At 43.7% G+C, this 72089-nt stretch overlaps 3 protein-coding genes across 6 annotated transcripts in view; 2 read left to right on the top strand and 1 right to left on the bottom strand.

Moving 5' to 3' along the window:
- LOC119396017 (putative protein-lysine deacylase ABHD14B) overlaps window positions 1–21792 on the top strand; it is a 22833-nt gene extending 1041 nt beyond the window's left edge. The window contains exons 2-6 of one of the 4 annotated variants that reach the window (XM_049416869.1): window positions 4690–4955; window positions 6333–6498; window positions 7078–7280; window positions 20292–20393; window positions 21571–21792. In XM_049416869.1, the coding sequence (XP_049272826.1) occupies window positions 4690–4955; window positions 6333–6498; window positions 7078–7280; window positions 20292–20393; window positions 21571–21777 (944 nt within the window). In that variant the 3' untranslated portion in view covers window positions 21778–21792. Of the gene's footprint in view, window positions 1–4689; window positions 4956–6332; window positions 6499–7077; window positions 7383–8726; window positions 11891–20291; window positions 20394–21570 lie in introns of those variants that run through there. The other 3 variants (XM_037663049.2, XM_037663050.2, XM_037663048.2) reach the window with 3 other exon arrangements.
- A 6842-nt stretch (window positions 21793–28634) lies between these two features.
- Window positions 28635–45025, bottom strand: LOC119396016 (ras-related GTP-binding protein C-like). The gene is given in 11 exon segments (XM_037663047.2): window positions 28635–29033; window positions 29035–29132; window positions 31750–31898; window positions 33895–34037; window positions 35612–35726; window positions 40131–40330; window positions 42632–42676; window positions 42678–42766; window positions 44002–44096; window positions 44252–44406; window positions 44926–45025. Coding segments are annotated over 11 exon segments (1140 nt in total). The 5' UTR covers window positions 44929–45025; the 3' UTR covers window positions 28635–28985.
- Window positions 44649–58728, top strand: LOC119396015 (exostosin-3). The gene is made up of 9 exons (XM_037663046.2): window positions 44649–45301; window positions 45656–45820; window positions 46856–48356; window positions 52166–52267; window positions 53547–53701; window positions 54492–54619; window positions 55320–55464; window positions 57249–57377; window positions 58463–58728. Exons 1-9 carry the CDS (start codon window positions 45152–45154, stop codon window positions 58670–58672), a joined length of 2685 nt encoding a protein of 894 aa, XP_037518974.1. The 5' UTR covers window positions 44649–45151; the 3' UTR covers window positions 58673–58728.
- Window positions 58729–72089: the final 13361 nt, after the last annotated feature.

Raw genomic sequence — 72089 nt, 5'->3', positions numbered from 1 at the left:
ACAGCCCACGTCACTGGGCGTTCGCCATTTGCTCACGACATTGCTAGGGTTCAAAAACAGTAGCTTACACTTTTGAAGCCGTCGTCGTTAATCACCGCCAATATTGCCGTGTGTTGATCGCGGTATTGTGTAAATTGAAGGCGGAAGGAATATCTGGTCTCGTTTAAAGAGCTCTAAACTTGCCAGTATATGTGCTTAAATGTTATGTCTCTTTATGTCATTTTTATGTCCCTGTCATGTGGTATATGTGTTTGTACAAATCGGCAGAAATGTACAGCTGTGGAGTAGCCTTGCCCAAAGCATTTCTTAAGCTTGTGCTAGGACCTGTACTATTGCTCAACCCTTTGCAGAAAAAATCGGTTGTCACTGTGTGGTGTTATTGAACACCTGAGAATTCGATTCATCACCATTCTCTGGAGTTAAATGCCTCCCGTGATTAGAATTGCTATTAGAATCAAATAGTTACGCTGTTGCATACTCTCGAACTTCCCAAGCTGCAAGGGCTGATATGTGCTTTATAATTTTGCAAACTTGTCCTTTGCAGTCCGGGTTTAAACAAGAAGCATGTTCCAACATGGAGATTGAGATCATTAATTTAAAATAGAAACATCTACATGCCGTGATTCTGGAAAAAAATTCAGGAGTGTGTCTGATATTGCCACTTATATTATGAATATAGCAGTAACTGAAAAACCACTTGCATTTAGCATTCCTTTAACATGCTTTTGCGAAGTCATTTGCGTATATGGTGGTGCTTGTCATTACTGTACTGCCAGGTTGCAGTGATGTGCATGGAGGAAAAAGATGGGCTTGATCTCTCCTTGCGTGTTATTACTAGTAATAGCAATATTTACGATACCATACTGCTGCTTTAAGTTATTTACCCACCTTGTCATTTTTAATCTCATTAAAGGGCCAGTAATAACTGCCTGTCAAACTGCTAGCAACTATACAAGGTTCAAGAAGATAAAATGCAAAAGAACAGGGTTGCTATAAAATAATACACTGATCACACAACATCATATTAAGGATAGTCATTAGGCATCAGTAACTTGTGCAATGTAAGTGAGTATGTTGAAGTAATAATTTTTTTTTTTTAGTGTGGGTGTTTACAGAAAGATTAAACAAATGTAGTACATAGCGAAAACAGCATGCTTAAAACATAGAGGACATAGTCAAATGCTGCTGAAGAATGGTTATTTACACTGGCGTAAATCATGGGGGGGTCAGGGAGGTCCTGTGCCCCCTTGTGTTCTGGCTAGGGGGACACCCCTTGCATGTGTCCCCCCTTGAGATTTAGCTTTAGAACACCACATATATGAATTACTTGACAGCTAAGTATAGAGCATTTAACTTTTCAAAAGATTGGTTATTTTTTAGTGTGTACCTTTGCTCAATACCCCTCAGCTGTATCAGACTATAAAAATCGCAAAAGCCACATGACTGGTTCGAAGAAGACAGAATAGAACAATGCAATTGCTCGAGTTCGGGCCCCATGCTCGTTTTTAAATTTTATTTCAAAGCATGGTTTAATTCTTATGTAAAGAAAAATACAACCCATACGTATAAAAACAAAATGGCCGCCATAGTGATGTGTCCCCCCTTGTGATTTTTCTGGATTTGCGCCACTGGCTATTTATCGAAGAAATAAGTGGACACAAAGTCTAAAAGAAAAGCTCATCGAGCCGTCAGACGGATAGAATGTGTGGCAATGTCTACAAAGAGGAAGAAATAATAAGGGGCACTTGAAAGTGTATTTCTGCCAATACATTGCATGTTCTGAGGAATCTGACATTCATTTGGTTTCACTTGGGTGCACTTTCAAGTAATAGCGGTGTGTTGTACTTTTTTTGGCATAGTCTGTAAATGCCGGCAACAACAGAAGCTGTTTGGTTTTTCTAAATTACTTCCCTTTAGTGGTCACTGCTTCACGTTTTACCTCAATGATCAGCAGTGACAGAACAGAAAGATTCTTCTGGGATGTGTGTATGCCACTCTGAGTAACAATACCTCGGAGATAGCGAAACTGCTTAGGTGACTTCTTTCACACTTTGGAAGTATTTGGCTCCTGTTTGCTGCCAGTTCTTAGTGGTGATTGTTTATTGACGTCCTGGCTGCATGGCCAGTTCAGGGCTTCCATGCAGGCGGCATAGCTTTCACTGCAAAAACACGTCGGAGGCCTCCAACTTGGAGCTGGTAAAACATGACTTGAGAAACAATATTCACTGATTACTGACTAAGGAAAGTGCGCAGCTAAGTCATTAGTTATTCTGATGAAGTATATACGAGGCATTATAATAATTCATAATTACGTTTCAGAGCAAAAGTTTGAGATGACTGACATTTGGTGTCGAGCACGATGCAGTGCAAAAACAGCTGCAGTGATTCGCTTGACACCTTTTCTGTAGAATGTCACGGGAGTCAACATTTGGACAAGCGGGGTTGTTTTTGTCAGGGCAAAAGCCTGTTGTTCGACCATGTATAATTGTTTCAGGTTACCCTTGTGTTGATATTTGGATCTTATGTCATAGCATCTCATAATAATAATTAGTCAAAATAAGCGTTCCGAATTGTATCTCTTCTGTGATGTGTAATGGGGAACTACGTATTGCCTAACTCTCCAAAACTCGCTAAGTTGACCTTTCGGGTGTTGCACGAATTGGCGAGCTGCAGAAATGAAACTAAATGTTGACTTTCTTTCCCCTGACATTTCAATGCTGCCTGAGAGTGCAGGGATAATTTTTGAGGTTTGCTATTTCTTGATTTAGCAGTGTTAAAAAAGTGTGTATGCATCATGAAAGGAGGCAAGACATGAAGATATGGACACTAGAGAAAAGAAGCATCCGTGTCTTCATGACTTCTTTCATGATGAATCCCTACCAACTTATCTCAACTTTTTGTCATTCTATGTATGCATGTTGAAAATGAGCCAGGAGTGTGGCTTTGCTCTAGTTATTCTAAGCTACATCTTAGTGCTGACGTGTCATTGCCTCCTAGAGTGCCGCAGCACGCTAATCATGGAGGCCGTGATGTATAACACTTACGTGCTGCACAACTCGCCACAAGTTTTGTCTTTTGTGCCTTTGTATTCACATGCACTGCTTTGCTTCCTTTGTGCTTCAGCAATGTTTTTTTGTATTTCAACACTGTAACCTTTGCAATCTCAATTCCTAGAATGTGCAAATGTGCTGAGTATTAAAGTGAGGCTAAAGGCAAGCACTGAATAATTTAGATTCTAGATTAGAGGTGTGCACGGGCTCCGGGTAGCCCGAGCCCGACCCGGCCCGCGGGCCGGGCTCGGGCGGGCCGACGTATTTTCGCCTCGGGCCCGGCCCGGCCCGGCGCCAAGCCCGACTCAAGCCCGAAATATAGAGAATGAGCGGGAATTGTTTTCGAGCACGCACACAGCGCCTTTTCTGCGACCACCCTTTACCGCTTTTCCTTTCGATTCGCTACTTTAAACAAAAGGGGAGCAGGTAAAGCACTGCCTCTATTGCACTCCGACAGACAGAGAAGTAACACCACCTGAGCTAGTGACGGCGCCACGTGACTATTCGCGTTAGATTTGAGGCCAAATCTCATATGAGTGAAAATGCACGCGACAGCGACGAGTGACCCGACGTAGGTCGCCTTCGTGCAAGCTTGCATGGGCATACCCCATACACGTGACGGCTTTGGCGAGCGAACTCCATTGTTGCTGGCATGAGGCCGTCTACTTGTAATTTGTAATCTGTGTAATAGAGACCGTTCGTCATGTGTCGTTTGATCATATTTGATATGCTCAATAAAATGCCAAATTACCGGAAAACGATGTTTTGTTTTCGTGGCGAACCTTCAAAAAGCCGGGCCGGGCCGGGCCCGGGATTGCGTTTTCGTACGTCGGGCCAGGCCGGGCGGGCCCGCAGCCCTTTGCCGTCGGGCTCGGGCGGGCCTTCGACAAAGTCAGCGGGCCCGGGCTCGGGCTCGGGCTCGGAAATGCGGCCCGTGCACAGCTCTATTCTAGATAATGTTCACTTATACTTGTTGGGCCTTTTGTGATGTTCATTTGATGCCAAGAGATGAGTGAGTTGCCAAGAAAGCTGACTGAAGGAGCTGTGGAGTTCGAGTTGCCTACAATGAATTTCATACAGTGCTTTCACAAAACGGTGTGTTCCTAGAAAACCTCGGTGCACTGTTTAGTGTTGACATGTATTCTACTGAAACCGACATTCCACGTCTGCTCTAGAAGAGAGGCTTGGTAGTTCATATTCAGCAAGATAAACAGGACAAAGAAAAGAGCATGACAACATGAGCATGCTTACCCTGAGAAATCGTTACCCAAGAAAGCATAGAGGAAAATTGAGGGCACCACTGTGGCCACGTTTTGCCTCTTGCACCTTCCCGATAGGTGTGTTCATTTGCGCGTAATTGTGATAGCATTGAACTTGTAATTCATTAATAGCAGATCAAATACTGGGAAAATCGTAGTAGCACACCTTGTTTCGCTGTTTGCCTTTAGTGTCCCTTTAATGCTCATGGCTTATTTGCCTATGTAAGTTATTATGCCCTTTGGATTGCTTTGATACATAGCAAAAGATCAACTCGTTGTCAATGTGTGTGGCGTCCTTCGTCCGAATACAGACGTGAAGCATGCATGCAACAAGCTGTTTTTCCACCCTGTGTTGTCTTCCCTCTCCCTGCTCCCGCTAGGTCGTCAGATCCTTGTGGTGGTGTTTCTTGTATTTGGCATTTTTCTTTACGGAATTTTCATCGGCTTGCCAGAAGAAGGGCAGACGACCGTTGGATCGCCCAAAGGGAAGGAGGGCATAACCTCAAGTGGGGACTACGACCTGCCGTCCTCAGCCGACGTCAAAACTCCTTGGCGCTCGTTCAACTACAAGCAGCTCAACGTGCCCGCGAGCATCAGCAGTGGGGCCAATCAAGTCAAGCCGTCGGAGGCGACTGTCGTCGTTGATGTGAGTGGTCTTGCATTCGGAGCGCCTCATTTTATGGCACGCGGCTGTTGAGGGTTTTTCACGTCTTACGTGCAAAACAGTTATCACCAAGTGTACTGCCTTTCAGTGCTCAACTTGCAGGCATACACAGAGACATTAAGGGGGAAAGCCTTAATTTCCTCATGAAATGCTGGCCCTGAAAAACGTGGCGTACTATACGGAAATTTGCCTGTCCTTAATAAAAATCACGTAATAAAGATCAGGGTTCGAGCCATAATCGAAGCCAGGTATTCTGCATAGCAATAAAGTATTCTACCACAGAGCCACACCTGTGCTTGAAACTGCTTTGACAAAAAACCTGATATAGTCGTCATGTCAGGCAAGAAGTTGCCTTAACAGATGTAGTAATATTGCATGGCAGAAGTGTACAGTCACACCAGGTGTCACACCATGTGAATTACCTAACGAATGGGTGGTTGCAAGCTGCCAGCCCATTATGAAGGCCTGAGCTATAATTCATCATCATCAGCCGTGGAAACATGGTCACGATGATGATAGCTTTCAGCTGCGAGTCACGTTAGGCGAATGCGTAAGGGCCCCAGTGAGCTTTCTTTTTATTTGCTATGTAAACATATGCACAAGCACATATACAAATGACAAAGAGGAAACGGGGAGGGAGCAGGCTGACAACTGGCACTGAGAGGGGCTTAACCTTTTAGTACACAGGCTTAACAGCCTGGGTACTCTTTTGGAAGGAGAGAGTACAAATGGAAGCTGAAGGTGGGAAGAAGGCTAGTTGAATAACAAGAAACAGAGCAAGTGGGGTGGGGTCAGAACAAACATGCCTTAATGAGGAACAAAAAAGAAAACAAAGTATAAATCCTTTTCAAATGGAAGACTAAGTCAGCTTCGTAAAGGAAAGTTTGCAAGGCACGATAAACCTTGTTGCTTCAAACCAGGTGGTCATCTGGGCTTGCAAACCTTACCCCAAAAAGACTCCATTCCTCTAGTAGTGATGTACACTGTGTAAGCAATACTAGAGACTATAACATAAGAATGGAAGGATAATGGGTGGCAGGGACAATTTGTTTAGAAGTTTAGCATGCTTCAAGCTATGGAGGAAAAAAAAAGGAAGTTTGATGTTCCTTTTCTTCCAGAGTAATCGCCATTTTACTACCAGCTGAATAAAATTGGGGCTTTGAAAGAATACATTACAAGTGTAAACTGATCTGGTGTTGCTTTTTAGGGTACTTAATGATAATTTAACACAACGACAGACAAAATGATTTTTTTTTCTTTGAGTGCTGGACAATTTTGGAGCACTCATTCTGATAGCATCCATTTGTATAGGATAAGCCAGGGACAATTTCACTCAAAATGTCGGTTGCGTTCTTGCAGGGCCTCACGGTGTTCTATCGAGAAGTGAATCCCCAGGGAGCGCATACGAACATTTCTGTGCTGCTGCTGCATGGGGCAGCCTTCAAATCTGAAACTTGGTACAATCTTGGAACCTTGGGCAATCTGAGTTTGATGGGCTACCGAGTCGTGGCCATAGACATGCCTGGTGAGTGACGCGTGTGGCATGCCATTTGGGTATGCACATGGTTTTTTTCGTCGTTTCTTGCGTTAATGTACAGAGGTTTAGCTGCTGCACTGACTTGCAGAGTGTGACATTTGTGGTCTATTTCTAGCGTCAGCAGATGCATCTGAAGGTGATATTGTGCATAAATGCCGAGCCATAGATGTGCTGCAACAGAATGAAGTCCATCTGTAGCCTTCACTTTCTGATCCGCAGCTCTTCCTCACACACTGTGGTAGCCTAGTGGCTATGGTTTCATGAAATGGCATGAGCTTGAGATAATCGTCATGGTGCAGTGTTCTTACAGTAGTGTTGCCAATTGGCTAAAATGATGCACGAATGTGTAAATTGCACATGACAAGGTGTAAACCAGATGGAGTTCAACAGTGTAAATTTTCTCACTGATCCTTGTGAAATACGTCCACAGTTAAGGAAAGAGCATGGAATGCACGTGCAGAATGATAAGCTGTGTGAAAAAGATGAAGCAGATGCATTGTAAGCATCGAGCTTTGCTACAAGCCACACCGCGTTTTTGACACGGTCACGCCGTGCTGTCCTTGGCAGGTTTTGGCAACTCTCCGGCTGGCACAATCACTGACAAGGCAGCGTTCGTGCAGCACCTGTTGGCTGCCCTTCACCTTAACAACCCGGTGATTGTGAGCCCAAGCCTGAGTGGTCAACTGAGCCTGCCGTTCCTGGTCAAGCATTGGCAGCAGATGGCTGGATACGTTCCGGTGGCCCCTGTCGGTTGGAATGTACTGGAGCAGGTGCAGTGCGACACTGGTGATGCCCCGGTGGACGTGTCCCAAGTGTACCCGCCGCTCCAAGTCCACCTGCCCAAGCAGGTTCCCAATCTGAGCAGCATCAAGGTAAATTGCTGTGACTGGCAGGGTGGATTCGCGAGTGGTGTTTCTGTAGCTGAACATCTGCCTTACCAGACAGGAGGGTGCGGGTTCAATTTCTGGCTACAGCGGCCACATTGTTGCGGCAGACGTGTACTTAGATTAGGGTTGCAATAAAACTGCAACTTGGGCGAGCTGGTAATGCAAGTCAGCACTTATTGTGTGTTACGCTTTGTCCTCTCTTCAAGAACATTGCAGAAGGCAGCCCTCGAAACTTCTTTATGATACCGAGCGACAGAATTTCATGAAAGGGAACAAGGAGGTGGCCAGTGCACCATGTTGCCATTTAAAACATATCAAATTTTCTTGCATGTAACCTGCACCAAAAAATGGAAAAAATGTGCTTAAAAAGTGGGGGTGCGGGTTATATGCGAGAAAATACAGTAAATCATGGTTTTAGGTGTTCAGAAGCACATGTCTGCCGGACTGGTTGTATAGTTACCAGCGCATGCCCATCATCAATCACGATCATTGAACGTAACTTGGGAGTAGCAACAGTCTGCTAGGAGCGTGTGCCAACTGAAGAAGTATTGATTTCGAAGCATAACATATCTACTATGTACCCAGTGTTGCTTTTTGTTTGAACTGTTTGAAAGGAGAGTGAGGGTTGGACCAATAAAGTCAGCTCTCACTCTCTCTCTGACAAAGTCTACCACGTGGTACGTTCATGCATATAGAGTGGAATCTCAATGATCCGATTCTGCATAATGCGTTTTTTGGCCTAATACGTTTTTCTTTTATTCCTGGCCAACGTCCCTTCGAAATAATGCATTTTCATGTGGTTAATACGGTGACATTTTCGCCCATAGTTGGATAACACGGCCGCGAAAGAGGATCTTGATCGATATATCTAAAAATCCCACGTTTATTCTTAGGTGTAGTAGTGTCTTTGTTTACTTTTCAGAAGAATTTACTCCTAGACGTTGAAAAGAAGAAAGTGCAGTGCAAATTGACTAGCTACTTCAATGTTGCTCAGTAAAAGCGAGTTGCTAATGGAGTATGCACATCTTTCTTTCCTGTTTTAAACCTCTTTGGTTAATACGATTCTTGCATAATGCGTTTTATTTTCCGGTTCCCGTGAACGATGTATCAACGAGATTCCATTGTACATTGTAAGTGTTTCTTTCAATTAAACTTCAGGTGCGAGTTAAGCGCATGTCCTGTGCACTCTTTTTCTCATTCTTCGTTTGGTTATGCGCTGTTTCATCAAAACTGAAACTAGCGACGTACTGCACTTGCTCAAAATGACTAAACTCGCCAGTGTGTGTCAGGGGTATTAGAATCGAGCACGCCCTCTCTGTTGTGCAACAGGTGCCCACGATGGTGGTGTTCGGAGAGCACGACCGGAGCACGAGCTCGGCGCTGCTCAACCTCCTGCCCAACAGCGTGGCCGTCGAAGTGCCCCATGGCAGGCACCCGGCCTATCTGGACAACCCCATCCTCTGGCATCAGGCGCTGTACAACTTTCTGCTGCGTTTGCGCTACGGACTGCAGCAGCAGCAGCAAGCCACCAAGGGCAGCTCATGAGCCGGTGCCCCTCGAAAGCCCCATTGGCTCTCGGTTGTTTCCTTTTCTTTTCTGGCCCTTGCGTAGTCCCTGGAGTTGGAACATTCTTTGAAGTCATTCGATTCTAAAGTAAAGATATGGGTGTGCTACCAGTGGCCTGCTCGTTTATGGGGGCACCGAATGCAGTCTAACCTTGTTTTAGGGAAGTCACGTCTGACACAAAAGTGGCCTCATTATATGCGACGTTTGTTACAGATACATACTTATTACAGTGTAGTAATGATGAGGTAAATCTTTCGTTTACTTTTGTTATATCTGGTGTTATACCGTGCTCATTATATCAAGGTTTGACCATAGAAACATTTAAGCAGCGTAAAATGGTTGATTATAGTTCCAAATTTTGGCCTAATGTCACCGCAGAGAACAAGGGCGAAACATTCCTTTCCCTAATTGTACACTCGCACTGTCTTTGCCAATCGGATGGGACCAGTGCCTTTGTTTCCGCGACGCTTCCTCCAGATATTTCGTAAAAGTTTTCATGCAGAAAGCGTCACCCAAATTTGCTGGTGTTCATTTGTTGGTTTGGTGTCTTCGGAGCATTAACTGGCTGGTTGCTGTCTAGCGGAATCTACGACATTTGGGAAACTGGATTTGGTGGGACACTTCCAGGGTGGCATCATGCAGCTGTGTTTTCTTTTTTTGCTCTTGTTCTGATGACATGCTTGAAAGTTTGGAAACTGCAATATATCGACTTGATATAACCAAATATTTCTCCATCCCTTTAAGAGCTCTGTTGGAGAGCAGCGTCGGACTTTTCACATCGCCACCAGTATTTTCAAATTGGTCCCTGCCACCCGAAAAGTCACGAGGCTGTTTGATTTGTTTAACGTTGTTCCCGCATTACAAGATCTTCATTTGTGCTGGCACAGAAGCACCAGTGCTCCTAAGTGAGCGCATTTTTATTTGACAATATGTGGCGTGTACTGCAATAGGGGGGTGGGGTTGACAAAATGTTTGACTATGCTGGCCTTGTGAAAAACTTGACGCTGGACTCACTCGTGCCAGTTGTCTTTGTCACATTTTGAACGACGTTGCCCACATTAAGCTTCATTCCTCATCTCTTGAATGATGTTCAGTTTGAAGGACATTCATCGTTTGCTGAAACGCTGTTTGCAGTTCTTGTCCGTGTGCCGAATTGCTTTGTGTGCACTGCGTGTCATATTATTTCTTCTTGACACTGAAGTAGTTGTGCTTTTTGTCTAATGTTGTAATAGGTTAAGAAACTGTTATTCTTTCGTTTGTTTGTACTAGCGAGGTGACTAGGGCTTGAATTTCAATGGCCCCAACGAAATGTGTTGTTACAAAAGGTATCATTGTTTTCAGTAGCCTCTCAAAAGTCTGGAGAGTTGTTCGACATAGCCCAATAACATAAAGTTGCTTTACACGTGCACACACCTAACATTTATTTACACATGCCACACACCAATGATGTACTTATGCAAACACATTGTAGACACATGTTGCTTGTACGTTGATGTTGTTACACGCAGTATTCTTGAAAGAAGCACATCACAAAGCGCACTGACCATTATTTTATTTACCAGTCTCACTGGTTTCATTCTTTGGGAAGGTAACAAGTTGACAAAGCCTTTTCACGTTATAAGAAAAGTAGTTTAGGACAAAGGAGCTTTATGAGTGTTGTCATTTTCTTTGTAGAAAATTCCACTCGGGAAGGCATTAAAATTGATTCTACTTTGAAAGGCAATCTAGGGTATGTTTAAACTATATGTCAAGCCTTAGCAGCCACTCAAGATAGCAGTGAGTGCATACTATGTCTCACTTGCCTTGCTTTGATCTTAGGCATTAGAGACATACAGAGGCTTCATGAAGCAAAATAGGCAAGGAGCATGGTTATCACAGTTTTTTTACTGTTTGGCTGGTGAGATAGCTACCTGAGTTTACTGACTATATTATTCCAGTTGTATAATGCAGCTCATTGTTGTGAGAACGAGAACATTTTCTGGATTTCACGACGTACATAGTTGCGCGCATTACACGTCGACATACACACAATGTTTGCTTTCACCTCTCATCACTGCCCCATGTTTTGCAATGTTAACGCCGTGTGCAAAGGAATGCATTCAGGCACAACTGAAAAGAGAAAAAACATTGTTCCTACGTTTCTGTGTATGACTGCACCGTGACTTGTGGTCGCTTTGGTTTGCAGTAAAATTTCCTTTTTTGTGTGCGCGTTTGTGCCGTAGCGAGTGAGACGGCCACATTGTTTTCAGTATTGAGACACGGGTAAAGAAAAGGCAGCCATACGATATTTCAGCCAAGTGTTTTGTAATATAATTTACTTTCAGGGCATCATTTATGTATTTTTTAATCCAACCGAGGTTGGTGTTTTGAAACTGCAAACCTTGTGGTAGCTGTTCTTTAATGCAGAATCGAGCACAGAGTTCACCAACCCGCCCTGGATTGTTGCAATAAGTGTGCGTTACACATTATAACCAGGCACTTTGAACACTGGTCTCGCAGGTTAGAGTGTTTGTATGCTAGTCCAATCAATCGTCACACTCAAATCATTGTTTGGCGACTGCAACTCTCCCGTAATTCTCCTTATATTTGCAAGGTGTTCCGCAAATGTTAAATGTGATATTTTCATATCAAACAGACTGTACGAATATCTTTGTTTCTACGAGCACCGTTGTCAAAGCGAAAGCCGGCGAATTTGTTGCGCACAGTCTAAGGCAATGTTAGGTATTTGCAGTGAGAAATTGCAGAGGCCATTTTTTATTTTTCCTCCTATAAAAAGATGTTATTTTTTTATACACTTGGTGCCTACAATGGCCCACATGTACAAAGAACCGATTCCAGAGTTGTTTTTTGTTGCCTTGTCAAAGTGGTCAGTTTTGGCGTTATTTTTGTATTGTCTCTGTGTTGCAAATAAAAGTTTGAACTTACATTACTTGCTTCCAAGTATCATTGCTTCCAAGTATCAAGTATCCAAGTATTCCAAGTATCAAGTACTTGCTTCCAAGTATCAAGTATCATTAATTAAGAAGATAACTGTCATACAGTTTGTGTGTATTGTGAGTAAGGCAGTAATGATAATTTTGGTGTTTTACGTCCCGGGATCATGATATTATTATCAGAGACATCGGAGTGGAGGGCTCTGGGAATTTCGAATACCTGGTGTTCTTCAACGTGCACCTAAATCAAGGCACACGGGCCTCCACTAAATGCGACTGTTGCGGCCGAGATCGAACCCCTGACTTTCGGGTCAGCAGCCAAGTACCATAACCTCTGTACCTCCGTGGCTGCCTGTATTACGACTAAAGTACAACCATTTTCAGGCCATGGAAATACCATAGGAATAACACGTTTTCACTAAAACAAACTGCACATTTACAGCCTGAATTGAATGCGAAATAGTAAGAATAAAATCATTATCATCTTGATATTCAGAACCAACTCATTGCTGCAAGATTTAGTAGTCTCCTAGGCAAGACTGAACTCCTAGGGAAGTGGTTTCATAGGATTGTGCAAATGGTAAGTTTAGAGCGCAGCTCTTAGGCGCCTGTTCCTGCATGGAGCGGTGGTGCCATCATCGACGTAACCGATGGAGCGAACACGGAGTGCAGCGAGCCGCTGTGTTAGCGTCTGCAATGCCTCGTGCCTGCTCGCGCTTCTTGTGACAGCACTACGCATGCCTCTCGCGCACGGGCACAAGAAAGTGGGTTGACCTGCGAGGCTTCGGAGAAGAAGACGTGCATTGGTCAAAGGGACACTTTGCATCTGGAACGCTCTAGCGGACTCTTTGATTTTGCATCTAGTTTTCCGTGCACAAGTTAGCCCATAATAAACAAGTTTCAGAGCGCAGCTTTTAGGCGGTCGTTCCTGTGTTGAGCGGCGTCGGCGTAACCGGCAGAGCAAACGAGGACGAAAGAGAGCGAACGCGGAGCGCAGTGGAAGATGAATGACGGCAATAGCAAGGAGGGAACAACAGTGGCAAGACGACAGGTTCGGCGGCGCCACAGGAATGCGCGCCGTCGTGTGGTCGCCGACGACGTCACCACAAAGGTATGCGACAAGGGCGTCCACCGATACCATATATGGAAATAAAGCACTGCATAAACAGAGGCCTGTCTGCAGTGGCTGTTGTGGAACGCGCCCACACGCTGCCTTCCGCAGTCTCCCAGTTAGCGAGGCAGTTGTGCCTCAACTTATCGCAAAACCAAAATTCTTAAACAGCTGTGCTCAGAATTCGCATTAGGCAGTATCGTAATCGTTGGCAAATTTTTAAAGAATAAATAGAATATGAACTAAATCATCCCTAAGGTAAATTGAATATCAAATACCTTTTGAATAGCTCTTTTCAGAATTAGAATGAAACGATGTAATATCCTTGTATGGTATTTATAAAGTTAGCAGCAAATACTGTCATTATTGCTAGGCATGAAGTGACACTCATTAAAAGCACGTACCTGGGTACTCCCTTCTTCTTAATTGATATACTTCTATAGAAGGTGCATGGATGTCTGTACGTTCGCTCATGTACCACCTCCGTGGAGAGTGTGTGGTGTTGTAAACAAACAAAACACTGAATGGCAGGCTGGTGCTATTTAATGCTAAAAACTCCACCAGCTGCCATTTTAGAAGGACTGCATACTTTTCATTTACATGCGGTGCAAAACACATTGGGCATCACTCGATTACAACATGCAAGTGTGATTATGAGGACGAGGAGCAGGAATTGTGTGCTAGCTATGTATTAAGCTTGCTGGAAGGTATACATTCCTCAAAGATGGACCAATCAAGAGCTTTTACACTCGTGACATCACACACATGGGCCTGTTGGAATTGCAGTATGGGAAGGAGGTACCAGAAAATCTCAGAGAAGAGTATTTTAGTTGCATTGCAAATTAGTGGCTTTCATGTAATGTGTAGCAAAGAAGCCATAAATACTTGAACATGGCAGTGCGCATGCAGCCACAATTTATAAATCTCGGCAGCACTACTGCCAACTTCAAGAAAGACATCAACATGACGTCCTGAACATGATGAATATGTTTACGTAAATGTGTTCAATGTTTGAGCACTACACCAGTTCACCCGATATCTGATTCAACACTTGCATTTTGTGCACACGTACAGTTTCATCCAAATTTAATATGAATGCCCTGCATATGGTGCTGCTTGGGAAGCATTGTAGTAGTATAAGCAGTATGATATCACGCAATCAGATTTTGCGTGGTAGCAACTCGAAAAGAAGGAGATGTGCAAAAGAAGGGATGTAGGTAGTGTAGTGGCATCTTCGACAAATTGCTTCTGGGCACCCAGGCTCTGTGATGACTGGAGGAAACTACATACCAGTGTGTGTTTTTTTTTACAGCGCCGCTTTCCTTTTGTTTAGGACCGTTCCCATTGCGCTGTGAAACATAAGTGGCCAGCCAATGAGATTATGGGCCACAAGCTTGAGTGGTTCGTTCCTTAAAGATGATGATAGTAGAGCGTGACATGCCCTACGCCATGACTAAGATAGTGTTCAGATATTTAGGCGACAGCTGCACATTTCAACGCTAGGAGGACTTCATCATGGAATGGAGAAGTATCTTGAAACCAAGTGTTACTGTGCTTTGCTGTGCAGGTTGCTAGTTATTGCCTTTTGAGGCATATTATGTGAACCTTCACTTCTGGTTTGTGTAGCCACGTTTGAGCGCTTCTCTGCTTTATTTAGCTTTATACGTAATTTTAGTTGTGCTTATTCTAACAGTTCTGTCGCACGCACGTGTAAATAAAAATTGACATTCTCGAATATTTATATTGAAAAATTTCTGCATGTTAAGGTGCAACAGTAGCATTAATACAGAACAAAAATGTTTGCATTTCAAGGTCAAGCTATGCTGCATTTCATACATAGCGGGCAACAGTGTAGAAGTTATGCAAGAGGTTTCTTTCTTACAATATCCAACTCTGCGCATCTTGTGGTTGGCCCTTGTGATGGTGAATGCTTGTGCAAACCAAGTACTTGCCAGCGTGTGAGGCACCTTGATGGGCTGCGAATAAAAAAAGAAAAGAACGAAATGTTATGTGATATCGAACAATGCATGAACAATATAGCACAATTTCGTTTATTTGTAAAGTAGAAGACATTTTCATTTACTACGTAGCCTAAATAAGGTAAAGTACATGATCTGGCTGGTAAAAGCACCAAACTATAGCATTTTTGGCAAGAATGCATCTACTGCATGAAGTCTTGTTATCCTTCACAGCCTTGCATGCTATGTATGAAAAGCATAGGCTTAACTAGCAATAGTTAACCCCGACTGAGCGATCTCTTTCTTGGTTTGTATTGATGGTGATGACTACCCCCCCTCCCCTTTTTTTTAATGGCATGAATCCACTATGTGGGACAGGCCATGAACTGGGTGGTATTATTAAATAAATCATAGTGTTATAATGAAGAAAAGCGAGATAATATTTAGATAGAGATATGGAAGAAACTTGCACTGTATGTGCATGTTCTAGAGTGCTCCGTCAACCACTTTTTCTTCAACTGCCATGCTGTGTGGTTACTCCCACCTCAGTTTTGTCTTCGGGGTAGCCTGGTTTGCCAGTTGTCGGCCTATCCCCAGTAGTGGGTTGGGCCACGTCACCAGGCACCAACCAACGAACCAGCACTCACCAGTTCCACAGAATATCGGCACTTATTATATCCCTGGCGGAGGTCATTTTGTCAAACCCGTAAACTGGAAGTGTCAATTACGAGGCTGCGATGTCCTGTACCGAGGCTAAAATTCTATCACCACAAGTCTGCTCAGGCACCTTCTCCACTGTGCGCATTCTGTGGTGAGCTGGAAACAATTGAGCATTTCTTTCTGACCTGCAGGCGATATACTACAGCACGAAAAAGCCTTTTGGAAAGACCTTTACGTGCTATTGGAATGAATTTATCTGTGCCTGTGATTTTGTCTTTTGGAGCCTTTATTTCTGGGTTCTCGAATGCGAAGGTTTGCGTGGCTGTCGGGGATTATCTCAATGAAACCAATCGGTTAACTAGATAATCTATATTATTCTTCTTCTGTGTCAACACATGTATACATTTTAAAAATTCGGGCATTGATTTATTTTATTTTATCAGTGTTACTTATTTATTTTTTTTTTTTCATATTTGATCAAGCGTCAAAATTTCATATCAAATTTATGTTTCTATTCTGTAGCCTCCCTTCTAAAGTGTTATAACATTTATAAAACCACTCAATTCTGGGCCAATCCCCCACAGTGGGTGTGAGCCATAGTTGAAGGTGAACAAGAACAAGAACCTTACACAATGGAGTAGCAGATCACGCTCGAAGGCTTGAGGATGCCATCTCCTCCTCAGACGAATGAGCTGCAAAGTGTGCAAGGTGATGGTGGAGCCGCTGCAGCATCAACACACAACTTGGTTGAGGGGCAGTCGGGAGAGTCAGGGCAGTGGTGTTCCGAACATGCCAGAAGTAAGTATACATCCGCCGTTCGCACATTCTCAACCGTTTGACATAGGGAGATTAAAAAAAAGACCAGCTCTCTTCCTGAAATAAACATATATTCCTTTGCCCGGAAGAAAAAAATATTCCTATGCCACTAATTGAAACCAATCTGACACCATATATGGTCCCTGAAACAATCTTGTCCGGACACGTCAGGAGTCGCTCACAAAGTGCCTTCTGAGAAGAGCTTTGTATTGATGCAATGTGTTAAAATAACTACAGGTGTTAACTACATAAGTTTGCACACTCCTATGTGCCACCCCACTTTTGCAGCTTTGAGAGCATTGTCTGGTTCCAGGTGATCCAAAGCTAATGGGTTTCTACTCCTCACTGCAACACAGTTCTTTTCGTACATTAATGCTACCTTAACCTTCAAGGAATATATGGACCAGTTTACCAAACGCACAGATGTGGCGACAACTCTGGTGTTGACACTATGTGACGCTTTGTCCGACTACAACCTAACCTAACTTGCGCTGTGTTGCATGTGGGCACATTCTTGTTGAGAAAAAATTCAGAAAGACTGCATGTTAATGATTACATCATTGTCAACCACAGTATGGCTGCACGGTGATACTACATGCAATGTGTCCTCTCTGCTCAGTTAAGACTTTTTGCAATCGTGTGGTGCCACCTAACTGGCACCCTCATTTCTACGTCTTCATCATGTTACCGAACAGTGGGTTAGCAGTGACGCAACTACATACTGCCACACTTATTTGACGGTTCCTCCACGAGTGAAGAGCACAGCTGACAAGTGCGACAGCTTGGCCTCGATGCTGCGAACGTCTTTACTTTGCACGCCTCAATTGCCATCACTCTTTTCTGCATATAGAGGCACCGGGACAGATGGCAGTTCTGCTACAATACGATTCAGAGATAAGCTTAACTGAAAGCAAGGTATACTGTGCACACAACTAGTGCTTGTGTCTTTTGTCACTGTCACTGCAGTTCATGTGTAACTAAACTCTTTTTTTTTATTATTCAAATACAAATAAATGGAGTTGTTGACACCATTTCTTGGCAACGGCATCCCCCTTTTCAAATGGTTACTTGGGTATTAGGAATAAATTAAAATTTAAGAAAAAAGATACAGTCCTGCCTTCTGTGACTACACATACTGCCACTGCAGATAATGTATACAGCCTCACACTTCCTCAACTATCATTAATTTAAAATGACGACACATACTTTGATACATTTTTTGATCAAACAGTCTGGGGTTAATTTCCTTCAGATTTGATCGAGCAGTTCAGTGGCTGTTTCAGAGGATCATAGGCTTAGTAGCCAGTTAGTACAGAGCAAATACATTAAGACAGCCAATAAGGCATTGAAGGGAAGAAGCAGGGGTAACAATGTAAAGGCTATGACCCCTTGTAAAGCCTGATGCACATGTGTGACCTGTGAATTACTTCGAATGTAAGAGTACCGCATTTACAATCCGTTAATGGTCTAGCCACTAATAAATATAGTGGCAACCCAATCTGTTTCGTTTGCATTTGCTGTTCCTTTAGTGCTTCACTTTAAAGAGGGTTCACATACTTTGGTGTACATATTGTCCTCAAATGATTATCGTCATCTGTCTCATTTGCACACATTTACTTAAAGCTACTGGCACTCCTGTGAGGCAAGTCGCATTTTCCAAATGTGCATGCACTTTTCATGACCTGAAAGTACTAAGTGCACAATGTCAAGAAAAGAAAATATAGATGAATATTTTAGGGGGACAAGATGAGCCTGAAAGGATTCAATCGTTTGAGAGTGTTATGTTACAGTAGACTATCAGTAAACGTAAATCTCTTAAATGGAACAGCTGCTTAATGAAACTGCCTCTAGTACGATTGGTTTCGTACTTGTATATTGCACGCTTTCTTCATCTCTCACTAATTGGAACTCCCGTTAAATGGAACATATTTGCCTGGTTCCTTCAGGTTTTGTTTAAATTAAAGTCTACTCTATATTAATCCTTTCATACATATTATCTGCGCTTCCGTAAATTGCCAACGTTCACTTGTTTCATTGTGTCAAATCGTGTAATTTTTCTGTAGACTGACATGAAGTGTGTATGCAACAAACTATATTCCTCACGTCTGTGACACTTTCCCTTTCCCTGCTCGTGCCATAGGCCTTCAGATCCTTGCGGTGGCAGTGGTTTTTGTGTTCGGCATCATTCTTTACGGAATTTTCGTTAACTTGCCAGAAGGGCAGAGCACTGTCGACTCCACTGCAAAAAGCCTGCCCATCACTCCAAGCGGGGACCAAGACCTGCCGTCTTCTGTAGACTGGAAAACACCTTGGCACTCATTCAACTACAAAAAGCTTGACGTACCGACGAGCATCAGCGCTGGAGCCGATAAACTGAAACCATTGGAGGCAACCATTGTCGTCGATGTGAGTAGCCTCAGGAGTTCATCAGCAAGCTTTATTAAGGTGAAAGCCTTGAATGCCCCATCAAACGCGAAAATTGACCATTGGCATCTGCGTCCTGTGGCATCGTGCATAGCACGAGTGACGCAAAAAATCATTATCATGTGATGACGTCATCAGAACGTCACAGATCGCAAAAATTTGTGACATGACGTCACAAATTATGGCATGACGTCACGTAACATGATGCCGTCATCACATGATATGGTAGCTTGGTCAAACGTGGGCCAATCACGGAGGCAGTGCGAAACCAGGTGAAGTGCCTCCGATCTTGGAGGCCGTGCAAAACCACGCTAGGTGCTCAAAGCTTTTGGAGGGGGGCGGGTAACAAACAATACATCAACTGCAGAAAAGAAGATGGCTTTCGCCTTCGAGTCATCTTAAGTGAATGCATAAGGGACTCCGTGGGTTTTTTCCGGTAAACATAGCTGTGAACAGTTACTGCATGCATACTTACGCTTTTCTTGTTCTCTATGTTTGTGTGCAAAACCGTTATCACAAGAGCACCATGTTAGAGGAACGTATCCAGAGTTCTTAAACACAGGTGTGCACAAGACGGAAAGATGGTCTCAATCATATGACATGAAAATTTAGGGTCTTGACAAAATTCTTTGCAAGTCTAAACTAATCTAGCATTGCTTTTTGAATGCCCTTAGTGATTGTTTCGTAAACAACGAACAAAAGCTTTCCATCGAGCTGATTTTTCTCAGTGGAACAGGCTATTTCAGAACGGGACAGCACGAGATTGTCTGTGCTTGTGAAAAAAAATTAACTGCGTCAATCTTGATGGAAATTTATGCTGACCGCATTCTTGCAGAGCCTTACAGTGTTTTACCGGGAAGTGAATCCCCAGGGAGCACACGCCGACGTTTCCGTATTGATGCTACACGGTGCGGCTTTCAAGTCCCAGACATGGTACGACCTCGGAACCCTGGGAAATCTTGGCCTGATGGGCTACCGAGTTGTAGCCATCGATATACCAGGTGAGCGAACCGTATGGCGTGCCCTAGTTTTGCATGGTCTCCTTTGTTATTTCTTGCGTTATCGTCACACGTGGGCTTTCCTTTAATTGAGCTCTTTGACGGCCAAAATTTTCACGTCTTGACAGTGCGTTTGATGTTTACTGGAGCATTTGAAGCGTTGATTTTTTCTACAGGCCACGCTATATACTATTTGATGCTGTTGCGCCGTGCTGTCCTTGATAGGGTTTGGCAACTCTCCGTCTGGGACGATCCCCGACAAGGCGGCGTTCGTGCAGCACCTCTTGGCTGCCCTTCGTCTCTACAATCCGGTGATCGTGAGCCCTAGTATGAGCGGTGGACTGAGCCTGCCATTCTTGGTCAAGCATTGGCAGCAGATGGCTGGCTACGTTCCGGTGGCGCCTGTTGGTACGAACGTGCTGTTGCAGGTGCAGTGCAACACTGGTGACGCCCCAGTGGATGTGTCCCAAGTGCTCGAGCAGCTTCGGGCCTATTTGCCCAACCCAGTTCCCAATCTGAGCTGCATCAAGGTGAGTGGCTGAAGCTGACAAGGCGATGTTGGCAACATTCTTTAGGTCTAAGAACATGTCTTTGGCTACCCTATGCTATTTATGTCTATCTAGTATTGATATGATAACCGCATAAAAATGCCTTAAATTTTTATTTGTTGAATGAGGTACTCAATCACCTTTTGCCTTGTCATGTCCTTTATAACCAGAACATCAAGTCATGAATGCACCGCAGTACTACAGCAGAGACCGTCGGCACCATTTTTGTATTCAAGGAGAGCGTCGAATGCCAAGAAGTTGTGAAGTGCATAGTAGCTCTTTTTTTGGGTGGGGGGGGGGGGGGTATAGTTATAACAGACTTTAAATGTGCACAGTAAAGTGACCACAAGTAACTATACGGCAAGTGATGCGGTTGTGAAATGCGCTGAAATAGATATAATAGACAGTGTTTCTATGTCAAACACTTCGTGGCTTGGAAAAGAATGGAAGCTTTACGAAATTTCTTGCACAGTTTACCAATGGGCTAGTACTTATCAGCCTTCATGAATATTCCTTTAGAGTTTCACGTGGTAAACTAGAAGTAACATACTATCTCTTATGCATGTTAATGTAGGTTTGCTCGAAGAAAACCATTTTTTAATCTCTTCAACCTCAGAATTTGTACAAGTAGCAGCTTCTACACTATAGAGTCTTGCGGGCGTATGAAAGCACTGTCATCCGAGTTACATAACATATAGGAGACATTTGCACTATGCACAGAGATTGTTCATGTATAGCAAGAAAAAAGTCTAAGGCTGAGCCTTGGCACATACTGATACTTTGCAAAACTTAGACTGAGTACATGCTACTTCAGCCACCTGTTTCTTGTTAAAGAGGTACCATTTACAGGCATCTAAGTGCACTCCATGCAAATCGTAACATTCCAGTTTATTAAATTGTATAACACAGTCAGCAGTATCGAAGCTTTCTAGTAAGGAATATACCTGTTAGTGCTTCATTGCCATTTCGTATGCTACACAGCCTCGTGTTCGATTTTCACACCCATTCCAGCTTGTGCGAGTCCCAAAACACCACAATGTTCTATCGGGGATTTGACTGTATAAAATGTACGAAAGTTGTAAAGTTGTTTCCACATTGGATGTGACTTCCTTATATAGTAACAAGGTTGATGCTATGAGTACTCCTGGATGGCATGCAGGTGCCCACGATGGTGGTGTTCGGCGAGCACGATAGGGGCTCAAGCTCAGCCCTACTGAACCTCCTGCCAAACAGTGTGGCCGTCGAAATACCGAACGGCAGGCACCCGGCGTACCTCGACGACCCTAAGCTGTGGCATCAGGCGCTGTACAACTTCCTCTTGCGTTTGCGCCAACACCAGCAGCAAGCTACCGATGAGGGCAGCTAATGATTTGGTTGTCCCACCGATTGTTCCATAACGTCTTGTTCCGTATGTTTCATTCTTTTCTTTTCACCCTTCGCATAACATTCGGAGACTATACGCTGTATTTGAACTGTTCATATAATTTATTTGAACATTCCACATCGCCAACAGCTCTTCCAAGCTGCATGGTTTATTCCAGCTGGAGTGGATGCACGTATTATATAGTTTATTATACATTTGTCTAATACTATTACCGTTATGTGATAAGAGCTTGCATGTGTTCATTGTGCAAGTGCTTGTGCTCCAAACAATGCCTTTATTTGTAAAATATGTGTGCAAAGTGAAACGACGGCAGACACGTCCTGAACTGCTGCCCTCGTCTGTTGTCGCACCGCAATTTAAGTAGTTCAGTATGCTGACCCAGTGACTGAAGTTACCAGAGTGGTTACCCTGGTAGTTTTTTGTTGCAACGTTGAATGATGTTGCAGAGTTCAAACGATCTCCCTGATTTGATAAGAGGCCATGACCTCTTCAATGATACTGACCGTTCGGTGAAATGCCATTCACCGTGCTTTTGTTGAGACTGTATTGCACTGTGAGCATGCTGTAGTCATTAATAGCATATAGTTATTATGGCATATTGTAGTTATAATGTATTGCAGTTATTACCTTTAAGACTATAGTCACAATAGTTCCTGAGTAACATTGTACTGTTTTAGAAGACCTCTTCATACTTGTTTACTTCTGGCCTATATGAACATGAGAAGAGCTAGTACTTTACACTTCTAATGCCCCGGTGAAACACGTTTGTACACATATATCTTTGTCTACCTTAATTTTTACGTGAATCTGGTGTTTTCAAAGCATAAAGGCAATGTCTCTGCTGTGTTCAGTTCAATACGATTGTGCTTGTGGTTTGTGACTGTAACGCGGCTGTTGCGGCTGAAAAACTATGGATCCTCGTCTCTGCACTGGTGGCATCTGCAAAAAGGCACCATTTCCCAAAATATGGCAAGATAAATAAACGTTAGAACCCCAATAATAGTGGGTTGATGAACAACAACGTGCGTCTTCCATGTGTTTGATTTAAGGCATTAAGGGGGACGTGGCACTTTAAAAAAAGTGTTTGATTTCTTGATCGACTGATGAAATTCCCTAAGTTTATGTATATTTGCGTGCTGATTTCAAGTATGCAATTATTTTTCTAGTATAATGTGTATTTTTAAAATAAAAAATATTTCATATGCCTTTTGGGGAGCAAGATTTTTTTCTAAACTGAGAGAATTACAAAGTAAATCAGTATATCACAATAATTTGGAATCAGAACTGAGTGCAGTGCAACAAAAATGGATGTTCTAAATGCACTATAACAAAAGTTACGGTATGTTGAACATTCACGAGTGAAATCCCAGCTTGACATTGACTCACTGGTCGATGTTCAATATCAAATAACTTTTGTTCAAATGGGTTTAGATCATCCATTTTTGTTGCAATGCACACAGTTCAAATTCCAGATTATTGTGATATGCTGACTTACTTTGTGACGCTCTCAGTTAAAAAAAAAACTTGCTCCCCGATGTGCATGTGAGATACATTGTATTTTAAAAACTGCACATTGTACTAGAAAAATAATTGCACGTTTGAAATCAGCACACAAATGCACATAACTCAGGGAGTTTCATCAGAATCAATCAAGAAATAAAAAAGCATTTTTAAGAGCAGTGTCCCACCTTAAAGAATTATATGTCCAACTGACGTGCATATTGTTTAATCCAAGTGACGCCACCTCTTCTATGATACTGATGTGTTGGTGAGTTGTTTAGGATTGAAAATAACAGCTGAAAATTCACTTCCACTTATTTGCCCATTATGAAGCATGCGACTGTACGAAAAATTTACCTGTACATTGGCCTGCTTGCTTCTTTACTAGCAGATTGATATGAGGCATGAAACGGGAAAAATGTACAACACCTAGTGCATTTGCAAATAATAATGATTCACTAGTTAACAATTTCTTCTATGGACGTGAAGTGAAAAAGCCCTCCTGCATTTGATCCCCACTACAGCGTGGCTCAGAATTGGATATTAGTTTTAGAAAGTCAGACCCCACAATTTATTTTAAACTTAACTGTTTCTCTACCGAGTAAATTTAGGCCGAGGCAGTGTGCGTACTAGATACCCAAGAGCGACAGAACAAAAAAAAAAAAAAATGGCAGCTTCGCATTAGTGGTGCTATTAGCCTGAAGGAAGAGAGCAGCCGGGTGGCCTTCCTTGTTTCTCTTAATATTTTTTCTTTCTTGCACCTGTTTTTCGTGTCTCATTCTTTCTATTTCTTTTTTTCTCTCTTTTTTTCACTCTCTTTTCAGGTCTGTTTGTTTCTCTCTCCTCTCTCTGTCTTGCTCTCCGTTTCCTCAATCCCTTGTTTGTGTCAGTTTCTATCTCGTTCTATCTTTTTATGTCTTTATTCTTCTTATTTCTATTTTTCTCTTTCTTTCTCTGTGTATGTTTTTCTGCGTTTATATTTCTATGTCTTCATTCCCCTTATTTATCCCTATACTTCTATCCTTTCTTTCAATTGCTTTCTTCCTCTCTTTCTTTCTATCTCTCTCTTTTTCACGTGTTGGTTTCCGTTTGACACTCGCACCTGCTGTACATAGTAGCGGCGCTTGCCCAATTCCTGTGGCGCATACCCACCTCAGGAGTTTTGCGTGACTGAGCACAAGTTACCGATAGCTTAAGCAAGCTTCAATGTAAAGAGAACGAAGATAGGGCATGCTGGTTCATGATGATGATAGCTTTTTACTATGGAGCTCAAGTTAACGACAGCTTAAACAGCCTCGCTTTTAAAAACAACCCTAAGAACGAGGGTGCTTAAAAAATGCCATTATGAAAGGTCAGAACAGGCCTGACAACATAAAATAGCCAGCATGTTGTAAGCCTAACAAAATAATGCTAAGAAATATGAAGTTAAAAAACTCTGGGCACCACTTCGTTAACACGTTGGCAAACGTACCTACAAATGATACTCAGCAATGCAAACAACATGATGTTGTGCATTTTTACTCGTTACTGTGACAGGCTACTAGGATATCTCACATTTCACTCAAATACTGCATTTCATAAACTTTTTACGCAGACTGTTGGGTGATGCAAGAAAGGAAAAGCATTGCCAAATGCACACAACGGGCAAGAAACTATGCCAACAGGTGTGGAACGCTAGAGAACAGGCACTTATCTCCGGTGACATGTTTAGCTCACGGAGGAACAAAGACTTGCTCGAGTGCGGTGTGATAACAGCAGGAATCTTTTCCTGGGTCCCGACATTCCTTTTGTGTCGAGCAATCTACGAGAGGGGAGGGAGGGAACATTGTTTATTCTTGCGGCCGATAGCCCCTGGCACAAGGCTGCAAGAATTCGCTTGCCTACCTGCATGCCTAACAAGCTTGCAGACAGCTTCAGCAGAGCCAAGGTTACCAAGACCATAGAGTTTCCCACTGAAATTACTGTAGGCCGGAACTTCAGCATAGCAATCGTTCCGAGCATCGCTGCAATAATAATATGCACTAAATTTATCCCATCTTTGCCCTTGCTGCTTCGAGTTGTTTTTGTGGCCTTACTTACCTACTCTGTATTTGCATTTGTTATTGCGTAATATCACCCGCCACGGTGGTCTAGTGGCTACGGCGCTCGACTGCTGACCCTACAGGTCGCGGGATCAAATCCAGGCCATGGCAGCCGCATTTTCTACGGAGGCGAAAATGCCTAGAGGCCCGTGTACTTAGATTTAGGTGCACGTTACGAACCCCAGGTGGTCGATACTTCTGGAGCTCTCCACTACAGCAGTCTCTCATAATCATATCGTGGTTTTTGGACGTTAAACCCCGACAATTATTATTTCGAATATCGAATAAATCACTCTCCTAATAACAGCACACAAGAAGGCACTGCATGCATTCATAATCGCTACAAATTGTTGCACTTGTAATGCAACATGTTATTAAAAATGATCAGTTTGCTAAAGCTCACAAAACCACCTTCAAGCATGCAATTTGTATATATCAACCTATCAATCCCATGCTGGCTGGATAACCAAGCTAACAGCTTGCAAAGACACTACGGCGCCGGTTACCTCTAGCAATTTTTGTAAAAGGTTCTACAATGGCAGTGAATGCTGCATTTATTCGCGTATAAGCCAACCTGATAATAGATCAAATCCTTTTGGTTTCATAGAACTCCCTGGTCCTTTTAATGACGGCAGCTTCATAAAGTGCTGGTTATCTTCTTTACCATTTGTCCTCCTTGTCGGGGTCTTACGAAGTCGACAGATAACGAAGCCAAGGAAAGCACAGATAGCAGTACGTACGGAGTCATGCAAGTATCAATTCCCGCCCCCACAGCAGTTAAGAGTGTCGTACGAATGACAAAAAGCTGCGATGACGTGTTGACGATTCTGCATGTCCAGAGTAAATTCAAGAAATGGTTGCAAGAAGTTTGTGTAATGATCTTCAATGCGGGCTTTTGTAGGCTTTTCATTAAAGGGCCCCTCACCAGGTGACCTAACGTATTTTAGTTACACATTGCAAGTTGTTGCGAGCCCAATAAAGAGCATTATGCCGCAAGAATTTTTCTAATCGGTCAGTTAGAAGCTGAGAAAAACAATAATTTGTAGCGGCGCGAAACCATGATGCGAGGAGGCGAGCTGCAAACCCTCGCCGCTCGTCCCGCGTAGCCTTCGCAAGCCAAATCCCTTCCCTGCCCTCTTCGGCACGCGAGCGGAAGGATCACATAACGCATACGCATGAACACGTCATACGCACAGAATGTCACGAGCGCATGACGCGCCACGCGAGCGGTGTTGTGGCGGCGTTCTTAGCGCTTCATCTCTGCAAGTTATGCCGAATGCGCCCTCGCCAGATCACTTGCTTTCAACCTGTTACTGAGCACGAAAGCTGCAACATTTGTACGGACGCGAGACTAGCGGTGTGCCGCATGAACATCTAGTTAGACGCGGGAGGGATAAATGAGCCTAATGAGCGCTGGAATGCAGTAGAAAATTAGTTTCGTTGTAAAGGGTGGCGTCTGCACGATGCGCAAAGCGCGAGAACACGAACGCGTGCGAACGGAGGTAGATTAGTCTCGAATCTCGCTGCGATTCGCAGTAAAAATTAAAAAAGAAAACGCACACATTCCGTTTGTGTGTTTATTAGTGCTCTCAAGTTTTATTCATCATTCAAGCAACAAATTACAAAAACTACGCGTCGTGTCAAAATAATTATCGCATTGTCACGTGCTACTGTTGGCGACGTCAGAGCACACTCGTCTACGTAGAGGAGCGACGTCACAGCACTACTATCTACGTAGGGCCATTCTCTCATGCACGTCATCCCCTCATTCTCTGGGCGCATGGACGCGAGAAGAAGGGCAAGCAGCGTTCAGCTTGAAATTTGACCCATTTACGCGGCGCGTAGCGTTGCAAATTTTGGCAGACGTAATGGTGAACGCCTAGTGCATGGATTGCGCTCGTCAGCTCAAAATTGTCAAACCTGGTGAGGGGCCCTTTAAAGGGACACTAAAGTGAAACAACAAGTTAGTTTAGACTGATAAATTACACTCTGAAAACTTCAGTGTTGTTGATTTCACTACCATAGGTTAATCAGCAGATGAGCAAGTCATTGTTAAAAGTTTCACATTTAATTTTCCGCCAAAATAAATAAATAGAAATAAACAAGAGAAGAAAAGACAGAATAAACAGAGAAGAAGAAGAAAGAAATAAAGAAAGAAAAAATTTGCTATGCTAAACAGCAAGAGCCAGGACTATATAAGTACCCATCAGCTTCGGTATCTCTTTAATATTGTTCCTCCAGTGCAAGCTATGCTAATTTTTTCTATCGATTAGGAACTACGTAGGCCCTTGTATACGACGTCAAAATTCAATGATGTAACGGACAGGACCTAGAGGTGGGAAACTTCAAGGTCTCGCATCACCCGCATTTTCTTCTAGAGCATTTTCTCACTTACCAAGCGTCTTCTTGTAGCAACCGTGGTTTTTTGGTATCGTGAAAGAGTAATTTCTAATACAACAAAAATCGTTTTCCTCGTTAGTGTCCCTTTAAGCAGCCCCTAATCAGATCTGGGCATTGCAACCGATGAGGGCAGAACTTAGATTGCTTGACAGGCAATAGTGTCTGCAAAGTATGAAGCAGTTGTAGTGCTGTAGTTGGAAATTCAAATGGGAAGGCCGTACACAGGGGTGTAGCCAGAGAGTTGCTACAAGGTAAGTGCCATGCCCAAAACACTGTCCGCCGCACATGATATCCAGCATAAACGCTATGCGAGACACCGCCAACCTGATACTAAACGCCTTGTCATCAGCCCTCCGAGGTACAGTGCTTATAGATTCAAAGACAAATACTTAGGGCTAATGCGTGTACTTCGTTCCCATCATCTTCAGTTCATGTCACATCGATGTAATTGGTACCATTTGTGTTCCTCATTACCATTTGGAACTCCAATGGTAATGTTGGTTCTGATGTAACACTTGCATCAGAACCAACATTACCATTTGCGGTCAGCTTCCTAGCGACATGACGCGGCTAACTCGAGCAATTATGTATGTACCAGTCGTTATGCTAAGAGTTTTGATGTCCCATTTCAATCCATGAGCACTGTATCTACTACAAATGTGGAACTTGTGCACTGACAAAAAAGTGTTAAATGAAGGTCGAGTGCTAGAAAAACTCTTTAGAAATGTGTCTCACCAGAACTCTTCATTGCTGAAGCAGAGATTGCTGAAGGAAAGCACTCAGGGCACTGCCAACACCACATGGGATCAGTTGGCCACTAATGCCACTCTACTTTACGATGACATAACCAGTCTCACATTATAATGAAACATAGCATTTTTTTTTATTCAACTAACGAAAATCCCATAATTTAATATGTGACAAAACACGAACAAAAAAAAAATTAACGAGAGGGGACAGGGGGAATTGTTTAGGTTAACATTAAAAACGTCTCTTAAAGCTTTTTTTTAGTAGGTGCTCGACAGTGGCGCGCAAGGTCTCAATACCTAAGAACAGGCAGGTGATCTCTCGGAGGTTTTCTGAGTCTCTTCGACCTAATCATCGTCGTCGTTGTAAACTTCCACACAGCGAAGGGGATTATGTACATGAGAGAAAGGTGACGAGGACACGTAGAAGGAGGGCAAGACGCTCGGACGAGGATGAGCTCAATCACGCTTCCGGGTAGCCGTTGCTGAGGTTGAGGTCCACGGAGTTGGCTGAAACCCGGTGTCGTGGACGACTGCGACGCCCGGCACTGGACTTCGAATACCTCGTGGATGGCCTGGCGGAAACACTGGAAGTTGTAGTCGATGAGCCCTGCGAGGCAAGTGGTGGCATCAGCTGCACGAATGTAAAGCGCTCAACACGAAAAATAACTTCAGCAGAAGCCCGCAAGGTGGAGAAAAGCTTGGGATAGACTGTCATCCAACAACTTTGTTGCATGAAGCTACGAGGGAGACCAGCACAGTTTTTTGGAAAGAAAGTTGAAGGGCATTCACAAGCATAAAGAGGGTGCCTCAAGACTGGAATCATGTTTACTTGTATGTCAACAACATGGTATAATTACAGCAGGTGCATGTACTACGAGGTTTCTTTTTTTTCCTAGGTCCCATTGGTCGCTAAATGAGAACCACAGTGAAAATCAAGACTGTTTTGTTTGGAACATTTAGATACACTTTCCAGCTAGTTCTCTACATAAACAACCGCTCTAACTGAGACATTTGTAATGGTGTGGTACCAACTTTCTATACCCTTGTTATAGAAGGCAGTCGGCTGTGCTTTCAGCCAGTTCTGTACGCTGGTCTGCAGCTCATTGAGTCGAACTCCTGTTTTCCTGGCTTGTGTTTCATGTGAGCAAAGGGATGATAATCAGAGGGAGCCAAGTCCGGGCTGTACAGCAGGTAATCAAACACTTCCCATCAAAAATGCTGCAGGCGCTTCTTTGTTGCAGCTGCAGTGTGCAGCCGGGCAATGTCGTGAAGGACGATGCCTGACGACAACGTTCCTCTTCGCTTGTTCTGGATTGCCCTCTGTAGAGATCTTGAAGTGTTGGCGTAGTATGAGGTTGTAGTGATAATAATAATAATAATATCTGAGGTTTAACATCCCAAAACCACGATATGATTATGAGAGACGCCGTAGTGGAGGGCTCCTGAAATTTCAACCTCCTGGGGTTCTTTACGTGCACCTAAATCTAAGTGCACAGGCCTCAAACATTTTCGCGTCCATCGAAAATGCAGCTGCCGCAGCCGAGATTTGATCCCGCGACTTTCGGGTCAGCAGGAGGTTGTAGCGATGGCTGTGCCACATTCCATGAATACTACCAAGAGAACATCCTTTCTTTCCCAGAACACAGCAGCCATACACTTTCTGCTTGAGACGGTTCACTTGAACTTCTTTGCTTTCGGGGAATCAGAATGCATACGCTGTTTGGATTGCTCTTTTGTTTCCTCGGTTTCGAAACGGACCCATGCCTAGTTCCGTGACAATTTTATTATAAAAAATCTCCTCCTCATCATGGTAGCGCTGGAGAAACAATACTGTGGCTCCCATTTGCTTTGTCTTATGAGGGTCGGTCAGCATCTTTTCAACCCACCTTGCGCAGAGTTTCCAATACTGAAGTTTCTCACTCACGATGATACGTATAAGAGACCATGAAATTTCGGGAAACGGATCACTCAACACAGAAATTGTAAACCGCTGTTTTTCTCGAATTGCCTGATCCACTCGCTGAACAAGATTGGTTGACGCTTGCCTCCCTCCCTGCACGCCTACATCATGAATGTCTGTACGTCCTCCTTCAAAGTTCCTGCACCACTGTCCGCACTTTGCTGTCACTCATGACAGCTGTACCATACACATCATTCATTCATTGATGAATTTCGGCTGCACTGCACATTTCAGCAAGCAGAAATCGAATGACAGCATGCACTTCACCCTTAGCGAAAGACTCGCTAGAGCAACATCGTCAGAGGCATCTTTACGTGCTAACTGCGCGCTCAGAACTGACAACTTCAACATCAAACGATCACCGGACATACTAAAGATTTCCCGGAATGGTGCAGAAACTTGAAATTAGCAGTGAAATTGGAGGGGGCGCTTGCTTGGAAATTTACGGTACGTGTTTTAGATGTTCTGTGTATTAATCTACCCAAACTGTTCCCTTCCTTTAGCGTCCCCTTAAAAAGCACCCGTTTTAAAGGGGTCATGAACCACTTTTCCAAGTAATGATCTAATGGCCTCAGTATCGGAGTGTACTGCCTCCCGAATCGATTGCCGCAAAAATTTCTCGAATCCGTCAAGAATCAGCGGAGTTACGGGGGTTTGGCGCACGCTCCCAGCGCTTTCTCTCTTTTCTCGTGCCGGCGAGTGCACTGGAAGCTAGACAGGGAGGGATGGCATGGGGGAAAGAAGTTACGCCAGCGCGCGTCATGAAACACGATCGCTCTCCCGCTGTGATTCGCTTGCGCGAGTTGCGGCTACCGTGTACTGAGGAGTGCGGCGCCGGCAAGTGGCGGCACCCCGCGGCAAGGTGCGCACCTGATCCCCAACGCCGCTCTCGATTTACGTCGGCTATCGGCCAATAAGCATGCTATGTCTCTTGCGACGTACAGCGGACAGACGCCCCGCCCACCGACGAGAGTGAGAGCCGGCCTCTGTTTGAAAAGAGGGTTCCTGGGGAAACGGCAACTTCGCGCTCCGTTTGTGGCCATTACGCGGCGCGCACGACTGTAATATTTGGCAGAGCAGTTCATAGCCGTGTCAGCTTTCCGCAGGATGTGTTTTTTCAATCAGCCCAAGGGGTGCTTCATGACCCCTTAAAAGACAACCAGTCCACCTCAAGCTGCCAAAAAAGCCAGCTTACTGAACAAGCTGCAGACTTTCATGCAACCCTCAGCACACGACACATCAGGGTACCATGCGATGTGCTCACCCTGCTTGTCGAAGTTCTCGTCCCTGAGTATGCAGACGAGGGCAAGGAACCGGTTGACCTCCTGCAGGTACAGCACTGTCCCATTGTTCAGCTTTATGATGCTGGCAGACTCGCTGTCGAAGGTGCTCCCATCGCCGTCCGCTTGCAAGCTGAGGACACAAACAACGCAGGTTTACGCACAAGCTTTTAAAATGAAGGCCAGCTCTTGCCCCAAATATATTGTTGAGGCATGTGCAAACGCAATATTTTAAATTTTTTTTTTTCAAAAGTGAACATTATGACTGAGTAGTAATTAGTACTGAATAATTTCAACTACAGCAGTTTCAATGTAGTGTGGCATTTGTGCAAATCCTGGAACAGCGGCCAGTACAGTTGATATATCTTAAAAAAAAAAAAAGAAGTCGGGAGGGATCTTTTAGAAGCCTCCAAACAATTTATGCCCAGAAATTCCTTCGATTTCCTCCAAAGAGCTATTGGTCAGGTATTTCAGCTAATTAGCTAAAAAATCACTTCACCACTGAAGTATTTTTTTCTATATTATAAACAGTAACACTTCTCTTCGTAGCACCTTTACATGCTGCCAGTTGACTTCACCATTTCGAAAAACACTGCTCAACGCCATTCATGTCAAGGATTAAAAAGCAGCGTTTGGGTAACATATTTTCTTCTTTGATAGAGTGAACGATTTGTTTCTTATTGCAAGGGATCAAATAGTACGAGGTATTGGAACTAATGAACCAGCATCCATAAAAAGCTGGAGCGAGCACAACGCTTGGCTGCTGATGTAACATGCACATAAGGATAGAGTGTTCGTGAATGATTCCAGCTCAAATTGATGAAAAAATCGTTGAACAGGGAATGCTGAAACACTGGCTCCAGCTACAGTGCATGTTCAACGATTTTCAATCACATCAAGCCGCCACCTTCCTCTGAACTTCAGCATTGTTTGAATTAATAATAATAATAATAATAATAATATATGGAGTTTAACATCCCAAAACCACGAATATTGCCATGTAAAACATATTTCTGTGCGAGAGACTGCCACAGATGATAACAATAAGCCACATGAACAATGTCATCATCTCGCAGGTAAGTGCTTGGCACCTTGAGAGCTTCAATCAGATGTACCTAAGGCTGTTATACAGAGTGAACCGAGAAGCAAACACACAAATCACCATGGCAGCATATCGCCAGGCACAGAAAGTGTTGCCATGCGCTTCTGATACTCCCAACACAGACGTCAAGTTATGTCTGAGACGTGCAGGTTTCCTGCTACCAGTTGGGGGTTGTATGTGCTGCCCAAAAGAGCTGCATCTCAAATGTTTACCAAGACTTGCAAGGGACCTACACTTCATGCCACTGATGTACTGTCTAGCACTTCCAACTGTTTGTGAAATGTCGGCTACTGAGGTCAGTTGGTGGCCTAACAGGCATTTTGCCCACCTTGCATTTGCATAGAACACATTTGGCAATAACCTTAGATGATGTTATGGATGCTGCGAAACCAGAGTATATGAGATACAGCACATCACACAGAGTTCTAAAAGCAGTGCAAAATGGCTGGGACACACTGCATACAAAAGCGTGCAACGCTGTGCGCAGTTTTATCAAACAGGAGTGCAAGATGAGTGCAAAAAAGCAATGTAATGATCAATAAGCACAAGTGTGCTAAACAATTATGCCCAAATACGGGCCTTCGAATCAAAGAAAAAAATGCACATGAGTTAATTTTGCGTCATGAAAAATGCAATACTTTACTGAAATACACTGGACTTGTGTTAATTAAACTCTGCATAATTCATATTTTAAGTTTATAAATTGACGCCAATCAATTCCCATACATTACTAGTGACCCACAATTTGATGTAAGTATAGTCACTGCAGTGTAATACTAGTGAGCAACTCCAACGCAATGAGACTTAAAAGCAATATCAATGGAAGTAACACTTATCTTACGATCTTGTAAACAATGTAAACACATAAAACCTGAGAGGCATGCAAATCACATAAAAATCATCTTTTTATATTATCACACTAATTCATATCTACATCAGTGGTAAAAGTCAGGCTTGACTGCGAAGGTCATACCACACACCACCTCACACTGTAGTTCAGCACGTAGCATTTTTGGGTCACACTCACCCATAGATAGATGAGATGTCAATGATGACATCAATCATGTCGCAGCAGAGCTCGTAAGACTGCATGTCCACGGGTGAGTTATCAGTTGCAATGTACATTTTGGTCACAACATCAAACAGGAATGCCTTGTCAATCCCAGAATTCTGAAGAAAAAATAACAGAAAAAAAATGTAAGAACAGGAATTTGCATTTATTTTCGCAAAGGAGCATAATGTTCCGAACAAGCTAATCTTACCCAAACAGGTTACATGGTCTATTATCTCAACACTTTTACGCAAAAAAAAAAAAAAAGATGAACAGCTGAGGATTGACTAAAAACATTAACCCTGTAAATGAGAAACTTTCAACCATCACATGTACCCCTGTGATTTTATATTCATGTGGGAGAGTAAAAAACAGCAACAAATGCATTGAATTGTGCATAAGCTTCAATCCTTTGAGCAGTCAATGACTCACATGTCTGGAAGCAAATGAAAAAAAAAAAAAGGGACAAAGCAGCCTTTGCAAAATAAAGTACCTTCAAAAGTCTCTCTAATGGCACTGGCACCTTCCCTGACTTCTAAGCAAGTCTTTATTGTGCCACTAACCCTCCTGTTTTGCCAGTATATTGCTTCTTTTTTTTCTATGGTGGCACCCACCATGACAGCTTCGTAGTAGTCTCAGTTTCCGTTAGTTTATACCGTGTCTACATATACCGTGCTTACACACTTGATATGTGACATTCATAAAAATGTCGTTCCAAGTTACGGGCACTGAAAAAAAGGTTTTTATCTTACTTTTTATCACTTAAAGGGGTCGTGAACCACTTTTCCAAGTAATGATCTAATGGCCTCAGTATCGGAGTGTACTGCCTCCCGAATCGATTGCCGCAAAAATTTCTCGAATCCGTCAAGAATCAGCGGAGTCACGGGGGTTTGGCGCACGCTCCCAGCGCTTTCTCTCTTTTCTCGTGCCGGCGAGCGCACTGGAAGCTAGACAGGGAGGGATGGCATGGGGGAAAGAAGTTACGCCAGCGCGCGTCATGAAACGCGATCGCTCTCCCGCTGTGATTCGCTTGCGCGAGTGCGGCTACCGTGTACTGAGGAGTGCGGCGCCGGCAAGTGGCGGCACCCCGCGGCAAGAAGCGCATCTGATCCGAACGCCGCTCTCGATTTACGTCGGCTATCGGCCAATAAGCATGCTATGTCTCTTGCTACGTACAGCGGACAGACGCCCCGCCCACCGACGAGAGTGAGAACCGGCCTCTGTTTGAAAAGAGGGTGCCTGGGGAAACGGCAACTTCGCGCTCCGCTTGTGGCCATTACGCGGCGCGCACGACTGTAATATTTGGCAGAGCAGTTCATAGCCGTGTCAGCTTTCCGCAGGATGTGTTTTTTCAATCAGCCCAAGGGGTGCTTCATGACCCCTTTAAAAGTATAGCTTGTCAGTGCGAGGCAGAGGTACCAATTATAGCAGAGCAACGGCAGAATAACCAAAACTGCAACTCATGTTTAAAATAGGGATGTAAAGTAATAGAGTATATCACACACACACGCATACGAATATACATATGCATAAAGGTTTCTAGCATCTTAAGTGCAATAATAAAGCCTTAAAAAAAGTTTTCTGCTCTAAGGTCCAAGTGACTCCTTAGCTGCTGAGAGAGAATGATGGGCAATCTTCCTTCAAATGACATTTTAGATCCGAACAGTCAATCCGCTGACAAGCCAACACTCACCGAGATGAAAATGTTGAGGAGGTTTTCTAACGTTGGCAGCTCGGGGATCAACTTCTGGAGCACCTTGCTGAACGCCTCGAAAATAGAGTGATCGTATATGCTGGTGAGATAGAAACTGTAGAAGAGAACAAAACAAAGACACGTGGGGCATTAAATTGAGAAATATTTAGCACGCTAAGAGCCACGAAGACTTTCATTCAGTCTCTGTTAGTGATAAAAATGAAAAGTAATTTTATGGGGGGGGGGGGGGGGTCATACACATGATTGATTGAAACCTGCCAACCTTAGCCAAAATGAAAATTCAAGGCCATGGAAATGGTAGTGCCATGTTCTGAAACATTTATAAATACATGGACCGCTTGCAACACCACTGCATGGATGCTGCCATTATCAAACTCGTGACCACAATCACTTTGCGACCATGTGTCCATGCTGATGATAGCTTATGTGCAAGCAGGGCATCAATGACAGACCTTGATGTAACATGCTTCCCATATAACGAAGTAGCTAACCCTTGATAAGTACGTCAATTGAACATCTCGTATTTTTAACCTCAATATAACAAACAGCACATATCTGCACTTTTTCAATATAATGATGTTTCACAGTTGCCGGAAAGAAAGGCTGAAGGAACCAAGCGAAACTGCTGCAGATGTCACTGGTCAAATGGTTGAATCACACGCAGTTCGCATACACATTTCAAATAGCATACCATGCGACCCAGAGCAGCTGACAAAGAGGTAAGGCACATATATTGGCTGCAGTAAAGTTAACGCGTCGTGGCCTTCAAGATGAGTCACGTGATCTCAGAGCACATAACAGCTGGCAACAGCGGCGCTGGTGTGAGGCTCCAGGAGTCACATGTATGAGTGCATCACATCGCACATTCTACGGAGCATAGTTCATTGATTCGTGCGCGCCTTGTGTCAGCACCCAATTTGATGTTGCTGCCTCTGACAAGTATGCCGTAACAAGCATGAGTATCAATAGACGTATTCTCAGTAGCACTAAAGGCAATGACATATCTATTTTGAGGGGGTGTTGCAAAATTTGCACTGGAACATCGCATTAGTTGCGATTCTGCTGTCTGGGGTTTACCTCTTTGATGACCCAACCGGTAGCGAGCCTTCTCGTGTGAATTTAGTTCGAGGAGCAACAACAACAAGTACACTGCAAGTTAGGACTTCTCCACCACATCAAGCCATCTCGCAAAACCCAGCAGAAAACATCACTTTGTAGCAAGGTTTGCCAGGTTTCCTTTTGTTTTACATTACAGCAACTGCTTTGCCGTAGTAACACTTTGAACTGTAGGGCTTTCAGCTAATATTTTCGTAGTGGGAGCACTGTCCAAGAAAAAATTTTGATTTCATCATAGCTGGTGGCTATTATACGTGCAGCATTTTGCGTATTTCTCAACCTTTTCAAGCATTTCTTTCTTGTTGGGTAGAAGCAGATTTTTAGACACATTCAGCAAGAGTTTGTTACAATCTTGATTTCGGCGATTAAAATCTCGTGTCCTTGAAAAGCATACATGTTTTGCTGACTTTTCGTGTATCGCATAACATTTGCCGTAATATCTCTCCACAGCAAAACAAATCCAGCATAACCTGCACAGAACAGCAATTTCTTCAAGAGAAGGGAGAAGTCAAATTTGATTATTTTGAAAAATTAATTACTTGTGGAATTAATTCCTTATTCATTAGTATATTTTTACGAGGCATACTGCATGAGCCTGCCATCAATCAAGTTTTGTCCTGTTGGCTGTATGAGGAGAGGATGTCAGGTGGAATAGGAAGATGCAGAAATATTATTTACTTTTTATATTAATTACTTATAACCAGAGGTTACTGCTGCTCACATAAAGTTGCCTATTCACATAAAACTGCTGAGAGTTTTGCTAAAGCTGTTTAACTTATTGCATTTAACTCGATGGGTAAATAGCAAGCTGTACATCACCGTCTGCACAAAACAGCACTAAGCCAGACCACGTTACGTGCAGTTTACTGTCTCCTTGTTTGCTTTCCCTTGTCTGTAGAGCGAGACACTGCGTGCTATCAACTGAGTGGCTTATACGACAGCAAACTCACGTGACAGGCAGAGCTCACGTTGTCACGGTACACAGGAGGGACTAAGATTAGCCCTGGAAAAATTCACGCTGACGCATCCCTCAGCATCAAACAGCGGGCAGGGTGCCGAACAGCAGGAAAAGGATTCAGGCTGCCTGATAAGATATGCCAGATAAACTAACTGCTCGTGCTTTCTTTGGAAGCGCAGTTCGTAAAGCCAAGATTGCTGTGATCAGTGTATCTGCTTGACTGCATTCGCCAGTTGTGAAGCGAAAGGACCAAAAGCATTACAACTCTGTGGGTGTGGAAAGAAAATATGGCCTTTCCCCTTGCCCTGTCCTCGCGTCATGTGCAGCAGTGTTTCCCAATGATGAACACGATAGGGTTTGCCCTACGTTTGACCTCGTTGCAGTTCATTTCTCAATCTCACAGGCAATGTCTTCTCGATAAACATGCATTGAGCTTCATGGCCGATTTCCACACCACCTCCTCTCCCACCCTGCTTCTTCCTCTGTTCTCCCGTTCAGTCAATTTTTTTTGGCTGCGTCACTTTTTCTGCACCAACAGTAGTTCCGGCTAAGCAAGGCAACCCCAACCCCACATTGGAAATGAAGTGATCATGCAATAATACAAAACAAAAAGTCTGATGGCAGTTATAGTCATCGGCCTGTGCAACTTGAAAGCCAACAGCAAAAGGAGACGAGAACGTGCGTACAAACGCAGCTGACTTCATTGTGAACATTTTATCTTGCCACAGCGTCACGTGTACTGATAACGCCAAACGACGAGTGGCATCGTGCATGACACGAATACTACACAACAAAGGGCATTCAGTCGACAAGTTCGCTTGTGGCTGTCAAGGGCCTTAACGGAGCACAAATTCATAGGAGTCCTGCACTGTTAAGGTCTTTGAGAGCCTTAAAGGGACCGACAACTGGCCAGAACGGGTGATTAGATCCTGGTGGAAATGAAAAGGCCGTGAATTATAGTGACAGATTCCAGAATACTTTTCGCGATCTGAGTAGCATTTATATTTTTAAATGGCGTTTAAAAGTAACAAAAACCGGTATGTCGCGCCGCCTAGCGCGAGCGCCATGAACCAGACGTATGCAGTCTTAAGCACTTTGTTGTAAGTAGTCTAATGCTTTTACACGCACCAGAACGAGGGCTGAAAATTTGAATATGTATGTTATTGTCAATTCCCGTTTTGTTTCTAAGGTAAAAGAAGTAAAGCATGAGATGCGGCGCTGCTTTCGTGGCTTCCAGTGAAACGGAGGCTGCGGCGCATGCGCGCGGCGTCCGGCGGCATTTCCCGCGTAGCTCTGCTCTCGTCGTATCGGACTTTTGAAGAGTAGCACGCGAGGTTGCGCTGCTGCTCGCAAAATGCCATCGACTTACTGTTCTGTGGAGGATTGCTACCACTTCATGAACAGCACTGCTGGTGTATCCTACCACTTGTTTCGTTTTCAAAGGCTTAGCTTGGCTTGGCTTGACTAAAACGTGATACAGCGACCTGTGTACGGCCAAAGTACTTCTATAAGAAGCCCCAGAAAAACGCTATAACTATTGTAAAATAATTTAATAGGCTAGAAAGCAGTAGTCACGGCTTTGTAAACGTAACATTGCCTTTTCATACTTAGGGCATAACTTGTCACCACTGCTGGCGTATAATCGCTATCGCGCTCACCTCTCACTGTTTGCAGCATGTGATATTAAGACTGCATAATCGCTGCAGATCGAAAAACTCTGATTACAAATGTTTTACGGCGTTCTCCGCGTTACCACTCCGTGATTAGAAGCTCTGACCGGTAAGCTTCCCATTGCACTCAAGAAAACGGGTACCACAAAAGTTGGTTGTCCGTCCCTTTAACAGTGCAGGACTTCATAGAAGCCCACCTACATCTGCTTGTTCTTCAATCCACTCTACAGTCTTTCTACCTCTTCTCTGTTACTCATTTTCTGTTCCATCGCACGCTGTGTGGTACTAATCTCTAGAAGTTTAGTTAACAAATAAACTTCCAGGGTTTATTTGTTACTCCCCAATTGCCTGCCCCATATGTTACTATACCAACAATATACAATGGTTGTACATTTTCCACTTTAGGGACAGCAGTGAGCAGCTGGTCATGAGTTGGAACTGTCTACCATATGCGCAATATCCCATCCTTATTCTTCGGTGAATTTCGCTTAGGTGAGAAGGCGCCCCTCTAAGTAACTGATGTAGACGTACATACTCTTGTATGAATTCTAGAGACCGATTGCCAAATATGAACTTTCATTCTTTCACCAGGCTAGTGTCATGTTGCCTTAGTGGGAAACTGTCTGTCCCACTCAATGTAAACCAATCAGCTGCTCTAAGGCACCTGCCTCTGCTTCTCATCTGTGAGGGGTTGCCTCGTTGCACGGTGCCTACATTACTGTGGCTGTGCGGCAGGGAAGGCTGCTTGGCTTACCTGAGTTGGACGTTGTCGAGGCCTCTGTCGGCAAGGTCATCTGTTGCCCTCTGGTGGATGTCCCTCTGGATCTCGATCTTGTGGTCGTCCGACAGGCCGTCCACTTTGTGAATGAAGACCTCGATCTTCAGGTCTGGGTTTGCTTTGGTTGCCATCACTACAGTCTTGTTCAGCTTCTGCAGTGCCTCCATATAGTCGTCCTGCACATTTGGGCTGTGGTTCATCACGTATCTTTGCCGAGTCACTCAAACGTTCACTCAAGTAAGTTGTGGGGGTCATGTAGTGTGTCTGACTGAGCACGGCACATTTAAATGTAGTTAGACTTAATTTTTAATTAACGCGACCACATCTCGCTTCTGCACGGTGCTTGCATGTTATTGCTGAAAGCGTTAGCAGGACGAAGGCCCCTTTTTTAGCAAACTCATAATAATCCCTTATTTCACCAGTCGACCCCGTCCTCATGACTACAAATTTCAAATATTTTATCGCACCACTCAATTTCCTGCCATCCTTGACTGCACCTCCCCTTCCCTTGGCACTTCAGCATGAACTCTAATTGTCCATTGGTGAACTGCCTTATGGATTACACAGCCTTCTTAGATCCATTTTTTTTCTTCTTAAGCAACTAAAAATACTGGTTACACTTATTTGCTTATTACTCTGCAATGCAGTTTTAATGGCATGGCCAGCACTTTTCGTTCACGCGCTCATGTGTTACCCATCTCCTTTCTAGGCTACTCTGTTGGTCTAATCGAGCTGCTCCCCCATTCGTTAAAACAGGAAGTACAGATGGCAGTAACATACGTTAGCACCATTATCAGAATGCAGAGAAAGTTTGTAAGTCAATTCTTGGCCAATCCATATGTTTCCGTTAAGAAAACATAATTCTGGAGCTTTACATTTTGAGATCTGATTGTGAGGAACGGCCTGTGATTAGTGTTGACCATTTGAGCTCCTTCATATGCACCCAGCAAACTTTACTGGAGCATTTTTGTGCTATGCCCTTGTCAGCAGTGCAGCCACTGGGGCTGGGATCGAGGCACGTCCACTTGGAATGAATTCCAAGGATGACCCGGTTTTGAGATATGAACCATCTAATCTACAGTCAAGCATCGTTATTTACTTTTTAACTAGAGTGCTTTTTCATGCACTGAAGCCCAAGAATGAACTGACCACATGGAATAAAATGAACAAGACAACCGGAAAAGACAAGGGTTGCATGGCAGGCAAGAAAGTAGGAGTCACTGACATTCATCGAATCTTGGAGGCACTAGTGCTAAAGTGGTAAATTAGTACTCCAAGAAGCTCAAAGTGTCACTTTCATTAGCGAGGAAATGATGTAAGTGAATAGTGGGCCCACCTTAACTTCGTGAACACAGAGTGCAAACTTTATATCCAGTATCTTGCACTTCAAGATTAAGGAACTATTTACACATTCCTGTTGGATTATTTTTGTGCGATTGTTTCGCTCCCTTCACGCCGACCTTGGATTTACTGGAGACAGGAGCCTCCAGCAAAGAATGACTTCTAGGACTGCCAGCACGGTGAGATAAAACGCCCTATTTGTTGTTTGAATTACTGACAAAGCATTGCCACTGCACATATAGCTTTCTCTGAGAGTCGCTTCACAGCGCGGAAGGAAAAAAAGAAATGTTGAGGGCTTTTAAGAACGGTTGTCTAATGTCATGTCCTAGATTAATCAGCCTTTAGTGCTCCATCATTTCCAAGATTTGCTTACTGCCACTAAATTTTTCAGCCATCTTTTTTTTTTTTTCATCAAATGAAAGGCCATACCCTCAAGAGTCGAGAAAATGTACTGCTAAGCGTGAAGTACACCCTAAAGAAGTAATTACGTGCTCGTGCAAGATATCGTGATGTTTCCACGGTTGCTCTATGGCCTCGTTGGTGAGGCACAAGCGGCCATATTGAAAGTTTGGGTGCCCGACGTCATCGCAACTAGCCAGACTGGTGCGTGAAGTCACCATAATTGGTGCCGTAGCCCGACGTCAAGCTGGTGTCGATGTCGGTAGGTGCGCCATGGGAAAACTAATAATATCTGGGGTTTTACGTGCCAAAGCCATGATATGAGATTATGAGGCACTCATAGTGGGGGGGCTCCGAAAATTTTGACCATCTGATGTTCTTTAATGTGCACTGACATCGCACAATACACGGGCCTCTAACATTTTGCCTCCATCGAAATGCAACTGCTGCGGCCGGGATCGAACCCGTAACTTTCGGGTGAGCAGCTGAGCACCATAACCACTACACCAATGCAGCGGACCACGATGGGAAAATTGATTTTAATATCAAAATAAAATATCTTATGAGCATTTGCTGAGATTCACACGTGCTCAGAGCGGTCTCTGTATGCAGGAGATTTGTATGGGAGAGTCAACTCTCACTCGAGAAATGGTGTCAGTACCCCTTTAAACATCCCCCAGTCAAAAGTGGCCTAGTGCAAATTGCGACGCAAGTCTGTCGCGTAAAGGCAGGCATACCTGAGCATCAATTACGAATACAAGGGCTCCCCAGCCATCAAAGACTGTTCTTGAAGTCGGACACCTGGTCGACAAAATCAACCTGGCCAGGGATATCCCAGATGTCCAGCTTGACGAATGAACTGTTTGATATGTCTGAAAGAAACAAGAGTTCACTGCAAACACGTGTAGCGGTGCACACCTGCAAAGTAACAGGTGTTCAAAGAACTGAACAAACAAGCTCAATCGTATGCACAAATACACTTACTGTCTGTGCATAAAAAAAATTAAGTTCTGATGTGTTATGTGACATTAGGACGATATGAACATGAAGCGCACAGTACTGAGGGGCTCTGGATTAAATTCAACCACCAGCTGTTCTTTAATGTGACCTAAATCATGTGATCCCACCCCTCACTCGTGTTTTAAGCACTGGTTTTCTGAAAATAAGATACAAAACATATCAGGAAATCAAACTTGTGCCCTCATACTTGGCCAGTGCAATGCTGAGCAGGCCATGCATCAATACAAGTTGGCCCCAGTGATGACAAGTCTAACTGCTTAATTACTTGCTTGACTTAGCTTAAATGAACACCACCTAGATGACACAGTTTCTGTAAAGTTGAAAAATTGAGATTGTGCTTCGGATGCACAATTATCCCACCTCGTTATGCCAATACGCTGTAGGAGGAGCTTCCAACATCCAATTGCTATGCGAACGCCAACTTTTATCAGAGGGCTGCAAGCTTGCAATGCCACAAAAATGCTACTTGACTGAAAACATTTTTCCAAGAGTGTTACTTCGAAGTAGATGTAGGTGCACACAACTGTAAGTGACGAAAGAAAAAGACCCATTTCGCCTAGCACAGGCCATGTACCAAAGCTATATGTTCCAATACTGCACCCCATGGCCGAACATATAAAAATGTTTGGTGCTTTGTATTTGTGCACAGCATACATAGGTTTTATGCACATTTTATGCTATCCCACTACATTCTAAAGCATAAAACAAACAAGCAGTACATCCCCTTGCAGAAGACCTTCCAATCATTTTGGATGCCCAAGGTCCTTCAGGCAACGAGCCACATCAAAAGTGTAATGAGAGAGTTGGTTGTTAGTAATTGTGTGCAATATCTTGTCCTAAATGCTTTCTTTCAAGTTTAGAGCTGCTGTTTTCCATAAGTATGTGAGAACTGGCTCAGCTCATAGGTTCTGCTAACTGTAGCTTTCGCTAAGGTGTCAAAGTGCACAGCCACTGGCTGTTGCACCAATGCTGTAAGTGCAATAGTTCTGATCAGGTCACATGTGGTCACTGGCTGTTGTGCTTCTGTATTCAGAGTGTGCACGCACTGAATTAAAGGCGACAGGTGTTGAGATAAGCAGAGTCATACCATTTCGCACAATCTTGTTGGTGCTCTCCAAGAAAAGCGTTTCATTTGGTGACATTTTGTGAAAAACCACCTTCTCGATGGACGATTTCCCGCTCCTGAAACGCACAAAGAAATGGCAAAGCAGGCTGTGATCTCACGTGCGTTAACCGAGTGCATTCCGTATGAACAATATGCAAAAAAATGCAAAAAAGCCGCTACAGCGACGAAGGTGACGAGGAAGGATTGAACAGGCGAATTCTGCAACGCTCACCCTTTGGACCCCATGAGGAGGATTTTTCTTTTCCTCGCACATTGTGTGGCATGTGTCGGGTCGCCCTCAACGTCGTCGGGTCCGTAGGCATAATCACGCGGTAAAGACCCGACGTGGTAGTTCGACGAGTAGCCGTCTTCGTCCTCAGCGAAAGACTGAAACGACATCGCCAAAGCGCGGCCGTCACTCGACAAGTTGAAAATTTAAGCGATCGCTAGATGCAACGAAACACTCTTCCGGGGGTGGGCAAACACTGTCTCAAACTGCAATAACGCCTCTTTTTTTTTTCTCTCTCTGTCGATTCGCTCGCCCGCCCCGGTCACAAGCGGCGGCGGGGTCCGCGTGGTTCAGCGGGCTAGTACGGCAGTAGCGCACGGTAGGACGCCGTGTAAAAATAAGAAGCCGAAACCGGCGCCAAAACAGAGTGGCACTGCAAAAACTACGCGTCTTCGGCGTTTGTAACCAGCGGCTACACGCAGGACGGCTACGGACAGCCCCTCCGCTCGCTCGCAGCGGCTACTGCCGTCACCGCCGCCGTAAACGCCCAGGCACAGTCAAGCAACGAGCGATCGAAGACACAGCACGCATGGGGAATGAATTACGGTTCCCAGTCGACCACAACGTCCACAAATGTGAAGAACAAGAAAGAAACGGCACAGGAGCGAACATATTACCATCAGCACAAACCGTCCGCACACCTAACCATCATATGACAGGCCAGCTCTCCCCCACTTGGCCCACTGCGGCCTCACGTGATTTGGCGAGAGTACAAACATGGCGGCGCCCATGTCCCAGTAGACGCGGTGCGCTTCTCATCGGGAACCGATGTCGTTCAAAACGCTTTTTGCGAGTTCTTCCTCGCTCCGAGAAATCCAGGGGATCGCACCGAAGACCTGAGGAATGGCCCATCACGCACGGTGTCTACAAAAATGCCTCAATTACAAACCTCTGCGGGCGTGGTTTGCCGGAGTTGGGACGACAAGATTCATCCTGCTAGCTCTTCTCGCCTTAATCATCATGTCGCTATTTATGCATTACTACATTTCAAAGGTAATTTGCTCCTATTGTTTGGTCGCATTCCAGCGTTACTCCGCTGCTGTGAGATGTCCTTCAAAAATAACGCGAAACTGTCGTTTATATCGCTCCTCTGCACAGTTTGAATGTAGTGAAGATTGCTAGTTATCCCATTTTTGCTTTAGCCGGAGTGAGGAAGAAAACGGGAGCTAGAAATCCCGTCGGAGTGCTTACGCTTTCTTGCAAAACGAAAGTGCTTTTCGGGGAATATTGCAACAGTCGCGCAGTGATCTGTTCTTGTTAACGATGGACGGTGTTTTGGCACCGTGGTTGTAACCGGTTGCTGTTTCGCAACAGTTGCCGAGCTTTCATTTTCGAATTTCTTTGCAGTTTGCGGGCACAGTGGATTCGGCGACAGACCTGCAGAGGCGCATCCAACTTGACGACATTCATGTCTTAGAGGACCTAAAGCTGAGGATAGAAGAATTCCTCCGGATCAAATTGTCTGTGAGCAGTGAACTTCGAGACCTGGAAAAGAAGCGACAAAGACTGCAGGTAAGCGTACGTAGTCTGAGCTTAGTTTTATATTCACGTCCTCACTGACGTGATGTAACAGAGGCTGAGCTGTGAAGTAAGATTTAATGAACACTGCCAACAGACAATGAGAACAAAGGAAAGCATAGAGTACATTACTTAACTGAAATGAAGTGGGCAAAAAAAACAGCTGGCCGCAGGCTGTATAATGAACAAGGGGAGCGTCTCATCTTCGGCACCTTTGACACCTTCAAGCAGCATACGAGAGTCTATTTGTCAGTCGCCTTCACTTACTAAGTTCACGCTACGCTTGCTGTATACAGGATTACCGCATCCATGATCATGGCTGTGATGGGTAGCACTGGTAAGAAAATAGACGGGGGAATGGGGGCCACATTTTGAGACAATCACTTTCGGCGAAAGTATTACTTTGCATGTGTGTTCAATGTCTGTGACTACTTGCCCGCTTTTCGTCAACCAGCCAATCAGTGGGCACCGAATGCAACATTATGGCAATATCTCAAACTTGGAATATGGCCCCAGCAGTCTGGTAGCTCACTCGCATGGGCTGACATGTGAAGTGCTAAGACATGGGTTCCTATCCAAACTGTGGCCATTTAATTTACTTTCATGCCCACTTTCATCTTCCTTGTTTAACCTCTTTATTTAAATTAAGTAAGTTCCCCTATGCATTGTTTAGTTCTCATTGTCTGTTTGTTTCATTATGGTTGTCAGCAAGAAAGCTGAACTGCTCGGTTCCCTTCCTTTTCATTCATGAATGCAGAAATGTTCGTTTTTTTCATTAATTCACTCAAGCATAACCCTCCTCCGTAGCATGGATAATTGGGCTAGTTTTCAGCACCTGTGTTGTTTCCGTCTTTTCTCTAGTGTTCGTGTGCGCGTCTTAGTCCATCAAAAATAACTCTCCCCGTTTTTCTTGAACCACGCACGCTAACCAGCTTTTGCAACAACAAATTATCTGAAACACTTGTCGTTACCTGTAACTGTTTGCTGTGAAGCATGACATTTGGGCTTTCTTGTGCTTCTTTTTGGCAGGCCGAAATTTTCACCTTGACTCAGAGTGTCGAAGAATCGAAGCGCGGCTATACAAAAAACCGCCTCGAACTGGACCGCATCAAGCTTTCTCTGAAACAGGCTGCCTATGCTCGAGAAGAGCTGGAGAATCGAAACATACCTCTTCTCCGACCGCCTCTGAAGCTCCTAACGGGCGAAGATGCACGGCAACTGTACCTGCCAGCACCAGCACCACCAGAGTGCCAGATGCATTCGTGCTTCGACTATTCACGCTGCTCCCTCACGTCCGGCTTTCCCGTTTATTTCTATCCGACCGACGACTCGGTCCCGGAGTTAAATGTACGTGCGTCCCTCGCCCAGATACTGGACACTAACGTTCACACCACATTTGACCCGAGCACTGCATGCGTCCACGTGGTCATCCTCGGTGGTCACTTGCCATCCTGGTCGGTGGCAAGTTACCTTCGACAGCTGGCTCATTGGAACGGCAGTGGACGCAATCATATCGTAATCAACCTGGGTGGAACCACAATTCTCAGTGAAAAACACGTGCAGCAAGCCATCATTGCCCAGTCATCCGCGGAGGCGGCGACTTTCAGGCAGAAATTCGACATCACGTTAACACCGGCTCCTTTGGGCAAGGAGCTGGCGCAACCGTGGGAGTCGGCACCAGTGATATTGCCTGCGCGACGGCGGTACCTTCTGAGCTTCCAGGGAAGGCTCGCGCGTGACGCCAACATTACCATAGCGGCCCGTGCGAACGAGATGATTGTGAATGTTCTCGGTAAAATGTCTCAGGGCTTTGACAATGAATTGAACTTCAGTTTCAGCTGCTTGGCGGCTGAAAATGTGTCTTCCGTGCCAAATGACTGGCTCCTGTGCGGCGAACCCTCTAGTCGTGCCCAGCTGCTGCGAGAGTCGACATTCTCAATCATCTTCGCACCCCCCGCTGTATTTGTGTCGACAGCCACATTCCTAGTGCGCATCCGCGAAAGCCTACAGAATGGGGCAATCCCTGTCATTCTAGGTGGTGACGCCGTCGAGCTGCCATTCTCTGAGTTTGTCGACTGGTCACGTGCTGCGCTTCTGCTGCCTCTGGCTCGGGTCACCGAGGTCCACTTCATCCTGCGCACCTACCTGGACGCTGACATAGTGGAGCTCCGGCGTCGTGGCCGTCTGCTCTGGGAGAGCTACCTGTCAACGACATCTCGCATGATCAACACTGTGCTTTCCCTCGTTCGCACGCGGCTGGGGATCCCTGCTCCGCCCGCGCACGAGGAGCCGTCGCCGAGTGTGTTCAATGCCACTTTTCGCCCACTCACCATTGAAGCGGCACCCAACACAGAGATGGACGAAATGCTAGGCCCCATTGAGCCACCATTTCCTTCACTGACGTACCAGAGGAACTTCAGCGTCACACTGAATGACCAGGCAAAAGTGTGGAATGAAGATTTCGACCCGCACACTATGTACCCGTACGGGGTTCAAGAGCCTATTCTCCCCTCCGAGGCAAAGTTCATGGGTGAGTTTGGGAGAGCAGGTTTAATTTCATTTTGCTTACATTTAAAGAAGTTATGTAGTTGAAGAAGGGCTCAATGTCGAGTCATGGATTACTAATGGTATGTTTCGTGCTCAGACAGAAAACTTGTTTGTTGGAAATGCTGTGCTATGTAGGAAGTATTTATTCACTTATTTGTTTACAGTACTGCTAACCCCCTTTGATAGGGATTCTGGCAGGGTGGTACAAAGCATATAACAAGGTCTGTTAGCACACGTCATAAAATCAAGCAATATAAAGTATTAGAATAGTCAATACCAATGTAAAATAGTTCTAAAGCAAAGCACACACAAGCCTTTGGTGATTAAACATACAACAGAGTTACACTTTGAGAAGAGCCTGAAATTTGATCAGTGTCAACTTCCGTGACTATGTGTACACCGAGGTCATTTCACTCTGTTGCAGTCCGAGAAAAAAAAAAAATTATTTAAAAACGGTTGTTTTTGGATTAAAACAGAACTAATGAAAAAGGATGTCATTGCCTTGTAGAATAACCAGAAGAAAATGAAATATAGTCGCGTGTTCGGTTATTTAAATTGACCTTGACGATTTAAAACATGAACTTAAGGTGGGTTTCAAGTCTGCTTGGCCAAGTAACTGAGCAATAAATGAGGGACCGTAACTATTAAAACAAATCGTACAGCCTTACTTTGAACTCTTTCCAGCTTATGTATGTTAGTCCGTGTAAACGGGTCCCAAATAACATTTGTGTATTCTAAGGTCGGTACTATTAAAGCTTTGAAAGTGACGAGTTTGCAGATGGTAGATGCACTCTTGAGATACCTCCTTAATTAAGTTTAGACAAAGCCTTGTTAGAAATAGCAGTGATGTGATTATCCCAGTGAATGTTATTAGCTATGATGAGACCTAGATATTTGAACTCATTGACACGATTTACGATCAACTGTATAGGTATATAAAAGAGGGTTTTTTTTTTTGTTACTTATGGTCATTACAGCGCATTTGTCGTTATTCACAGCCATCTGCCACGTCTTGCACCAACGCATCACCTTATCTAAATCACAATTTAATTCATTTTGATCAGAAGTTGATTTATCCCCACAGTCGTCGGCATATAATCTTATTTTGACACAACAGTTGTTCACAATGTCATTTGTAAAAAGAAGGAACAATAACGGCATCAGAACTGATCCCTGGGGCACGCCTGAATCAACAGGCAGCTTTTATAGGAGCATTCATTAAAAACAAGATACTGTTGTCAAGAACTCGGGTATGCTTGTATCCAATGACAAAGTTGTGGGTTTTTCAACACTTCTGAAAAGTTTCATAACTAGTTTGGAAAGAGAGATTTTGTCAAATGCCTTCGCGATGTCTAATCAAACTGCATCTATCTGTGACTGGTTATTTATGGGTAGTGCGAAGTCATGGACCATTTCAACTAATTGTGTTGTGAAAAAAGCATGCCTAAAACCATGCTGAGCTGAAGAAAGAAGTGAGCATGTGTCCAAAAAGCAGGAAATGTGCTTATATATTATGTGCTCCAATAACTTGCACAATGCACAAATCAAAGCTATTGGGCGATAATGTGTGTCCCCATGTTTGACTAAAGACTTAATTTTGGAGAATTTCCAATCATCGGGCAGGACACCAATGGATAATGATTCATTAAAAGTAACTCAGAAATTTTGAAGACCTCTTTAAATATCTCTTTAAAAAGGTATTTGGTAAATCACCTGGGCCACAAGATTTCCTTAGATTCAAATTTAATAATAATTCAAATACGCCAGCCTCTGTGATTTCCAGATTTTTAATGGGAGGCAGATCTTTAAACTTGTTAAAAGTAGGGATGGTTTCGTCATCACAAGTAAAAACAGATTTGAAGTGTTCGTTAAATGCATTGGCTATTTCTTTTTCGACTGATGTACAAACATTATTTATAATAAACGTATCTCTATTGGATGACTTGGGTCTTATGAATTGCCAGAAATGAGACGGTGATTCTATCATCATGTTAGTTAACATTACATCGTAAAAATTGCATTGTTCCTTCTCATCTTTTCCTTCAGTTGTCAAGACAGATTGGTGATCAGAGAATGTGTTGAGGTGCTCTTGTGCATTTTTAGTAATTTTTGCAGCCGATACATTTTTCTCTTAAACTGCAGAAGCGTGCTACCTTGGGTCAGTTGGTACTGGCTCATGGTGTAACGGTGAAAGAAAATGGACGGGAACACAAAAGAGGACACGAAAGCGCAAACAAGTGCTGTTAATGTGGATTCTTCATCTCTTAATGGGGATTATATCTAGGTTTTCGACGTATGTACCTTCTTTTCTTGAAAGGAACAAAGGCTGTATGCACGCGTGCGCAGTGTTTATATAGTTTAACCATAGTGCATTAACATCGTTCAAGCCCAAATCAACACTTTGGCAAAGTTCATCTTAGGCTGTCTTCAATCTGTCCATAATGGCTACATAGTCAGAAGAACGGACTGGCACGCGTGTGTATTTAACATCATTTTTCAACTTCAGCAAGTCAAGCTCAACCAAGACTGCCATGTGATCTGAAATGCCTGTAACCGCTTCGCAGTCAAATTTTCCAGAAATGTCACCATTGACAAAGACAAGATCAAAAATTGATTTGCTGTTATCTTGCACTTGAGTGTAATCATGAACTAACTGCATTAATTCAAAATGGAATGCGATGTCAATAAGCGCTTCATCGTTAATGATATCAGAACTTCCTGCATTGAGCGAAGACCAGTTAATGCCCGGAAGGTTGAAATCCCCACATAAAGTAAGTTTAGTAGTTTGACTTCTTTTAGATGGAATGTACAGCTGCAATTTTTCTAACACCTCCGAGGTTGAGGCTGGGGGCCTATACACAACTCCAATAACAAGGCTTTCTTTTCCATCGAACAACTTACAAAACAATGGCTCAACACCAGGGGCATCAGGCATGCACGCTATCTTAAAATTCATTTTAACCAGCAATGCAACTCCACCACCCTGGAACCACAATCTTTTCTGTATACATTAAACCAGGAAGCCACAATTTCGCTGTCATAGATACCATCATGAACCCATGTTTCTCTGAGCGCGAGTACATGAGTGTCATGAAGTGCTATCAGGTGTTCATGATCAAGTTCCTTGTTCAAAATGCTATGGCAATTCACATTTAAGAGTTACAAAGAATGCGGGCTTTCCTGTCACTTTGGCGCATGATTGGGAAGAGCAGCCTTATCATTTTTGGCTTCGTCCTAAACAAATAGCTTTCCAATCACAGACACCTTATTGAAGACCAGTTCAACACGTTCGTTTCATTCCCTGTTTGTAACTGTGCTGTCCCATAGATTCTTTCTGACTGGATGCACCTTTTCTGAAAAATCTTCACTTACATATAAGCCCGAGTGTTTAAGCTTCACACAGTTCCTCAAGATTTGCAGTTTTCATGATTATCTATAATTTTAAAATTACAGGTCTTGTTTTATTAGGCCACTTCGAGCCTAGCTGGTGCCATCTCTCAATGCCGGTTACTGTTTAGTCCAGCTTGCCTTTGAAGAAGTCATTCGTCATACGTGAAGTAAACACTGGCAGCGTTTCATCTGGAGGTTAAAAAAAACCATGGATGATAATGTTGTTCCAGCTACAATTTTGAAAGTGAAGTATTGGGTTAGTTGGTTTTGCATGATAAAAATACCGCGCTACAGTTACTGGGACAAAAGAAGTTAGGGAGGACACACGTTATCAAGTGGACAAGACAGATGCAAACTATCAACTGAATTTATTGAAAGAAACATGTGTATTTACATTTTCAGGCTCTAGTTTCGGCTTCAGGCCGGTTGCTCAAGGCGCTGGTGGCTCTGGAAAGGAGTTTGGTGAAGTTCTTGGTGGAAATGTTCCCAGGGAGCAGTTCACAGGTGGGCACTCTTTCATGGCCGGCCACCTATGGTCATCCACTTAATTTGGTAAGATTGGGCTGATAGGACACTTTGGGTGGGTAACAGTAGCCACTGAAAGAGACCAAACACTTTTTTACATCTGAAATTCAAACACAAGGTTAATGTTCAGAAAGAGGACTGAAATGCTGAGCCCTAGAAATGTTGCAATCGACTCATTGTCCCTTACCTCTTGGCGGGCTGTCTTTACTGGAGTGCCACTTTCATTAAGTTAGTGTTCTTAACATGACATTCATGGTGTTTTAGAAGTTTTGAAAGAAGTATTGGTCGCTGAATTTGCAGCTCTACAGAAATGTCTAGTCACTCTTTATGTTAGTGATTTTTTCCTTTATATCTGTATTTTGTTGCTTTTTGAATTAAGCACTAATACAGTAAAAGCTCATTAATTCAACGCTCGTCAGTTCAGAAAATCAGATAATTCAGACATGTTCTCTGGTCCCGGCCAGCATGTGCACTGTTTAATGGTGTCAAACTCTCGTTAGTTCGGACGATCCTCGGAGCACACTGGGCATGAAGCGCCGCAAAGGAACAAAAATGGCATTCGCGGAGAGCCGAAACGGCTGTGGCCTTTCAGAAAGGCAGGGTTGCCATCCGCAATTGCGTTTTGGTGCGTAATAAGGTTTGGGTTCAGAACACGTTTCGGATTAGGACACGAGGGTTCACGTGAACGCACTTGCAAATGGCAAAAATTTCGTCGTGTGCACTGCTCTTGTGCAAAATAATTACTGGGTTTACGTATTCCTCAAGAAAATGATAGTGCATTGATCTAATAAACATTTATTTATTGTTTGCTTGATACTTTCGATAATTTGGCATTTGGTTAATTCAGACAGTTCTTGCGGTTCCGTGAAATCCGAATTAACAAGCTTTTACTGCATGCGTCTAATCAGGTTGGACATGTGATATGAACGGTGTGCCTTTTTTAACCTATACAAGCACCATGTATTACTTTAAAAATCATTTCACCCTTTAAATACCGAACATGAAGTTAGATTTGGTGACTTGTGACTGCTTGCAGCTAACCCTTGTAATTTGTGTGTTCCTTGGTTTTCTTGCCTCAGTTTCAGCCAGTAGAAAAGTTTTGTTATTAATTCCTTGCGGCAGTCTTTTGTGCTTATTTTATATGACGCTACACTGTGACACTAGCTCGGTGAACATACAGTGCATAAATGATTTGTCCACAAGCTACACCGTGCATTTTGCACAGCCGTAATGTGAACCCATCCTTGCGTAAATGCAGTGGTGATGCTAACGTACGAACGAGAGGCGGTGCTGATCGACTCGCTTCAGCGGCTGCACAGCCTTCCGCACCTGAACAAGGTCATCGTTGTGTGGAACAGCTTGAAGCCGCCGTCTCCCGATCTGCGCTGGCCTGATATTGGTGTTCCCATTGAGGCAAGTGAGGTCATTGTCCATGCAGATTTTCCGTCCGCAGCATGTAGTATCCACTGCATCTAGGTGCCATTACACCCTGTGAAGAGGCCACATGTTGTGCGTGGTTTGTTTGTAGATTGTGGAGATGAAAATATTATTTAGTGGGCTAGGTGTTGCACTGCAAGAATGGGGTGGAATGCATTTCGCAGGCATTCTCAGATCATAAATGGTAGTTTACCTCTATCACTTAAGAGGAAGGTATATAGTAGCTGCATCATTTTACCGGTACTTACCTACGGAGCAGAAACCTGGAGGCTTACAAAGAGGGTTCAACTTAAACTGAGGACGACACAGCGAGCAATGGAAAGGAAAATGATAGGTGTAATCTTAAGGGACAAGAAGAGAGCACAGTGGGTCATGGAACAAACAGGTGTTAAGGACATCTTAGCCAAAATCATGAAGAAGAAATGGGCATGGGCAGGGCATGTAGCACGAAGGCGAAATAACCGCTGGTCATTAAGAGTAACCGACTGGATTCCAAGAGAAGGCAAGAGCGCGAGATGGAGCCAGAAAGTCAGGTGGGCAGTTGAGAGTAAGAAGTTTGCGGGGATAATGTGGCCGCAGCAAGCACAGGACCGAGTCGATTGGCGAAAAGTGGGAGAGGCCTTTGCCCTGCAGCGGACGCAGTCGGGCTGATGGGGACGACGTTGCACTAAATTAAAAGGGCTACCGTGAACGTGAGTTGCACGCCCCACTCGTGGTTGGGTGATGCTTTCTTTTCACGCTTTTTTTCTTTCTCCCCGCATGCCAGGTGGTGCGTGCAAAAAAGAACAGCCTCAACAACCGCTTCCTACCTTTCTCCGCCATCGAGACTGAAGCCGTGCTCTCGGTGGATGACGACACGCATCTCCGCCACGACGAAATAGTATTTGGATTCAGGTGTGTGCTCTTGTTGGGTTTTGTACTTACCTCTAACGGCTTGTTCCTTCCTGCTTTCTGACTTTAACTGAATCTTTTTTTCTTTAGTATACGCCAGGAATTTTGTCTTGCACTAAACAGCTCGACTGGTTTTAGTAGCCGTATATTGCAGCCTATGCAACAGGACATATTTACCTGTGAAGGGCTCATAGACAGGAATAGTATGTACTAACAAAACTCGAGTATTTATTAACAAGAGTAACAAATGTAGTTAGTGAAATTCTGATTGCAATGCTGAAAGAAGTCCTGATGCTCTCATAGTGTACACCAGTGATAGGATCATGTTCTATGAATTTGCAATGGCAGAATAATGGAACAGTTACTTGCCTACAATGCATGGGCTCCACCACGTGCGCTACTTAAAGCTTCGTTTGATATTAATTTCCAGTCCCCCTTTTTTTTGTGCTTTATGATCTTTTGTTGCTCTCTACGTAATACCATGCCAGTTACTAACACCTCCAGTCAACCTCCCTAACGTAAATAGTGCTCTGTCTCGCCATACTTGCGGCCACATCATGGCTTGCTAAAACGGCTCTACCGCATCCGTGATGCTGCAGCTGTTACTGTTTGATCTCAGCTGAAGTCGCTAGAGATGCATTGCTAGAGAAATTTTCAAAGTTCGTGCAGTCATCCTCACGAATTCCGCTACTCTTGGGCCCAGGGTTTGGCGTGAGGCTCGGGACCGCATCGTGGGCTTTCCTGGCCGCTACCACGCGTGGGACGTCAACCACAAGTCGTGGTACTACAACAGCAATTACTCCTGCGAATTGTCCATGGTGCTGATGGGGGCTGCTTTCTTTCACAAAGTAAGCATGGCATTTTGTTCGTCTGCTGGGCATATTCGGGAATGTGAGTCACTTTGCTTTCCAGTCGTTTATTGAATACCGTCGACTCTCGTTAAACGGAACTTGAAGGGACCAGCAAATTATGTTCTGTTTAACAGGAGTTTTGTTTACTGAGATTCTGCCGTGTATTGCACACGCAAGGAAGGCAGGCATGAATGTCCCTTCTGGCTAAACTAAGAGCTTTTTCCTTGCATATAAACATAAGATTGTGATGGAGGCAAGATGGTTGAAAAAGCCAGATGCACAAGTCTTTAAAGGGGTACTGACACAAAAATTTTGGCCTCGCGTTTTTTTGCTGCAATGTGTTGCTGGGGGCCTGTTAGTCATAACACGGCACATCGTTTGCTGCAGCGCGCGACAGATAATTAATTACAGGCTCCTCATTACCGACCAGTGTCAGTTTCGGTTTCAAAAACTACAAGCCTCTGGGTGCAACTATCACCACCTAGCGGCTGCAGCGCTCGATCACGTCAGCACACCGAAGTGTGACGCACTTCCGCGCTGTTCGCGTCGTCTCCTCGCATTCGCACGCTTGCCGCACGTGCTGCGCGATGTCGTCGCCATCATCGTCCTCGTTATCGTCGTCCTCCTCATCGTCGTCTGTTGGCGACGATTTCCTTGAGACACCAACAGCGCAGCTTAGCGCAGCGGCGAGCGCGTCAAAACAGAAATGGCGGCTACGACGTCATCATAACTTGTTGTACCGGCTACAACGGTTACGTAGGGGAAGTAGGGGGGTCACCTCGGGTCACCTCCGAGGGTGTCAATGCAATAGGTGCGGCCTATAATGCTGGATCGCGCACACGAACTTCAAAATTCATATAAAATACCTTCCAAGCTTTATTCGCTGTCGATATTTTGCAGATGGTACACGCACGTACACGGAAATCGATCCAGCAGGCTATCACGGCCGCGAAATTTTGTGTCAGTACCCCTTTAACACAGTCATCATCTTCATCGATTTGCAAAGCACCACATTTATCAATGTCCCTCACCAGTCCGTATCACCGTCATGTCTTTTTAAATACGCTGCTGCATTTTGTGCCGTATGTACTTGCCTATTTACGTCAGGTTTGAATAAGTGACGACTGTGCATTGATACTCTGTTTTCACTTTTAGCCCAAGTTTCTAGCTTCATGTGAAGAACATAGAATGCATTTCGGTACGTGCGTGACCATGAGTGAAGTAAATTTCATAATTTATAAAGATCATTTGTGCCTGCCACTAGAGAAAGAAAGTAAGAGGCAGAGAATATACAACATTAAATGCATGCAAGGTTCACTGTGGTCCTTGAAACCCTTAGAAAGCGTTGAATATCAAAATGTCACTTTCAAGTATTTTTGTTAGTTCATTAAAATGGCCTTGGTCATTCGTTCATGCCACTGTGGTGGTCAGTGCTTGTAGTCACATCCATATTTGAACCGGACAGGAAGTGTATGCTCAACTACATTAAAAAATTACGTATATCGCTGTTTGGGGAGCGTGCACGTTGTCTACAACGCGTGCATGTCAAGTTCAGTGTGATGAACACAACTCGTAGAGTGTAGTCTACATAAAGCATGTGCTCAGTGGTAACCTTTTGTTTCTCTGGCATATCGGTTAATAAGTGCATGATTTCAAAAACATACACTGTTGTGTGAGTTTGCATGGGAATTTGAGAAAATCGTGAAAGGTGTGTGTATGTTCCAACGAGAGGGGGCTCTGGCATTTTTCACAAAGTGTCTCTCCCCTCCATACCTACGCAGTACTACTCGTATGTGTACACCTACGTCATGCCTCAAGCCATCCGTGACAAGGTGGACGAGTACATGAACTGCGAGGACATCGCCATGAACTTCCTTGTCTCGCATATCACCCGGAAACCACCCCTCAAGGTAGAGTAGATCAATTGACTCTTGTTTTCCATCTCTGATGATCTATTGTTTGGATGGTGTGTTGCAACAGGCACTTAGAGCTCATTTATGCACAAGTTGTGCTGCGTCAGCGCAGCTTTGTGTTCTTTAGTAGCATCATTGGAAAAGAGGGGGTAAGCTTTGGGAGGACTCAACATTTTCATGATTTTGAATTCTAAAAAGCATTCAAAATCTTGTTCTTGGGAAATACTTGTGATGTGATGCCTGTTGGTGTCAGATGACATCCCTCATCTCCTGCAGGCCTTGTAGCAAAGATTTTGTTCTAATAAAGGCGTAGCCATCTCCAGTTTAGACCTTGCATGGTTTGCAGTATTGAGGGAATAAAAATAGTAATAAAATAGTTTAAGTATAAAGGAGCCTCCATGCAGCATTTTCGTTCAATATTGAGTGGAGACACCATGAAAAGCTCATTTGATGCCATAGTTCTTGATGCAAAAACTGGAAGAAAGAAAATGGCATTGTCACCGCTTATTGGATGTGACATATGATAGGGTGTGACTTAGAACATGCGACTCATTGGCATGGCCTCTGAGATAATTGAGCTAAAACATCTTGGAGGCAGTGTGCATAGTGACAACTACAAGTACAACGTCATAATGACAACTTCAAGGTGCACACGCAACATACCTATTTATGTACTTATGCACACATAACGTACAGTCCTCACAGATTGATTGAAAAGCAAAATCAAAATTTTATGACTGGCCTACACAAATGCTCAAGATCACCGCATCATGTCACAACAAAACTGGCCGCTGAAAATGAACTTGGCTTTGATGTAAATGTTCTAGTCGAAACTATGCTTATATGACATCAACTAAAGACAATGGAAACAAAATGATGTACGTTACTTAGCCCTAAATTGCCCTATTTTCGTCCATGAGGGATGTACGTATGTCACGACACAGGTACATCATGATGTACCATGATGCATCCAATGGTCCATACTACTCGCTTTTAGCAAATTCAGCCATTTTGAAATTTTACCGCGGTTGTCTGCTGCTTAGACCCTCCAAGTTTTTCTTTCACTCTACTCTCTGTGCTAGGTTACAACACGATGGACATTCCGGTGCCCGGGCTGCACGGTGTCGCTGTCGGCCGATGACTCACACTTCCACGAGCGAGATACCTGCCTCAACTTCTTCGTCAAGGTGTACGGCTATATGCCCCTGCTGTACACCCAGTTCCGGCTCGACTCCATTCTCTTCAAGACCCGCATACCGCACGACAGGCAAAAGTGTTTCAAGTTCATCTGAGCACTTCTCATCGGTCATCTGTGTACATGTTTCTTCACCGCAGTTGACAACAGGTAATTTATCGTTGCATCATAATTTTTTCTGTTACGTTGAGAAGTATGGCTAGTTGACTGCTTGAAGGGACGTGGAAGGAAAAATGTGAAGCATTAATCTTGACAGAATGCAGGTCTGACACAGCAAAGAGGTCACGTTTACATAAGCAATGTGTAGTGAACAAGATCTGTACTACTCAGAAAGGCAGGGCGCACAACTCAGGCGAAAAAAAGACTGCGTTTGCTCAGCTCGATGCTTCCGCTAGCTCTGCTATTGCCAAATAACTTGCCACGACTGCTCTTGTGTTTCATAAGCAACTGCTGCTCCTAAATGCCTTGTGTTAACTGACCTCCTTGTTGGTTAACGACAGTTTGTATACGTCGAGAAAATTTTCGTTTCACATTGTCGAACTGTTTAAACAGGTTCTTTTTTTACCTGCGGTTGTCCTAAGTTTCCAATGTGCTCATGTGCGATGCATATCACATCAAGCACTCGTGTATGCGTTTGCGAGATTCAATTGCTTTATATATGCAAGAGCCTGCAGGCATTGCATATGCTTATTCGGGTCATTGCAGCTGTATACAGTAGAACCCCGCTGATACATTTTTGAAGGGACCGTAGGAAATAAACGTAAGAGACGGGAAACGTAAGAGCCGAAAAACAGGAAAAACGGCAAAATATTTAGTGGTACAGAATTTTATTTCAATTCTTACGAGCAGCACGAAAATTGGCGCGCTCAGCCGCGATCTAGTCGATGGATAGAAACGCGGAGCTTAGGACGGCCTCATCCACAGAAATGTAATCAACGTATGTGATTTTTTAAACATCAACAGCTGTAGGCATGAAAGAACTAAGCACACGCAATCGCGATCGGCGCGGCGAGTCCGACCGCAAACCGCACGCACGACCACGCGAGCTCCAACCAGCTCGAACTCCTCCCGTTCTCCGACAAATAACGATGATGATGAGTCTACGCCAACGCGATGGCAGAAGTGAATGCCAATCTCGAAGGCCTTGCTTTCGCAAGCAATTACGTCATACATGCCATGTTTGTGCAATACAAATCTCAGAGGCTATGCTTTTGTCAATAGTAAATGCCAATTTCGAAGGCCTTGCTTTCGCGAGCAGTTACGTCATAGACGCCATCTTTGCAATTTGAATCTCGAAGGCCATGCTTTTGTTTGCATCAATTGAAAGATTCTGTTGCTTGCGCCTCTCATGCGGCTAATATTACGGTCAAACGAGGCCAAACTGCGTGAAAATGCACCATGGCCGCTCTCTTTGGTAGTCACTTGGTCGGCTCCGAGCGCACTTCACGACGTATCATACGGGAACGGTCCGACAGTTACGACGTAACAGTGGGGTTCCCAATACATTGTATCCTATGGGAGCTATGCCGGGACCAGCGGAAAACGACGTAACAGCCGGGAAAACGCAGCAGTGAGGAACGTAACAGCGGGGTTCTACTGTATATGCTCAGAATGTCATTTTTGTTTGTAGTACATTCTAAAAAAATTCAGCCAGGATTATGATCTCACTGCTCTCATAGTGGAGCCTTCTGTACTATGTGTCATAAATAGTCATTTCAACTCTTTGTTATATTCAATTACAACCTAAGCAAAAATGTCCGCTCTGCCCACATCCATTGCTGTCCCTCCCATAGAGAATTTGCATAAATGCTCCATCGAATAGCGCTTACTCATTTTCGTGACATAGAGCACTTCTGGAGTGTTCCAGATATAGTTGATTTTTCCCATACAGAAACATGTCTGTATCGCTGGTTTTAGGTCAGAAACTTGAACGTCCCGTTAAATTTCATAGCAGATTCTGACATCACTGCTCAGGCATGTGATGTTTTAGGTAGTAATGAAGAGCCTTTAACTTTTAATATGCGTAGTTAGAATTGGCATTAGCCGAGAAAAAGTACTTATGGTTCGAGCGGAAACCGGCTAACACGACTGTCTTTCACAGGTGAAGGGCAGGTGTGCCGTGGTTCTGTGGGCATAGCTGACATTTTCTTGGGCCGTAAAGTAGTAATTTTACTGTGATACAGTAGCCATCGTAGTCGGCGCTTTGCACATTCAATTTCACATCAATCATAACAGCGCAGTGATGACTAAATTATTGCTTTGATAACACCTGAAGCCCTGGAAATTCAACACTACAGGGACATCGACATTCACAATGGACAAGATTGGCCCCCACGACCATGACTTCGTTGTTTGCAGGTCCGCCCGTAGGTCACAACTTCGGCGGTATTGCTGGTTGCGACTCACCTCTGAAGCTATTCTGTTTTATCATGGACTCTGAGTGATCTCTGTGAAGCTCTACGGGGATAATCCCATGGTCTTGGGCTAACCAGCAGCCTCAAACACCTCCATGCACCACAACGGCTGCGGCCTCCTCTGCAACTCCAGGATCGATCGACGCGCAATTGGTCCTCCCTTTTTGTCTCCCCGAATGGCGCCGCTGCCTCTTCCCGACATCAATCCCGCCCCAGTCACAGTCAGGTAACAGTGTCTATAGTTGTTCTAAATTTGTACTTGTGCATTCAAATCTCGTTATAACGAAGTTGGTCATTTGAAGAGAATTTCCTTATAGCTAAAGAAGGGGTTCTTTTGTAGTGTGGGTCTCATCCCAGCAGACCTCATGCCTTTAGGTAGCGTGCACAGGGTTATTGGTCAGCTTGCTTCCAGCTTATAAAAGGATCATGTGCTATGGGCACCATTTGTCAAGAAAAAATTCGTTCCACACTCGCCGCCGTGGTTACGAGTGGCACGCTAACGCTTCCAAGATTACATGCAAGAAGTACCCAAAAAACCTAATGTGGTTTTGCACTTCCTCTGGGATCGGAGGTGTTGCAAGCTTTTTGCACCAAACGTGGTTTTGCACTGTCTTCGGGACCTTTGACCATGCGACGATGTCATGTGATGACGTCATCACGGGACGTCACAAATTTTGGCGATCTGGGACGTCATGATGGTATCATCACATGATGAGTTCTTGCATTGCTTCATGCTGATGACGCTTACAGTCACTTTTTGTGTTACTGTTTATGATGTAGTATCACTTGCTCAGATTGTTGCACATCTGTAAACGATTCATTTTTGTTAGAATGGAACTAGCCCTGTTTATTAGTAATTGCCTTTGAAAGTGTTCCCTACTGCTGCATCTAATTCAGCATTGTAGAGCTCTGCCAGAAGGGTATGAGACCTGTCTCTGAAGCAGTCAGTTGCATATTGCAGAGCATGTCCTCAGAGACTGCCTGTTCCAATATGCAATGGAACTCATTTGTAATGGGCAGCAATGATTGTGCAGCATTTTCGATAGTTTTGATTTTTCTAGAAGTGTGATGATTTGACATCTTAGATTGATTCTGTTTGTCATTAATCAGCTTTTTTTTTTTGAAGCATTGTTATTTAGAGCATTGACTGAACTGTTTGGTCTTATGCGTTGGTAAAATGAAATAATTTCTCTGAACGTTCAGTCGAAGTACAACACAGTCATGACCGTGTCGCTCTCAGCGTGTTCTTGTTTACAATGAATCATTTCTTGGGATGTGGACAAGACCAAGAAAATAAGTGATATTCACTTCAAGGCGAGCTCCTATCGTTTTTATTTTCTTGTTGCATAGTTGCCAAATGCATTGGTGTTATTTTGGCTCATGTTTCATTGGAAAACACCCTTCATTCTTGTGAATCACAGGGTGAATGGTCTCGTGCACGTGAAATTTGGTTTTGAACATCGTGAGCACAACTGGTGAACTCTTTCACGCGCACATTTCTGACCTCAAAGTCAGATAAGCTTGATATGATCAGATTCTTTGATAGAAGGTCTTCGCTTTCTCGGTGTTAAAGTTTCATTGTATAACTTGGCGTGGGCATTGTTCAAATTTCTAAGCTGGCTTCTCATAGCGGCAGTTCCATGGTTGGAAGCAAAGTCTTGGGCTGCGCGTCTTTTCGCAGCACTTGGGTGAGTACAACCTTATAACGTTTCTCTGTTTTTGTCAGTCACCAGCACCTGTTGTTCTCATATGCCGTAAACTAGGACAGCGTGTCGCATTCGCTCCTGTTCATTGACAGCTAGATCTCAAACCAAAGTGGACGTAAGGAAGTTGCTTGTTTTAAATCTTGTATTTATTAGTGGGACTTATTGGAATTGGATGCCCGTGTTGGACATGTCAGGATGAAATATGTAGCTGGCAGTGTCTGTTAGTTGCACGAATTTTCTGTGGAGAAAGAGGATATATATATATACTTCCCATGGCTCATCTGTTGCGGAAGTTTTCCTGTTGATCCTAGATTTCCGTGGCAGGATTTGAGAATTGATCCTTGGCTAAAAAGCCCCTCACGAGACCTCCATTTTAGTTACACATTGGAATTTGTAATGCACTGAGGGAAGGCCTTGTCGACAGAGTTTTTCAAGACTGTTAGTTGTGGGACTAGTTGAAAGAAATCGAAACTGCCCTTTTAACGTGCCTCCAGGGTAGCAGCGTAGCCAGAAATTTTTTTTTTTTCAGGGGAAGAGGGGGTCCAGCCTTCCTCTATCTATGTTCGTGTGTGTGTTTATGTGTGTGCGCATATGTATGCACATACGAAATGTAAAAAGTTCGGGGAGGGGTTGAAACCTCTTCCCCCCTTGTCCAGTTCTTGCGCGTAGCTAAGGAAGGCCTCCGAGATAAGTTTGGTCAGAATTGATTGGTGACATCGTAGATATCGTACTGTTATGAAAACTGGCTAGAAGAGGCCCGCAAAAGCACGGCATATCATGCACATCTGAGCATTGGATGAAAGACGAAAGATGAGAAGGAGAGCTTAGCTACTATATGTATATTCCAATAGGGCACATCGGATCTGCTGCAATTATTTTTCTTTCACTAAGTACTGCGCCCTTTATCGGGATCGTTTCATTGTTTGCCCAGTGAAAGCATACGTGCCTTTCGCACACCTTTGAATAAGCGAGTTGCGGGCTGCCTTCTTCTTATAAAGCAGTGAGGCACCTGTAAAAATCTTGCAGCTGGCTGGGCAGCCATATGTAACCCTGTTGGCTACCCTGTACTAGAGAGAGGGTACTGAAGGATGAGGAAGACATGCCTATGGATATATGGAGGGAGGGGGGTTATGTCTATCTCAATGAGAAAGCAAAAAAAAAAAGAGAGAGAACCTGGACTCCATGCTCTTGTTTTGAACGCATCTTGACCTGTGTCCCTATATTCTTGTTCCCAGCTTTTACTCTTCCGCTTACTATCAGGCATGTGTGAACTATCGATCACAGCGGAAACTGAAAAGTCAGACTAAAAGCTGTAATGCTTGATTTTGAAGGGAGTCATCTGTGTTTGAGGAAGTTGCCATATACTTATAGTTTTATTATTATGTTTCCTTTTTTATTTCTGTGCACTGTTTCAATTGCAGTCTCAGGAACATGAGTTTGTCCTTTCGTTACTTATCGGCATCAAATGCATAGGTAGGAAACTTTGGTTTTGTTGTACCGTGAGCATGGAAGATGCATGTCAACCCTCGGCCTAAAACTTAGAGGTGCTAGAGGGAGGTATTCAGTTAAGGCAGGTTATTATCTTTACATTTTTGGTCATTCTTTATTTGTGAGCAATATCTTGACAGGCTAGTGAGGGTGTAATCACAAACACCGCTTGACAATGCCAAACTTTCACGTCTCTGCACTGGTTCACCGTGGCACGATAGATTTTGACAGCGGCTTCATCCATTTAACTGTGTTACCAGTATGATGGGATTGCATTTAATTTTGGAAGCAAAGCAGTGATTCAGTCCGTCAACTTTCGGGAGATTTCTTGGCACATAAAAAATGGTCCAAATGTGCAGAAACATGTAATTTGTGCGGCTCAAACTGACGTTGCAGCCGTGATGAGTTTGGTGTGAAATTCGACAATAAAATACTTGCCAGACACTCTAAACTGTGCTAGTTGGCACGCTTTCAACTTGGAGAACAGTGCAGATAATGGGGTGAGACATGTTTATTTGAACAACATATCAATCACATTTCTAAATGTAGCTTGTTTCTTTGTCTGCGCTGTTGCTATGGGGAAATGTAAGCAAGTCTTTTGAAATACTGTACCCTTATAACCTAAATTGATGTAATGTTTTTTTTTCTTGTCTCTTCTAATCTTGACAGTCATCGTCACTAGTGTTGATTTGCAAGACTGCATCTGTTTGTCTTTAAGATCATTTCTCTGATACTTCTAGTCAAGTGTCTAGAATGTGTAAATATCCAGTCCGAATTGTTTCTCGCTCCATGTATAGTAGTATTGTAGGCTGTACTCTTTGTTTGTTCACTTGTTTTATGGCATTCTTTGTGACATTTGCTTCGGGTATCTGCATATTTTGCACAAGTCTTCGTTCATTGATCCAGTCACGCGTATCTTTACCTATTTTTGTGTGACGAAACAGGTTATGTTTGGTGTCTTTGTGCGCTTCCTATGGTTGCCCTTTTACCAGCAATCGGAAATGGGCTGCCAGGTAATACCTCTTTGTTATTCCTTTTTTTTTCAGTGAGAAACTCAGTGTGAAACAGTGAATGGCACTGAGTTGACTGCAAGTAGAATCACTAAAAATAAAAATATCCTCAGAGGGGCCTCATGACACCATTCAACAAATGTATCTCGCGTTGAAGGTCATCACTTCAGGATATTTAATGTATATGAAGATTTGAATGTGCTAGTACAACCTAGAGTTATTGCAATCACAACTCTGCCTCCTCCATACCCACATGAGCCTCTATTATTGTTGTTATTTTGTTAAGATGCTCAAAATGGCAGCACTGCATCGATGCGTAGTGATTTAGGAGTGTGCATATGCAAGCTGAAGCACTAAACTTGAATTGCATCACCTAAAGTTGTGCTCCCATTTGCTGCCAAATTCGAAAGCCCACCATTTTGATTCCCAGTTTGCCTAGGAGTCATGTTGCCTTGCCATCCTCTTTTTTTATACACTGTCATATGCATACTGATGATGGCATACAATATATAATCAGATTCCTAATTATATATTGCCACACCTTGTTGGCATACCGATATTCGTATGTCATACAGTCTGGTCTTGGAGGCCATAGTATATCGGCACAATACAGTTCCCTGCCAGCATATGGTGCCAGTTACATTGTAAATTCTGAGATTTTAACATTTGATGCTTGGTATGATATTTGATGTTTCACGTGACGTTTGAGGATATGCAGCTAACATCTATAGTGTGTTGTATCTGCATCAAAAGAAACATGAAACGTGGTATGAATTTCCAGAACTTTGTGGAAAAGGGCAATCAATATTTTGAGCGAATTTATAGTCTCTGTATAATATTCTTTTGAAGTTTGGGCACTTGGAATTGCAAAGTCCGGTGACCAGTCGGGTTCATTGGCCATGTTCAATAGGTGTCATGGGGCCCCTTTAAGACACTTGCAGAACATTCAGTTGGCACTGCATTTCTCTTCTGCATTGGTTTCTGCTCATCGTAACTGTTTTGTTGACCTCATCGCCCTTGTGTACCTCTTGTCGTGTCACTTCAGTGCATCTCTGTGTTTTCTCACACTCATTATATGATTGTGTGGGCTTTGTATGAAAGTCTTCTTGCTTCTAACGAGCTCAGTGCTGTATAGATATCTTGGTTCACAACGTTGAGGAACAGTAATAACTGCTTAAGACATGTGTCAGTACGCTTTTGATTAAAATTCATTCGTAACCACTATTTACCTATGACTTATGCATGCAACAGTTTAATGTGCCATTCACTAGAACAAGTGAGTCTTTATGTTTGACGACTCTTATTTATCTGATGGAAACGGAACGGAAGGACGGAAGGCCTTAGCATTTTTTAAGTTGTGGAAACCAAGTTATGGCTGTGCCTATTGATGGATTGTCTTGGCTGTGTAGAATCCTTGCACACTCTTAGTTACTGCATATAGTTGTGATGTTAGTACATAGCTGTTTGAATGTGACATACCAGTAGGGAAATGAACAAACCAGCAAAAAAAAAAAAAGACCTTTTTATCGTTGGTATCACGTTGCTGTTGAAATCGGCCTTAAAATTTCTCAGAAGTTCAAGATAAGGGACACGCATTAAAATCTGTAAGTTAACTATTAAAAGGTAGAAGTTAACAAGAAAAGATAGTGGCTGTGTACCTAAACCCATGTTTGCATTTAAAGTGTGAGCGTGTGACGTATTTTTTTATCAACAGCACAGAAACAGAGCCACAAATTCTTGTTTCCAGTATAGATTTCTGCAGCATTACTCATTTATAGCTTCCTTTCTGTGTGCCTTGACACTATTATCTTGTCACAAATTCCGTGTTTACGCCCTCCACCCAACTTCCATTCACTGTAACCTCTCTACTGCCGTGAATATTACTATCAAAGTTTGAGCAAGGAGGAAATGGCATGTAGCATCGTCTAGTTGCCTTGCCTTGGCTAAGAAGGAATCAATGTGCCGATACAATCGTTCCAGCTTTTTTTTGCTGGCCTATGACTGTGACAGTGCTTTTTTACGGTGCAAACTGATGTGGTTCAGTTCTGTTCAATTTGACACCGGTTACTTCGACTTTCACGCAGTTTGATCACAATCAACGAACGTGATAGGGTCCTGTACATAAGTGTATATATGCAGGGCAAAACTTACCACTTGACGTTGATATGTCAGACATTGGTAATGAACCGCTGTGGCAGAAAATCAACGGCAAGCATCTGTGCGATTGTCAGCTTTGACGAGCTTGTGAACATTCAAAGTGAGGCTTTGTCAGTGTTGCCGATAGAGCGACGCACTCATGTGTGGTATGCCTTGTGCTCGAGCAGGATTGGTATTCGAAGAATGCTGCAGACGGTAAATGACAGGAAGGAAGGTTGGCCCGAGCGTTGACGCGAGCATAGGGTCATTTCTCGTGCTACTTCTAGAATGTTGAGATCTGTCTATCTCAACTTCATGTACTCACGCAACCTGTGTAGCTCATCGCAGTGAAGCTTGCACATGCATTGAACAAATAGCATTGCCTCCTTGGCTCGTGTTTCTCAGGTTAAATCCACTGAACATTCTGCCAGAAAGTTTTTCAGCACTCTTGCTTCTGTTCACATTCTCGATTGTCTCAGCTGCTTTGTCTGAAATAGGAAAACAGAATGTTACCCTCGAAACGTTCAACCTGTCAGGAGATAATTAAAGAAGTCTTCAGCATTGCCCAGTTGTTTGTGCTACGTCTGCTTTAGGCAGTAAGTGCCGACCACAAGCTAGGACTTGGAGCTAGGTAACCGATGATTCGGTTTCATTTAAAACCGTTCATCAGGCATCACAGATTACTTGAGCCATTCTTTCGCGTCCCATTTTTGTCAGGTTAGAAGACGTCAACTAATCAGATTGTATTTCGGGGTTGCAATTGTCCCGTCACCAATGCAGGTGGAGTGCGGAGAGAATGTATGCTTGATGTAAGTGCACATCTGTTTGCAGCATTGCAGCTGTAACGACTGATGAGTGACACGTGTTGTATGTGTTGCGTTTGTTGCTGCCCATTGTTTGTTCATCATATCCAGTCAAATATGTATTGTGTCATTGTGTGTTAGTGTACAGTCTCTAGGCTATAAAACCATCTGCAATAATTACTGTGCTATTAGTAGCCCGTCAGACTTTTCAGCACTTGCCACCAGTGTTTAGAAGACAACACTGACCAAGTAGTTCAAGGGCCTGCACTTGTTTTTAGTGCTTCTAGACTATCACAACTAGTGAAACAAAGAAACGTCTTCCATGCCTTTAACGCACAGCCCTATTTCAACCACTTCTTTTTGGGCTTAAAACAAATCCTTTTGGTTAATGAACAGAAGAATTCCTTTACGAGTCTGCCTCCTGGAAATGTGTTGCAGATTTTAACGACAACTGCATTTTATGTCACATGTCAGTGGGCTTTGCGGTGCACATTTGTGCACATTATGCTGTACTACTTATTCTTGTAAGGAACAAATTTTTATTTTCCGTTTTTATATTTAAAAACAAAATTATTGCCTTTGTGGTGTTGTTTAATGGATGTGAATTGCCTTGTGAATTGCTTTGTTTGGGACTGTTTAGAAGGCATTTAGCATTGTTAGAGATCTTGAAGGCTGGCCTGATTTCAATGGCATGTTTTGTTTTTACTTTATTTTGCTGCTAGGGAAAGAAAAAAATGTTACTTCGTTTGTGTGAACAGGCACTCTTTTATCGCTTTTTGATTGCTAGACCTCTGAGAATTACCACCTGAACTAACTGTACCAACACCTCCTCTATTTTTTTTTAAATAGAGGAGGCTTTCACTGTACATCTCGCATGAAAAAGCCTGCACCTTCTTGTTTCTCATACCTAAGTTGTAGTTTGCCCACCAGCAGAACTACTATGCCGTGCGGCACAAGCACCGCACGGCACTCCTATTTCTTGCGCAGCACTCCCGCTTCACCTACTGACTTACGGTTTAGGTAAAAAAAAAAGTCACAGTTTCGCCGCAACGGCGAAGCAATGAATGCGATAGCAACAAATTGGAATGTAACGCGAAGAACGGAAACCAGCTCGAAATTGCCAGCGATGTTGCTCGTGCCCAAAAGACGCACGAAAAGAACGCACACAGGACGAGCGCGAACTATCATGCGTCCCAGCTCGATACTTGAAGCGCACTGCTCAAACATAAAGCAGGACGCACGAAATGAACGAAAAGGTACACACAGGACGAGCGCGAACTGACTGTCACAGTTGTTACTTATGTCTGTTTGAACAGCGCACTCCTTTCTCAAACGCGGCCGCTGCAGCGAGTGAAGTGACCTTCGTACGCTCTGTGACTTCAGCGCGGACTTCGTGGGGAAAGCACAAGACATACAACCCCCCGCTCCATGCCCCCGGCCGCCCCCTTCTTTCCTCGAGATAAGCGCACGAAGGCGACCACGCCCTGTAGGGTGAAGAGCAACGGCGTTCGCAGGAGCGGAGCGACTACCTTTAAAGCGCACCCCGTGCGCACTTCGCGCTGTCTCGGTGGTGACTAAGAAAGCATGCTGAACTAAATGGTGTATATAAATAGCTCGCCATTAGCAGGCTGAAAGACGGTAGTCTTCGTGGCTTAGCCGTCTCACGCCGCGCGCTGCGAAGCGAGAGGTCACCGTTCGATTCTGCGCGTTAAAAAGTTTTTCTGAATAATTTTTCTATGTGGCTTTTATGTATATATATATATATATATATATATATATATATATATATATATATATATATATATATATATATATATATACATATACATACATACTCATATACGGTGTATGATAGCGGCAACGGTGACAGCAAAAACCAGCCGAGAGTGTCCATATAATTGCTATCGCAATAATATAACCAAATAAAAAGCATGGCTGTAGTTAAGGTTCAAGGCAGATTTGAAATCGGATCACAAATTAGTTTAAAATAGCCTCAAATGTAGCCAATTGAGTGTCAGTAATGATTAAAAAAAAACAACATTGCAAGCCGCCATATTCATAGCAGAATCCTTGTGTACAGATACAGTTAAGACCCAATCTAATGAAACCTGATTTAACAAAGTTCCCGATCTAATAAAGAAATTTTGGTTCCCTGACAAATACGCATCGGGCTCAGTGCTATCATGAACCAAAATTAACAAACTAACTTGCCTATCAAACCTGATTTAACGAAGCTTTTCCGGCAAAGCCGTGATTTCCTTCCAATTTTGAGAGAGACTGGTTTTTCTTCAAGTGTGTGCTCTAATGCTATAGCTTCAAAACATCTAGGCACATGGCTCATGGCCCTAGCTTTAGTGTGACGAGGCTGCACGCTACGCCCATGCACAGAACGGACTCGGCCGTCAGTAGCACTCTTTTGTACTGGATGGTGCTAAAGGGGGTTGGTGGTTCGTTTCGTCATTTCATGCTATATGCAACAGATTGCACTGATACTCTCCTTGGAACTTTCTGGCCCAGCTTGCACACGCAATCATTGCATGCATTCTCCGCGTCTCCGCATATTGGTAGCCTTCCATTGCTTTGAATGACCACCTGCACCACCTGGGCCTCCCTCGCAGACTTTTCACATTCGTGGTGGTAGATTGGCAGCAAGAACAACGGCCTAGTTGCGTTCGGGTATCGCTGTGTTACAATTTTAGATTTCGAAAGCCCGAAAAATTTCTTTCTCGATTTTACGTACTTCCCGATTTAATGAAACAATTTGAGTGTGGTCATCAGTTCATTAAATTGAGTTTTAACTGTAGTCAGGACAACTTTAAATAGCAGCGTAACCCCCACAGTCGGCTCTAGCAAGGTCAACCTTTCGTACTGTAAGGTGAAGCATCCCAGATTTACATAGGGGCAAATGACTGGTAGGTGGTGACATCAATAACATGATACGCTCATAAGTTATATCGCAATTAACGATGTGGGTATGAGCCAGGGATATGCGGGTATGAGCCTCACGTGCAAAGAAAGAAAGAGTAAAAAACAAAAGAAAAACAAATAAAAAGGAAAAAGTAACAACAATGAAAAATAAAAATAAAGAAAAAAAAACGTGTGGCTCATACACGCATTCAGTGCTCGCACCATGCAAGACACCTGAGTCAAAGGTTATCGTTGCCTTGAGGTTAGGTGAAGTACGCAGTTATAGATATCTGACAGTTCTGTAAGCACAAACTGCTGTTAGTGTGGCTGAAGTAAGAGACAAAGGATTGAGTGGATTGAGTGAATGTCTCTTGCATGAGCAGGCATGCACCTGGATGACTGGAGATGAGCCTTGAACAGTCTGTGTGACTGTTATCAGTGATGAACTTAAAAAGAAGAAACACAGACTAATGCATTTTTTCTTTCATGTCTCTTATTCAATTCGAAGTTATCTGGTTACATTAGTATTTTAGTTTGCACAACAATATTACTATGTTCTGCAGCTCAGTCGACTAGTCTTCACAGCAAAGGGCTTCCATGTATGGCTGAGAATTATGCGCTGCTTTATCGTGTAATAATATTGTGGACAGTTTGAGTAATGAAAAAAAGTGTACATTTATTTCGAATGTAGCATTCACAGGCTTCTCAAACACTTTTTAAGCATGCTCTTAAAAGTCTTGCCTGCCCTTTCTTGTGCATAGATATTTCAGTATCTATCACATCTATTGTTAGGCCAAGGTAGCTTCTGTCATATCACTAATATCATAAGGCGTCATTGTCTGCTTATTTTTTATTTATTTTTTTCCCTTGAAGGAATCGCACTTGGTTAAGAGAGACAGTCCAGCGCGGTTTACAGTGATTGGTCAAGCAGTATAAGAATCACAATCTGCTGAGCTGGGCAAACTCTTATATCATTTGGCACGCCTATGACAAAATAAATAAATCCATAGTAAGACAAGGTAAAAAAAAAGAGTGTAGCTTTGTCACAAG

The sequence above is a fragment of the Rhipicephalus sanguineus genome, chromosome 6 (genome assembly GCF_013339695.2).
Source record: "Rhipicephalus sanguineus isolate Rsan-2018 chromosome 6, BIME_Rsan_1.4, whole genome shotgun sequence".
Lineage (NCBI taxonomy): Eukaryota > Metazoa > Arthropoda > Arachnida > Ixodida > Ixodidae > Rhipicephalus > Rhipicephalus sanguineus.
Note: the sequence above shows the minus strand (reverse complement) of the source record. Positions and strands in the feature narration are given on the sequence as shown.

Coding starts and splice junctions, on each gene's coding strand:
- LOC119396015 (XM_037663046.2), top strand. CDS start 45,152: ATGGCCCATCACGCACGGTGTCTACAAAAATGCCTCAATTACAAACCT. Junction 45,302..45,655: donor TGCATTACTACATTTCAAAG/GTAATTTGCTCC, acceptor ATTTCTTTGCAG/TTTGCGGGCACAGTGGATTC. Junction 45,821..46,855: donor AGAAGCGACAAAGACTGCAG/GTAAGCGTACGT, acceptor TCTTTTTGGCAG/GCCGAAATTTTCACCTTGAC.